Here is a 72,089-nt window from a genome sequence, read left to right on the forward strand (position 1 = left end):
GGAACCTTTCTAAAGTTTCACTCTGTGCAATGTTGGTGCTAGCAGAAGTTACCTGCAAAAACCTATGGCCTTTAGGTAAAGAACAAAACCAATCACTCTTTCTGAGGATTTAGCAGCCATCAGAAGAGATTAAACTCATATTCAATATCACACAATCATTACCAGAACCAGAAATAACGTGTCTGAATTCATGGCTCCTCCATGCCTCCTTTAAATCAGGAAGAAAGCTCCTTCTCCTGAGAGAAAGCTTCTCAAACGGGGGAGCTACATATATCTATCAACCTCCTAAGAGCATCCTTTCATGTTAGGCTGCCTGTCTTTCTGGTTGTGGCTGAACATATTTTGTCTCTGTCTGGTCTTACCAGCAATGATCTCCAGCATTGCCTAAGAAGGACTGCTGCAGGCAGGCAAAAGCAGAAGCTATCTGGCTATGTCCCTGTCTGAACATGTGTTGTCTGATGTAAAAAGCCAGGCGGTACGGGAGAGATTGAGCATGGGATTTCCTTGAAGGATGATAGGATGAGAAGGGAGGCAGATGGCTAGAGAGTGTAAAGTGCATGATAAAATGAAATACCAGAAGAGAGATGGAAGGAAAAAAGGGCAGAAGAGACAGGTTGGCATGTTCAGGGGCTTTATTGATGCAGCAGACAGGGGGATCCCAGCCACAGCTGTACCATCACAGCTCCTCCCTGGCAGCTGGGAAGTATTCACTTGTGCTCAACAAGAGAGGGACAAAGACAATATAAGAATGGAGGTGGAAGGAAACACACCAGAAGTGGAGAAGAAACAGAAATGGGAAGGAAAGCACAGTGTGAAAGAAAATATCTCTTCCTATCCATGCCTCTTGATGACAGGCTGTGAGTGAACGGATACAATCTGCACACAGCACGGACTAGCACAAGGCACAGCACCATCCTGGGAAGGAAGGAGCCTCCTTGGCAAAGTTGAGATGCTCCTTCCCTGCTCCCAGCGCTGTGCCTAGGGACAGCAGTGGTTCCCAGGTGGCAAAGAAGCTGAAGCCCCATTGATTCTCTGAAATACCTCTGCCCACAGGGAGACACTGACCTTATCTCACACCGCTGAAGCAGGTGACAGGCACAGCCGCCATATGGTGGGGAGATTAACTGCCAGCATGTGCTGAATAAGAGTCACAGGCTCTCATTAGCCAAGCAGGGGCTGTGCATACACAGTGCCATTCACAAGCTCTGTTGTTCCTTCCCAGCAGCTCCTTTGGTGCTTGTCCAGCACAGGTGCTCAAAAATGAGATTTTCTCCACATGAGGCTTGGCCTTTGTACTGCTCCCACTCATTTCCATAGCAATACCCTGGCCTCTCCCTTGGGACATCCAGACTCCTGGCATGAAAGCAGTGTTAGGGAGGCAGCAGGAACACAAAAGCTGGGACACAAATGCTCCCAACTTGCCAGGAAAGGATTTGATTTTTCATTAGGCAAGACTACCAGTGTTTGGGTTAGGTAAGCCCACATCTGTCTCGCTCTCCTGGTGACCTCAGGCACATGGCAGAGAGCACATCACCCTCTGATACACCCAGGACTTCTCAGCAAACTGGCAGAGTTAAAGCTTACTACAGGGAGAGGTTGAGGCGTGGAGAGAACATTGCTGAAGGCAGCCAGCAAGCAGAGATCTTCACTAAACACAGTCAGTTTTATTTCTGGTTTAATTCTTTCTTTTTTCTTCACATCAAATTCAAGCTCAGTAAAGGATGTGCATATGTTCATAAGGAGCACCTGAGAAGATAGGTTCTCTCTTTTCCTTTGCTGTTGTCCCTAGCAGCACCCAGACCCAACAAAGACACAACAGTACCTGATGAAAAACTGAGGCCAGGTGCATCTTCAGCAACTGAACACAAATCATACTGAAAAGCAGAGGCAGAGATTAGAATTTCATCTCCCAAGTCCTGGTTCAGGTCCAAGACACTGCACTCCCCTTTCAGTCTCTCTATGCTTTCATAAGCATTACTAGCATGGTAGCCAGCTCCAAAGTATCACCAGGTAGCTCAGCTATAGCTCAGCCATCCACAAGCAAATGCCCATCCTGTTAGAGTTCACCACATTTACAGCTACCAGGGGCAACTAGAAAATATTTTCCCTAACCTATTTTCAGCACTTTCTCAGCAATTCCAAGGTCCTTTTAACTGAGCTGCTTACCACCCCCCGTCCCCACCATGAAGCAGCAGTTTCTTGCTCCAGTGAACACATTTCAGTGCCAGCCCAGCACAACAGATAGCAACTAAGAGAAATACAAAGATGCACAAAATCACTGTAGATCACAAAGGCTGCAAGCAACATACACAGGAAGAAGAGTGAATTAGCAACCCACCTCAATCAGCTCAAGAGGGACAGGGAAGTGCTGCAGAGAGGCCAGTGCAGGGCCACCAAGATGATCAGGGCACTGGAGCATCTTTCATAGGAAGAAAGGCTGCAGGACCTGGGGCTGTTTAGTCTGGAGGAGACTGAGGGGGGATCTCATTAACACGTATAAATATCTAAAGGGTGGGTGTCAGGAGGTTGGGACATCCCTCTTTTCTATAGTAGATAGTAACAGGACAAGGGGTGATGGGATGAAGCTGGAACACAAACAGTTCCACTTAACCATAAGAACAAACTGTTTCAGTGTTTCAGTGAGGGAGCCCTGGCACAGGCTGCCCAGAGGGGTTGTGGAGGCTCCTTCCTTGGAGCTCTTCAAGACCCACCTGGACACATTCCTGTGAGACCTGATCTAGGTGACCCTGCTTCTGCAGGGGGGTTGGACTGGATGATCTCTAAAGGTCCCTTCCAACCCCCACCATTCTGTGATTCTATGATTCAATGAGCCATCTTAACGAGCTGTGAGTTGAACCTGATCAGAACAATACCAGTCTCTCACTGAAATCCCCCAGCAATGCTATGAGGCACTTCAGTGCACAGACCACGGTGCAGCTCCCACTCCTGGAACTGCTACCAACCAACAGATGTTTTGGTGGCCACCTCAATACCAGCTGCCCCATCCCTCCTTCCCCTTTCAAACACTTGGCTTCCCTGGGAAGCCCATGATATTCTCTCGGGTTTGGATCTTGGCCAAGCTGTATTCAAACCACTGCTGGTACATCAATGCCACTGCAGCTGTGGATGATGTGTGCTGTCCCCCAGGACACCACCTCAACACCTGCCACTTGTGTCTCTTAATTTTGTGCCAAATATCATGCTAATTTCTTCCACAACAACTTCTGAGCTGAGACTGTCTTTTGACTTACTTCTCTCTCCTGCCTACTATTGGAGATTGAAGGTGAAAATGAGATGCACAGTGCCACTTTTCATCCCCAGCTATCTGTCCTGAAAGTCTTCCATGCTATTTGTGAATCACTTCAGCTTCTGTCAACACTCTTATGAGGCAGTTTCTGATATGCATGGAGCCCCATTTTTAGTCAAAGCAAACATGCATCTTGTGCTGCTCCTGCTCTTGGCAGCCTGAGAAGCTGAGGAGTCAGTGTAAAGGAAAACCCCTCTGCTAGTGTAGTCTTAAATCTACACCATCAGTAGAACAGGCCTTTCATATAACCCAAATGTGCTGTGTGCTTGGGCTGACATAGGAGCTGCATGCCACGTGGGCTACACAAGTGTCTCACCTTGACACTTTGCTAAAAGCACTTCAGGAACAGTGACCTCAGCCCTGAACCCAGAGAGAAATGGCCTGTAAGGACAGACCAGAGGAAGATAAGGGCCCTTCAGGCTACAGCAAGCTGTTTTCTACTGGCAAGATTCCCAGGCCCACCCTTCCTTTTCCCAAAATAGAGATCTGTCCCATGGTTAGCCATCAATAAACACCAGGTTGGGGACCTTCCCCCCACTCAAACACAGCCTTTCAACCTGAGAACAGCTTGCTGTTAGTTAACTCCCTCCTTCTCAGAATCAAGACAGGGTTCTTGGATCCTCACAGCGTGTCTGCAGGGATACTAAAGGACAACATGGTATTTGTTGTAGTAAACAAGCTGGAGGAGGGTCAGCTCCTTCTACCCACCCTTCACACTGTCCATTCTGGTTGTAGCGTGCTATAAATGACCAGTTTCTCTGATAATTTATGCATAATCAGGATTGACTTCCAGCAAGAGGCCCAACAAAAGCAGCTCTGAACTGATAAATAATTTACTGGGTTTATTTCCAGGTGATAGGGTAGCCTTGGGAACAAGCAGCCTATGCTCTTTGTTTAGGCACAAGATGATCTCTAACCTGACAGAGAGCGGATCAGAGGTTAGGCAGCATCTAGTCTGCTGGAGACTGAGAAGAAGCATGTTGCTACATTCATGCCCCTTATATTTCATTTTCTAATCAGGTTTTTTTTCCTCCATTTTCATCTGCTCTGGGATTTCCTTCTTCTGCTCCCAGACAATAATGAAACAGTGACATTCATTGTGCTAAGCCATGGCTGTGTACTGACACCCTTTTTCCCAGACTCAACTCCTGTAATTACAAAATAGTTGAGTTTACCCCAGCTTTTCCTTCACAAATACACTCTAGTAGTGACTCTTAAAATTGTTTTATCTGGAATCCACATGACCACATCTCTTCCCAGCTTCTGGTTCCAGCCTTGAGTTTGCCCAGACTGTCCTTCTGTCCTATTAAGACCTCTGCACTAACCACACTAATCCTCAGTAAGCAATCAAATCTCCCCATCTGTGCTCTTCCCATTTCCCTTGTCACCATGGAATGACTGCTCTATTTTAATTAACTCGAGTTACATGCCTTGTCAAGACTTAGCTTCTCTGATTTCTCATTATGTTACCATAATACCATTTAGCAACATAACCTTTCTCAGCAAGGAAAGCTGATTTCCAGCCCTTTGAAAGCAGCACGGTGAAACAATGAGCACTCACCAGGGCTCACAGCAATCTTCAGTCACATTCCTGTTAACCTGCTGTGTTTCCTTCCCTGTGAATGTGCTGGTTCCTGCCTACTCACAACAGCACACTTCAAAATATGTTTTCTTATTGTGTTTTTGATTGTCATGATCACTTAATGTCAACTTTTAAACATCTCTGTGCATTGCTTAATGAATATACCCTACATGTATCTTATTAGTCACAGTTCTAATTTACTTACTAACAGCATCAGTTGTTAGCACCCTGCACCATTGTTGGCCATTTTCCTGCCAAGCAGCTCATTACTGAACTATCCTGAGCCCATTTCACATTTTGCAGCAGCTTAAGCCTCAAAGCCCATGGGTCACTTCACAAAACAAGGAAGGCTTTTGCTTTTGTTTCAGTGTAGGGACTTCCAAACCTGCCTAGCTGGGATGTCCTTATTAGAAGCAGTGACAGCACCCAGCTCTGCAATGGGCACAGCCCTGTACTGAGGCATAACACAAAATTCTTCTATCCCATCCTCTTATTGCAGTCTCCAACCCATAAACCTATTCTCCAGCCCCTTCTTCAGCCCAATCTGAAGCATGTGTCTCAGCAACACCTTATCCTTGCTCTCAGTCTCTTCCTCAGGCCTGTTTCCATCTCTCAAATTGTTGTGTGGTTCCTGTAGGTGCTGTGAGCTGCCATTTGTGCACAAAGCATCAAGTCAGCACCAGGGATCTATTTCACATTAACTCCTGGTCAGCTGCTTGATGAAACTCCTTTTGGAAGCACCTGCACACCAGCAGAATTAGGCACATTCTCTGCTACACATCCTCGCCCAGGCTCACTTAAAAAGCTCTGGAGTGGTCGTGTACCACTAATGGCATGGGAATTGTCCTCTGGGGATAACTAGCACTGGAAAGCCCCTTGGTTGAAAAGAGTTTACCCACATGCAGCTCATGGCAGGAAGATGAGACTTGTGTCAAGTATCCTGCAATTTAACACTGGGCAGCATCAGCAAAATACAAGAAGCACAGGAAGGTATAATTTGGACTAACAACAGTGACTTAGAGAAACAAATACAAGGAAGTATTCTCTGCCACACTGCAAGGAAGAAACCACTGCAAACGGAAGAAACCACTGCAAATGGCCTCCTGTGGGCTTGTCATAGGCAGAATAATCAGAAGAGATCTCTCTTAAAAGTCCTCGACCAAAGACGAAGCTGAGGTTGATTAATGCATTTCTTTAAATGTTAATAGAGTAATGCCAGTTCAGGAACTCTGAAAGTTTAGTTCTGTGTCTTTCTTCCCCTATGGAAACCCTGCCAGGTCTAAGAATTTTAAGTGGAGCAGGTGCAGCAAGAGAAATGACAGGGCTGCAGTATCATTGCTTTCCCTTTTGTTCCTGAACATGCAACTGCAAGTCCCACATCTCCATTATGTCATACACGGATAAAAAGAACATCCAACAGTCACTTACATAGCTCCCACATGTGAGAAGGCAGGATTTAAGCATCCATATTCTGAGCACAGGTGGCCAGTAGAAAAAGACAAGGTATTTCAATGTAGGTATAGGGTTGCAGGAGTAGGGCTGCCCAGTTTCTGGGCTGGAAAAGAGTTTGGCCGACGGGAATCACGGGATGCAAAACTTGTTGACAAAGCTTTGAGTGAAGTTCAAAGCCAAGAAATTCTTTCCACGTTTCCATATTCAATGTTTGATGAGGAGGGCCATCTAGTGGAAAATGTCTTTGCAACAACAGCCCAAATGCAGGTGGCGTTCTGCACCAGCCTGAACAAAGGCGGCTGTGCCTCTTACCATCTCAGAAACGTTTTTTACGAGCTTCTCTTTTCAGATGGAAGGCTTCCCTGCTAAGACACTACAACATCGGCAGAACAGCTTTTGGGACAAGAAATCGAGCCTGACTGCTGCAGGCTCATTTGCAACGACGTGTGCATTTCATTTGACCAACAGCTTGAGGAAGCTTTCCTCAGAAAACCCCCCAAAACCCAAACCCCCAATCTCAGCTTTTTTGTTCTCATTCAGACAAGTTCAAGGACAGGCTCAGTGACACCCTGGGGCAGCACACTGTGATAGTGCAGGAAGGCATTGGTATTAACACTGTACCTCTGGTATTTGACTGAACCCATGAGATATATCGAGTTTCAGCCAGCACAGCTATTTTTCACAGATATATGGAGTGTTCTGAGTGAGATTCTCTGGTCATATGACTGTGGCAACCCAGCAAATACTGGAGTCACCTCAGAAACGTTTCATTTCATTCACCCAGCCACCCACCCATGCAATGAGGGTGGTGAGAAGTGGGGTTTACAGCAGTTGTAGGGTTACACATGAACCTCACTATGAACCTGGAAAACAACCAGGGTTTCCAAAAGCATGAGAAAAACATCTCTCATATTTAGGTTTTTAATGTTTCTAAATATTTGACTTACTGTTGCATTAAAGCTTATGAACAATTGATGTTTAATAGTGGGGTTTTTTTCCCCACTGGTTTACATTTAAACAGTTCAGGTACTCTAACAAAGCCTACTTTTCTGGGACTTTGTAATCTGTTGTTGATGAACTGCAGGCAGGTGAACATCTTGGACACAAAAGCAATGCTGCTTTTTTGATTTCTAATAAAAGTAGAGGGTTTCTTTCCATTCTTCCTTTCTTTCCCCAGTGGAGATACTTCCATGGTCTGTCTCTGCTAGCTTGCCACCTAGTCTCATGAATCTTTCACAAAGAGGCACTGCTTTCTGAGAGATGTCTTGCTATCTCCAGTTAAGACAAACTGCCTAGGTGTATAGAAGTTATTCAACAGCAGGGACAAGCAGACAGGTATGAGTAACAAGATTTTCTAAATCTTGCTGATCTGGAAACTCAGCTAAAACCAAGTCACAACATTGTTAAAAATTTTCCTATGAAAAATGCCTTAAGAGTGTGCAACCAATCACTTCATTCCATGAAAGCTGCCTTTGGATATTTATATCGTTTTTATTGTGAAGCAAATGAAACCACAGCTTTTACATAGATTGAATAAGAATATGCAGTGTCTGAGAGTGTAGTTTGGGCTGTTCTCTAACCGATCAGTATCACTCCTACAAGCACAACGCTTAATATATTAATACAAATTGTACTTCACTCAACCAGCAAAAGGAAAAAGCCTAAAGAATTAATGGGAACAATAAATCCTCACATTTTCCTAAGTTCTGTCCAGAAGTAGTTCAAATGCTGATTTGAAAGAGTTATTCTTCCTGGCTCCTTTTGACTCCATTTTCCTTATTATATGACTGCACTGTATAGGCACTGCCCACAAACAAGGGAGAAGTCCAAAGAGACCCTGGAGCTGCTCTGTGGCCTTTTGCAGCCCTCTTGCTGCAGCACCAACCCCTTGCTACAGCCCCAGCTGTAGGTACATCAGTTGTGCTCCCCTTCCCCTGCCTCCTGTCCTTGGACACGTCTCCTCACAACGGGCCTGTCACCAGCACATCACCCACAGGTCTAAATGGGGGAGCTGGAGCACAGGCAATAATCCATTGCTGGGGTGCTAAAATGCAGTGTCATTATGCCTGTTTGCTTCAGCAGTGAATCTGCTCTTCCTCTCCTGACAGACAGTGCTGATGACTGCCATAGTCTGACAGGTATAGCATCTCCACGGAAGGCTTTTGTCCTCCTACAAACAGCCAACCATGAGAACTCAGAAACAAACCACACATTGCTGATTTGCTCAACCCACACCCTTGAAGGCTGAAGGGATGTGGCAGGCTAGCACCTTAGCATTCAGAAATACACCAGACATTTCAAGTGGAAAGACCAGCACACATCAGTCAGGTCAGACAAGAAAAAACAAATCACAACTTCAAATACCTGTTTAGGTGCTGAAGAAAGATCTTTGCAGGACAGGGAAGATAATATTACTAGAGAATGTAGGAGCCCAGGTCAGGGTGTCTCAGGAGCACTGTGCCAGGCAGCACACTCCTCTGGGAGCTGCTGCTAGGAAAGCAGCCTATTCCTGCCCCCTTTGCTGCCCACCCCCCTACTGCCACAGGCAGGAGCACCTGTGGGAGGAGGACCAGAGAAGTTAAGAGCCAGCCTCCTCCCTGACTCACTGCATATTACCTGGGCTCTTCCACTGCCTAGGTATTGAAGCACCTTGTTATTTTAGGTAACTTCTAATTGCTGGGGCAATGCTTACCAATTTTGGGTTCAATCCATGCTGGCATTAGGCAAAACAACTGTAACAGGAAAGAGCCAAAGGCAGAGCAATCTGTCTCCTGCAGCTCCAACCAGTAGTACTGGCTCTCCTGTGACTGATTTCCAGGGTGTCCACTACAGACTCCCTGCCCTACACACTGACAAGGTGCAATATTTCTTGGACTGAAAACTTCTGGCTAAAGCAGCAAAGGAGGAAATCCACATCCTCATCCCTCTGTCATTCTCATACCATTTCTGTGACATGTACCTACATGTGAATCCAGACTTCATTCTTGACTGGAAAACTCATTTAATGAGCTGAGGAAGAAGTTAACTCATTTTGTGGCTGGCTTCTGACCATTTTGGGATACCACTCTGTTACATCTGAATGGACCAGGCTCTTTGAAACACTGTTAACCTCCAAATGACTGTGTAGCTATAACCATGCTGTCAGCAGGACTCCCCACTTCACACTCTTTCATACACCTTCCACTCACTGGTCTCCTGCTTCTTCTTATTTTCCACAGTAAAATCCCAACATATAAATGGCTTCAGAGCACCTTAAGGTGTCTGATTTTCAATAAGAGTTAGACTTGCTGTAAGGTGTTTCAAACTAGGTGCCTAGAAGCAGAGGTGTTTAAAAAACACGAGTCCTTTGCAGAAGTGCAGGTTGTAGTAGGGGATCTGCAGGGTGAGAAATTGCCATGTCTGTATTAAACTTCAGGAACAATTTCTGAATCTCTTCTCCCAGATGAAAGTGTCTCATTTCACAGGCTTGCAGCCCTCCCTCAACACACAGCAATGAAGAACAGAGCATCCACCATACCTCAGCACAGCGCTGCTCGCATGGCCCCAGCCGAGCTCAGCTCCCACCTTTCTGCCCTCGAACACTGTTCCTGTCTCCCAGGCACCACCATACCACCCTGGCTTGCACTGGCACTTGCCTGCTGGTTGGAAAATAGCTACTGCACATTTGTAAGATAAAGACATAACAGTTTAATATGCCTGAGTACTGTCTAGGCATGTCAGCTGGCTTAGAAATGTTAATAATCTGTCTGTGAAAAATCAAACAGCTGGGAGAGATTGTTTTGTTGCAGAGCTATGGTAACAGCCACAGCCATCAAAGGATAAAGCCCAAAGAACAATCACTCCTCTCTAAACAGCCTGCCAGCTAGACAACCAACAAAATACCATATTTAAAACCTGCTGGTAATTAGGGTAGCTGCAAACCAAATGATGACCTTGGCACTGTCAATACTCGTGATACATTAGTGGAGCCCTGAGAAGCTGAGTTCTTTCAGCTTTACTGCTTGCTTTACTGTAACTGCAAAGATATATTAATGGCCATATTTCACTGCCATAAAAGCTTTGCTTGTAATGCCATACTCCCACCACAAACATCATTTAACGACTTCAAGGAACAGCATCAGAGGTTTTACCTTCCAGCTGTGATGGCAGTTAAGGCAGCAGCAGGCAATAAGCTTCTAGAGTTGGCCACTATCACCCTGCACACAGGAGGCAGAAGGATGAGAGAAACAAACATCACCTATAGGTCTGCTAACAATCTGCATTTAAAAGTATTTTGTTCTCTTCTAAGATGTACAACTTGCTGCTTTGAAATGAAACCTGGCTGTGACATTGCCACCAACAATGTAAATTCAACACACAGTTTGGTTTCCTAAACGAATGTTCCACTGAGGAAATCTACTACAAGCATTTCTAACTGTAACTGCACTGCTGGTGATTTCAAAGGCTTCATTTATCATCCATCTTCCAAATGGTTTTTGTTTGACCATATTTAAATACTTACTGGCAGACAAGTGGAATTTTATGTACAGGGAGGGGCTTCTTGTCACCATTCCCAGATCAGCTGGAGTGCTCTTCTTTTCCCTCAAGATCCCAAACTACACACTCAGACAAGAGGTTTCATCCCTTAGAAGTGGATTTGGTTCACAGTCCCCACAGCACCCATGAGGACTCCTTTGCAAGATCCTGTGACAAGTGTATCTTCTGCAGTATGACCAAGCCATCTCTGCAACACAACTTGTTTTTTCACTGAGGTACAAACCAAAAGCATAAAACCAGCAAAAGGCCCAAGTGGGAGAAGCAGCCTGTCCAGCTGACGGTTGTGCATGCACACCTGAGTCTGCTGTGCTCATCCTAACTGACTTTATCTAATTACTCCTCTCTTATCTAGGTCTTTTTGGTTTTAGCCCTCCCTTTATCCCAGCTTTAGCATTTGCAAGGCTATCCCATTACAGCCACTGAAATAGTTTCTCCCTTGGGATGCTCAGTCTCCATTAGTTGAAGCTGTGTATCTTTGCTGACTACTTACACCTATATCCTTTTTTCTGTCTTCCTGACTGAGACTTTAACAAAGCCTTCAGAGCACTTCATTATATATATTTAGGCAGAGAGCAACCAAAAACTGAACAGGGAAACAAAGCAATGCAAAAGAGTCATTAGAAATGACTATAACCATCCCTGAAGTCATCACAACAGCATCTTCCTCTGCAGAAGATGAGACAATTTTGCTTATAGGTTGCATTGGGATGTTGGTGGAGTAACCCATTTTGACATTCCCCGTGCTTTATGCTGAATATTGTCTTTGAGAAAGGAAGTGTCTGGTAGTGACAGCAGGAGTTCTATAAACAGGAGGTATTCTTGCCTCATCTGGACAGATGTCTGTGACATACAGGCACATCTGGAACAGAAAAACTTCTGAAAACATGCCTTGTGTTTCAACATTTCTGTAGTCAGGTCCCTGAGGTGTCACATCCCTCCCAGACGTCACCTCTGGTCTCTAGAACTTTGGAGTTCTTCATGATTTGGTGGAATAATTCTTCTGGAGGAGTTCTTCAAGGCATTTAATGCAGCTCTTTTCCCTTATCTTGATTTTATAGTTAAGCTTTTATTACCTGAGAGCTTTTAGTTTAAAGGAGGAAGTTTGAGGGCAGCCACTATTCTAACATGAGCAGGCAGAGAAATGTCCTCACCTTTTTCTTTTTTTTTTCCTCAAAATCCCTTTTCATTCTCCTTTGAGGCATCAAGCAGCTCACAATCAGCCATCCATAGTCCCCAGAACAGCAGTGGTGAGAACGTGGTCAGTCCCACCCTGGAGGCACTCAGCACTCCTTCCTGCCCTCAGCAGCATCACTGCTGGCATCCCCAGGGCTGGCTGGCTGGCAGGTAGGACAGCCATGTATGGAAAGGAGCTCTTGCAACCCTGCTTCACCGTGGCCCTTTGGCAGCAAATATGGCAACAACAGTGCCTCACAGGGGAGACACACAGATGCTGAGATCTACAGAAATCTGTGGATAAAAATCCTGTTTCCATTGCTAAGTACTGATGTTTTAACAGCAATTCACAATCCTAATTTTTGCAGCAGATACCAGCTCACCAAATAACTGAGAGTTGCAATTAACTTAATGTAAGCCCTGGGAAGCAGTCAGATAAAGAGCAAAAATTGTTCCCTTCAAGCTAGGGCAGTCTTCTGCAAGCAGTCTGGAGAGAAAAGCCTCCACATCCTGTTACCAATTCCCTGTGACATGAAAAACCAAGAAATACTGATAAGAAACCATGAATAATTAAGTTTAAGCTGATGTTAGCAGAAAGCTCAGCTGGGTTGGGGGTGTTAGATTCTTCATTAGTTGGCTGGCACGAAATGAGTCCAATTAATTCTGTAAGCAATTCCTTAGAATCAAATAGAGCTATCTCAGCAAACAATTTTGTCCTGAGTCTCAGGGTGAAAGACTCTGCTACATTCTTCCATCATGGAAAATAAAAGCATGGTATTGTTGACTTTTTGTGAGTTGCTTGTGCCAACTGCTGTCTTCAGTCATTTGATGGAAACTTTTGCCACCCACACAGGAGATGCAGGCTGCTGAGTTCTGTCACACTGGGCTTGTTTCATTAATAAACCACTCCCCTGTGTTTCCATATTGCTCCTTATGTGGATTTTCCTCCTTTTCCCAGTCCTCCTCCTTGCTGCTCAACCCTTGTCACACCAGGGACTGTACATTCCTTAGTCCCTCTCCCTCTTCCTACTACCCATGCCAAGGGCTGTGTGCTTCTGCAAAACAGATGGCAGCTGTTCCGTGTGCCCCTCATTTACAGTTTTCTGCTTTCCCTTCCCTTTTTTGCCCACTGATGCCCAAAATAATTCTAGACAGACTGAATTAATCAGAATTAATCAGAGAGGATGATTGGAGTCTACAAGTACCGACCCTTTGAACCAAGCTGATCAACAAGCACAGTGAAATAGCCTGAAATGAAGCAACAGCAGAAAAGGATAAGAAGGATAGTTCAGGAAAACACAAGTTGAGAAACATTTAGGAAGACAAAAACCAAATCTTTTGCAGTGTATAAAGGCTATCATGGTGCAGCAGCTGTTCAACACATTGTGCATTTGCCAGTGCATGCAATGAGACCGTGATTCAGGCCAATGCAGGCTGATGGCTACGGATGGATATGGCTGTGGTTGGCTATGGCTGTGGCTGGCCAAGGGATTTAGGCCATTTCCCTTGATGAAGGGAATTAAAAGACCCTAAAGATGAAAATCCCAAAGTAAAGATCCTAAAACTTGGAGTTGTCTCATCACAGGAGCTGCTTTTCCTGAGTCACCATGAGTACCTCACCCAGGTCTACATTGATCTCCTCTAACTCCTCCAGCAACAGGGACAGCAGGTGCCATTTGTTAGAAACAGGGACATCTATACTGAGAGCTTCCCCAGTTCCCAAGGAGCAGTAACAGACTGTCCTAGAAACAGCAGGTGTGGGAACTACCTGAGACACTGCTGGAGCTAACAGCTCCTCTCTGATCAGATTCTCTTCTCTAAATCTTTGAGTATGGCTTGTCTTACTGACCTTGAGTTAAATATGAAGGAGCCTTGAAAGGCAATTTTTAAGTGCTCCCTGTTGTCTATTTTTTTTCTGCACGTGGCGTATTTGGGTACATGTTTTCTGGTGTGCCTTTAATGTCTACACTTCAGAGCTCAGAAACTCAGCTCAGTAACTGTGTACATGAATAACTTTCAAATAAAAACTCTGGACCTCCAGTTTTGATAGGTTTGCTCAGACAATACCAACACCAGCCATCAGCCTCGAATCAGCACCAGAAGTGACCTCTGACCAACTCACATCCATCACCACTTCTAACAAGCCTTGGTGTTACTTTGAACAAAGAAGGATGTCCAAGTTTTAAAAGCTGCCTCTTTCCAAAACAGAGTGCACAAAGTGGAGGCTCTCAAAAGTGACATCACTGCAGAGCAAGGATGCCATTAACCTCAAAACCTGGTGGCTTCATATATCCTTACCATGAAGAGAAGCTTCCTCCTGTATCAATGTAATTACTTAATGCAGAATAAAACCCATCAAACCTATTTCTAATTAATGTATTCTCTTGATTGGGTCCTAATTTATTATCCTGATTGGTCTTAATCTACTTTGCAGAGCTACTTGGATTCACCCACAACTTGTTCTTTCCTCCCACCAGTCTTTGGTGAAGTTAAACAAGAACTTTCTACTTGTTGCAGGTGGGACTGAAGCTCAGAGTGTTTTTCCAAGATGTAACTTTCCAGTCTCTACCACTGAGGACACTGAAGTGGCCTAGTGGCTGGCACTCAGAGCAGGAGCACTTTGCTCTGCCTCCTTTAGGCTTAACTGGCTGATTTCTCAGCTTTAGAAGCTTAGACAGTGCAGAAGTTTAAGCTCCTTCCCTCCCCTATCTCCAAGATTTAGCTAAAGCACACTGTGAAAAGGAAAATGAGAACAGGCAGCAGGTTAAGGATTTTGTTCCCTTTTTGCTGTCATGTGGGGACAGAAGAGATCAGCTCTCTGACTGATGCACCTGCACCAGCTGTGAGTGAACTCTCATCTTCAGAGCTGGAGGATTCTCTAAATACCTGCACAGAATGGACCTGTCTGAACTTGCTCTGTCTCAGTCATCCAAGAGCAGCCTGTTCATCACCTCAGAGCAGCTGTGATGTTAGCCCCTACATCAGAAGGATAAACTGCCCATAGACAGACCAGTCTGTACACAAAGTACTGTGTTATCCCAGAGCACAGCTCTGAACTGCAGCTCACAGGAGAGCTACCGAAGTGGGTTAAGCCACTGCTTCATGGCACACCCTTTTGCTTTTAAAAGGCTTCTATCATGCCCCCAAGCAGAGGTGCTTCAACAAGCAGGAGGGAGAAGACAGGGGGTTTGAGAGACTGATGTAGAGAACTCTGAGGAGAGTTAATGGGGAGGGATAATCAAGATACAATCAGATTGGAAGCCCTTCAAGGGGAGAAGGCTGGGGCAAGGATGTCAGCTTTGCACTATTGTGAAAGAAAAGCTCTCACGTTTGTGATGGTACTACACTCATCTTTATAACAAAGAATGATGTAATATCAGATGCTGAGTTCACTGCACACTGAAGCAAAAGTTAGACTGACTGTAGGGGAAATCAATAAATCCTGTTTGCTGAAGGCAGTACAGTGCTAACATCAGGCACTCTAGATTTGGGCAGCAGAAATACTCACTCCCCTTACATCACTTTGCTCCCACATGAAATCCCCTCTAACTTCAGCATTAACACAAGCCCTACATAGGGTGGCACAGTGCAAAAATCCACACACATTGCACAGCGAAGCATCTCACTAACCTAAGAATGTACAAGGACTTTTCCTGAATCCTAGTCAGAATCAAAAAATCCTGTGAGAAATTGAATGACTTTGGATGTGTTCCTCCCTATTTAATCTGCAGCCACACAGAGAGGAACCAAAATGCTGCTTCAGGACTCCCGAGCTTACCTTCTGGGCTTTTATTCCTCAGCAATGGAGGCATTTCCATGGCATCAGGCAGATGGCTGGAATAAGCATCTTTCCTAAATCAAGCTACATGTGGAAGCCTAGAATCTATGTAAGGTACGAAAAAGCTACGAGCAGGAGGAATGAGGGGGTGGGGATGAAGGAAGGAGGAGGAAAAGACAGGGGGTGGAGAGTAACACTGGAGAGCAGCAGCGGTCCAGCCCCTCAGCATCTGAAAAGCATCCCAGGAGCCTCTGGATAAAGACCAGCCTCAGTAGCAGGGATAGGAGACAGGATTTCTGCTCAGAGATAAAACATGGTAAGTAGGATTTTTGTGATCTGGCTTATTGTTTGCTCGGGTGCAATGGCATTTCCTCTGCTCTGATGCTCACAGCAACTCAGAGTGACTATTATTTTGGGATGACTGCTCATTTTTGAAGCATTGTTTTTCACTTCTTTTTTTTCCATACCTCTGACAAGTGTGTGCTTGTATTTATACAACTGCACATTCTCTCTCCTTTTTAAAGCAATACATTACTGAAAACAGTCAAATCTGACAGTATTAACACTTTGCTGTCTGGTACCAACAGGCTGCTGGTTAGGGCAAGTGAAAAATGTCCTATTTTCTTCTCAGGTATACAGTGGAAATCTCTGCTCAGCTGTCTTCTGTGAGCAATAGAGTGTTGATTTGATAGCTCCCTGTGCAGGAGTTCATGCTGCCCTTTTACACAGTGTAATTGCAACATTTGAAGCAGTTGCATTTGGTTCAGTCTCAGGTATAGAAGAAAACTGAGTGAGGGGTGCAGAGGTTTTTGTAAGAGAAGGAGTCTCCTTTTGTCATGGTCTCAGCCTCATTCCACCCTGACATATGCCCCACACAGGGCTGGGAGAAGCAATGGGTGTCCCACGAGGGGCTGGGGGAAGCAGTGGGTGCCCCTGTTCCCCCAGGGATCCCTCCTATCAGCACACAGCAAGACAAGATGCTGGGAGTAGAAACGTGGTTAATTTTACTATGAAAAATCCTGAGCTCCACCAAACAGTTGGTAGGGCTTAAAGCAAGGTTCAGGCTTCCCTATAGCACATTGCTAATAAGATTAAGCATTAACTACACATCCTTCTAGTATTCTGCTGGGGAGTGTAAGATTTTACTTTGTGTGCTCAGTGGAATTATGGTTGAAGAAAAACACGTCGATGCGCTTTTTGCTGGTTCTTAGTGAGAAAGCCATTGCCTGACCTAAATGTATATGCAAATAATTAGGCATCCTGGGTTACCCAAGAGAGACAAGTGATTAAGGGGACTGATAAGATACTGTCACCAAGGATGAACGAGAGTTCTCCTAACAGGAGAGGCACGATCTCAATGCAGGTTTGTGTGTCACACAGGCGGCTTTAAAAAGAAACATCCTCCTGTTTCCTGAATCGTGACTGTCCCTGATTACATCCTCCATCCTCCATCCTCGCCACCCTGTTCTTTTTTTGGCTTCTAATGGAGATGAGACGCTAGCAGGGGAATCAGTTTAAGTGAGAAGATGAGGCCTGCTTTAAAACCCTTTTCAGTTTGCACCATATGAACTGTGATGTTTATTTGCTCAGCAGAAGCAGCATGAGCAGGACTGCAGACAGGAGGGATATCCCTTCTCTCCAGCAAGGAAGCATTTGATTGTTTTGTAATGAAAAATCAAATTAACAATGGAATAAATGCTTGTGATTATCAGTACGTGTTTCCACTAGTAAGTTTTATCTTCTGAGAGAATGTTGAGGGGTTTGACTGTAAATAAACAGCCTTATTCCCCAAATCCACCTCCCCCCACACACTTAACTGGGAGCGCCGGCTGTTCTTAATGCATTGCTAATTGATTAGCTCCTAAGCATTAAAAACCAGCGTTGTCCACTGACTTTAAAAGTAGCTGTGGCTCTCACCACCTCATGCTTGCTTTGCATTTTAGGACTTCCATCTGGTGCCCAGCAAAAACACTCCCCAGGTTAGCCAGGCGAGGGAAGGCAGAGCTTCCCAGAGCTCGCTCTCCGTTCTTCTTCCTATTCACACCACAACATTTCTCAAGCATTATTTTACACCTTAAAGCACATCCATTTAAAGCATAATACATGGCCAAAGGCCCAAACCAGAGATATGTTTTCAGGAAATTTAATTATGGTGCCATTTCTGTTGTCACATTTTCAAAGGTAATGCTGACACTCGGGATCTTAAGTCTGATTGACACAAAGCCACTTGTGGAAATGGGATTTTGGACTCACTCCAGATTTGTATCCTAAAACATAAAAGCAGCCCAAACAGAGATTTTCCCTGCTTTTTAAATGAAAGAAAAATCCTAAGAGTATGCCATTTTTCAACTCCTTCATTTAATAACAGGAAAATGCTTGGAAGGAGGTGAAATGAAGACTAGGCAGGACATGCAAAATTCTGCTTATCAAGAGACAGCACGATACCATCTCCACAACCTGCCAGCTTTAAGAATGATCTAAATGCAGAGAAGCAGAAAGAGCACTCCTACCTCCCCTGCAAAACAACAACTGTATTCAGAATTTTGCCTTTTTTCTCCTTCCAAAAGAGAGAAATAGATGTAAATTACACATCAAACAAGTGAATAGGAGTGTCCAAGCCAGACAGATGATAAGGTTTTGGAATAAATGAACCTTAATTATGTATTTTCCTACTTAAGCAAAAGAAATTTCGAGCCAAGCTTGCCAAAGCTAGAGAGTTCATCTAAATTTCCTCTTTGTAATACTATTATTTCTATCCATGCAACCTCACTGAAGCAGATACTTCTGCTTTCCCAGCAGGATAATACTCCTGGAGCTCAAACCAAGAGGACTGCTATTTTAGCTACTGACATTAAAGAACCATCTGGTTTACCCTTCCTTAGAAGATAACCTTAGTAAACCTTTCCACCGTGAGATTAACTTGTAAGATGTAACAGCTTTGACACCATCCCAAAAACTAAAGCAAGCCTTCCCCCATTTCTCCAGAGAGGGAAAATTGTACAGCCTGGCAGAAAGCTTTGGGGGCCATGGGCAGAGGCAAGTGTGATCCCTCTCTTCTCTGACCCATATGACGGAGGCAACAGTTGGACAGCTGGAATCCTGCCTCCATCCATCTTCCTCATGAATATCCACTGAACCCCTCTTTGGCTTCCTTGTCTGTTGACCTGGACTTAGGTAGAATTTAGGCCATCTGTATATGCCACTTACTAACCAGAACAGTTACCTAACCCAGTCTTGTTCGGGTCCTCATAATCCAGAACTATAAGCAATTGCTTTCACTGTCCTAAAACCAAATCTCCTCAGCCCCCAAGAACACGTTCACCTTCTCATTCTAAAACTTGAATATAATTTGAGACCAATGACAGACACAGTACAACTCTGTTTTATGAAAAAGCTGTCAGACACCCTGCACAGATGGTATATGTTTCAGTATGATGTAACTCTGCATTTGATGAGTGCTATTATTCCATATTTAAACAAAACCCTTATGTCCATTATAGTATAAGCCCAAAATCCAGATCTAATTGCCTGCTTAGATACTTGTGAAATCCTAAAAGCAAGCAGCTGGTATGACCAAGACAGAGAAAAGTCTCAATGCTGCTGCATCTAAGATGATTGTAAGTGACAAACTGTAGCCTAGTATAAGCGATGTCCTCTATTTGAATATGTCTCATAAGTAATTTCACAGATATTACAAAAAGAGGCCATGTAACACTAATGAAAAAAACATTCAGAGCCTGTTGAAAACCGAACAACCCAGCCCAAGCAGGCTGACTGCTGCTTTCCACAGGTTTCTGTTCTTTACGGTGATTTTTAACTGCAAAATAGATTGCCTTTGCCAAAGTGGAAGTGAGTCTCTCGTACACCCTTTATCCCTGAGGAAGAAGAGACATACTGTAAGTTAAGTCCAAGAGGAGAGCAATTACAGAGGAGCAGAAACAGACAGTAGTGTAGCTGAGTGTATGGGCCAGGAAACCCCAGACAAGATGTACCATTTTTTTAAATGCCTACAACAATTTTTCACAGGATTTTGTTTCACTTTAAATAGCCACTGGAGGGTAACTTTCCCCTATAGAGCTTTAATCTGCTGCCGACTTCACTTCTGAAGTTAGAGGTACAGCTTGTGTCCTTGCACAGGGGAAATTCCATGAGTTTCAATAAGGCCGAGTGCTGGGTCCTGCACTTAGGCCACAACAACCCCCAGCAGAGCTACAGGCTTGGGAAGGAGTGGTTGGAAAGCTGCCAGGCACAGAGGGACCTGGCAGTGCTGGGTGACAGCAGCTGAACACGAGCCAGCAGCGTGCCCAAGTGGCCAAGAAGGCCAAGGGCATCCTGGCCTGGATCAGGAACAGTGTTGTCAGCAGGAGCAGGGAGCTGATCATTCCCCTGGACTCGGCTGTGTCCAGCTCCTCTCTGTATAGAAGGACATGGAGGTGCTGGAGAGGATCCAGAGGCTGCTGCCAAGCTGGGAAAGGATTTGGAGCATGTCTCATATGAGGAACAGCTGAGGGATCTGGGGCTGTTTAGCTTGGAGAAAAGAAGGCTCAGGGGAGACCTTACCACTCTCTACAACTACCTGAAGGGAAGCTGCAGCGAGGTGAGGTCGGTCTGTTCTCCCAAGTGACAAGCAATAGAACAAGAGGAAACGGCCTCAAGTTGCACCAGGGGAGGTTCAGGCTGGATGTGAGGAGGAATTTCTTTGCTGACAGAGCTGTCAGGCATTGGAACTGCCTAGGCAGGTGCAGAGTCACTGTCCCTGGAGGGGTTTCAGAGATGGGTGGATGTTGCACTGAGGGAAATGGTCTAGTGGTTGATAGGGCTGGGACAGAGGCTGCACTCCATGAGCTTAAAGGGCTCTTCCAGATGAAACCATTCTATGATTCTATGAAAAAAAGGGTATCATGGTATAGTCCATTACAATCAGAAGTGCTAAAAATATTAATAGCTCTAGGAAAAGAGCAGCATCACATAAATATGACTGGTCTATATTTGGAAAGAGGCTCTTTGATAATTTTTATCACATAAGGGTGAAGAAGAACTCATAGTATGGGAAGCTACAAAGCAGCATCTGAGACGAGTACTTTAAAAGATCTGCAGACTCTGGTACTAATCTTCCTTGAAGAGCTCTCAAAGAGTTGACTGAGCAGAACCTTCCCTTTCTTGATGTCCATTTTTATTAAGTTTTTTAATGGGGTAGGTTGCTGAAGCTGTGCCAGTGCTAAAACAATAAGCAGGATGACACAATGAACTAGATGCTAATGAGTCTGGCACCAAATGAGTAAAAGGATGTATTGGGTTAAATAGAGATGTGAAACAATTAGAATACAAAGTTTCTGATTGCATGTATAGCAGATCTTTGGAAAAAAAACCCCAAGAAAACACAAAACCAAACAACATCTAACTTCTTTTTTCCTCATCAGAGGAAACTGAAAACGTAGCACAGGCTACCATCAGCGCATCTTATACTGCCTATATTCTCAGTAGAGATGTTACTCACACCTTCTGGGCTTTCATAGTCAAGTTGTTCATCTGATGTATAAAAATAAATAGAGGCAGCAGCCTTGAGGTTTCTAGATCCAGTTATCAAACTGGTAGTCCATTGCATTTCTTGTGAAGGAGATACAACTCTGATCAAAGACTTCTTTATTCAAAAGATTATCTAACAATGCCCTGAATTCTTAGCACTAATTTTTCATACTTGATAATGAAACAAATCCACTTCTAAAAGCATTTATAATGCATCTAATAAAAAAGTATGCAATTTCCTACATAATTCACCATTGTTTAACACTCAGAATGGGCAGAAACAGCTGTAGGACTTCAAAGTCCCACATAACATTGTTATAACACTGGCATTTGTCACGTCACAGACCTCTAAGGAGCTTCCCAGCAGCAAGACTTCCCACAGGGACACGGTTCCTACTTTGACAATTGCAAAAGCCTAAGATGTCAGAACATTGTGTTTTGTATTATTAACAGCTGGTCTTATGTCAGCTGTTTCTGACTGTTTCCACAACTCTGCTGGAGTTCTGTGCACTGAATTTCTTCTCGATGACACCTTGCTTTTCAGAACAGGAGTGTAATCATGTCCCAGTGACCTATTTCTTAAATATGCAAAACAAGATTCCTGCAGCATCAGTGAACTCCAGATATCTGACAGCGTAGTAAAATGTTTACTGCCTTTCATTAAAGATGCTCTGCAATACTCACATGCAGCCTCAAATGCAAATAAGTGTGCCAACAGCTCAATCATAGAGATGCCCGTTTATCACCACCCACCATGTTTTCCGTCACATCCATACTCCTGGTGTCAAATATTCACATTTTACCCTTACGTTTTCCACCTTTTCTCACCAACCTACATTTAGCTGTAAATATTGCTAATCACCTGCTAGTTTGCAGCTTCTATGAGAAACAGGCTATCATTGATCTGTATGCTGGAGAATTGCTAGAAGTGATACAACTCTGTATTTTGTGAGGTGTTGGTCAAAGCGTTGCTGTTCCCAGCAAGCCCTTGGCAACTGGAAAGCCTCTGGAGGCTACAGACAGCTGTTATAGTTCAAGGTGGACTGAAGACTGCTTTAAGTTGTACTTTAAGAATGTATAAAGGCTACTCTTGGTGCTTAATTTAAAATCTCCCTGTCTGTCTCTACACTGGATGCAGGTCTAGATCCATGAGTCTGGTCTGAGCTTGTTCTCAGGGGAGTACTGGTGACGATTCATTTCACCAGAGCTGTTACACACAGTTTGTCAAGGAGTGTTTGTTATGTGTGTTGCTTGTGTGTGTTGCAGATTTCAATAGCTCTAAGTGGTTTTAGTTGTGTCTAAATGATTCAAAACTAGAGAAATCATTAACTGAGGTGCCATTAAGGAAAGATACAAGCGTGTTCTGTCAAGAACAGAACTTGGAGGTTTTGTCCTCCTTCCCATCCAATTAAAATCCAGTTTCTCTAATAGCTTTGAGGAAGTGCTTATGTCTTCCCTGACCGACCTTTATGTAGGTGATCTACACAATATTCATGTTGACATGAAGCAGGAAAGGATCAGATGCGTCTATGAAATAACTGCTGGGAAGCTGAAAGTGTCATGGCTAAAATAACTAATGACTAATTAGCTCTATTAAAAAGTAAAACCGATTCACTCCCAAACCATACAGGCATAGTCCAAAACTGGCACTGACACAAGTAACAGAGTATTTGTAGAAACAGCTAATCAATGCACACTCCAGATTCAGTGTGGCAATGCCTCAAGTGTGCAGCTCCACTGGTCTTTGTAAATCAGAAACAACACTTCTGTCATGATTAATGGTGACCTTCAGTGTGGCATTTTTGACTTTTTACAATCAGAGCAGTAGTGTGGAAAAGGAAACATCAAGCTCAGGAGGAAGCAAAACCAGTACCTGAGTTTCAGAATGCTTCCTAGGGTAGTACCGAGGTTTGTGGATCTTCTGTTCACAGGTAAGGATTATTTTAATATAAAGTGAGCAACATATGTCAAATATTTGATCCATTCTCAGGAAATTTCCCACCTTGAGCCCTTTATCCTCCTTGAAGGTACAGCTTTATGAACTGCCATCTCCCTGATGCACACACTTGCATGTTTAAGCCCCTCAGGGATTTCTTATCACTGATGCCTCTTGTAATTTCGGATCAGGTCCCCCATCTTGGTAAAAGCCACCTTTGAAGTCATGACCCTAAATCCAAATCCCTTGGTTTTCAACAGACAAGATGTTCTCTGAGTCTTAGCTACCGCTCCATGGTATGTATCATCCTCTCCTTGCTGGATCTTCCTGCTGTTGCAAATATACTCTCACTTGCTCTGTTTCTCATGCAATACCATGACTCGGTGACGGAAACTTCTGGTGACAAACAAAACCAATTCTGTAATGCCCAATGTCCATCCCTTTGTTCTGCAGCTACTTTCAAAGTTTACAAGCGTTAGCCACCAATCTCACAATAACTTTGTTCTCCTGTTTTCTTTACAGAAACAGATGTGAGGAAGCAGGATGGAGCTCAAGAGAGGAAAGACCTTCATAAAATCCAGCGTGCAACATGAGAAAGTGCCACCAGTGCACACAGTTCCTACCAGCAAAGATGATACAGGGAAAGACAAAAAGGCAGCTCTGGAGGAAAACCAAAGTGTAGCTGAAGTCCAGTTGGCATGTTTGGCCACACACAGGAACTACAGATTTTCTACCAGAACAGCAAGGAATGGAGCTGGTGACCACAGCCTGGAAAAACCATCTGGGTCCTCCTACAAACTTGTAAGGAAAAGTAAAACCCACGACTGTGTTACTGAGGCTGACAAAACAGAGCACTTCAGCCCCAGCAGGAGGGCATCTGAGGAAGGTTTTTCTGGAAAGGGTAAGAGCAGACTTGTCAACAGCATCAGCTTTTCAGGGATGTCCAGCTCCAGCAGTAAGAAGGAGTGTGTGGTCAGCCCCAGCCAGTCCACCTGCAGCAGTCAGATGATCGATTACAGGAACTTTGTGCCACAGATGCCTTTTGTACCAGCCGTCGCAAAAACCATTCCCAGGAAGAGGATTTCCCTCAAGAGATCCAAGAAAGGGCTCAGAGATATATTTCATATTAAAAAAACCAAACCAGACAGTCTTACATTCCTGGTTGAGAAGGACAAGAATCTGCCCTCCCCAGGCTGCAAGAGGGAATTGTCTGGCCGCCTTGCAAAGTATCTTTTCAAAACGGGAGAAACGTTTGCAGCTGATTGCTTGTCACAGGAGTGCTCAGACAGCGAGCTGCAGTCTGACTCCTCCTACGACTGCTGCAACACGCTGTGTGAAGACGTCGCCTCGCTGAAGAGCTTTGACTCCCTCACTGGCTGTGGGGAAATCTTTGCTGATGAGAGCTCTGCTCACCTGGAGCTGGAGAACAGCAAAGAAGTTCTGCTGAGACGAAGCAAGCATAAAGACAGCCCTGTGATGGGCTCTTTCCAAGGGGGTGTGGAGCAGCTGGCCTCTCCTGGCCAGAATGAGACCGTTGAATTTGCCAAGTTTTGGGACAATATCAACAAATCAGTGAGGTTACATCAGAGCGCTCTGTTTGATAAGAAGTTACTGAAGGTACCTGGTCCCGACGTGGAAAAGGCCAAAAGCCAGGCTGCTGCATCTATGACAGACCCCCAGGTGTCACCTGATAAAGATGGTGACAATTCCAAAGAGAGCTCCACAGAAACAGAAACGCCGAAAAGCGACAACCAGGAATCAACGTCCACAAGTGATGAGGGCTACTACGATTCATTCTCTCCTGGACAAGATGATGAAATGAAGGATGCTCAGACCCCTGGGGTCCCAAGTAGATTTCCAAGAGACAGTTACAGTGGAGATGCCCTGTATGAGCTCTTCTATGACCCAAATGAAGTCAAAATAAACCCAGTCCTAGATGATGACTTGTGCACATCTGAAAGCATTTCAGAACAAGCCATTGAAATCCCTTTGTCCATTTACAGCTTTCGTGTTGGAGCTGAGGAGAACATGGCTTCCCAACCAGCTCTAGACATCATCAGCCAGGGTTTTTTCCACAGCACATGGAAAGGCAAAGAGTGTTTGCTAAAGCTCTGCGATACTGAGCTCTCATTAACCATGGGGATAATAAACTGGCTGAGGAAACACTCGGGACTTGTTTCCTCCCCTGACTCTCTTCAGAGTCCTCAGTCACAGCCAGAAAAGTCTAATGACTCATTGATCCCTGCCAGCTCCAGTCCAGAGAAGAACATAGGCACAGAAGCTCAGCAGGAGGAACCAGGCAAAGAAGAATCTCATACATTGACCCTATGTGTATCTTCAGATGAAAGTAAACATGCAACTCGAGCCTCTTCAGTAAATGTTGCTGATAGAGACCAGAGTTTGGACTCTTACACCAACACATCCGAAGTAGGAGCACAATTCCAAGGAAGGAAAGGGAGTCACCACAAGGATTCATCTACAGTGCCTGAGACATTGGAAACAACCAGAGCATCAAGTGACACATCACAATCACAGGCTAACAGAGACAATCTGCAGATATCCTCAACTGAGAATGAGCCAATTTCCGAAAGATGTGAGACAATTGGAGATAAAAACCTGCTGCCAGAAAAGCTGCACAGAGAGAGTGGCTCCCAGGACTCTGAAAACCCTCCATTAGATGATAATCACGAAGTAGAATCATGTTACTCCTACAAGACTGCTGCGACCTCACTTCTGGATCCCCTTGAGAGGGAGGACAGAAATAAACCAGTGCATCATTCTCTCTCTGTTGGCTGTGACAAACCGCTGCAGCCTCTTACTCTCAGGCACTTCCAGAGCTACATAAACCCCACACCAACAGAGAGCAACACTAACTTAGTGCAGCTCTTAGAGCACTGTGTATCACAAGTAGCATCATTAAAAATCAGCTATGAGAACGAGCACCTGGAAGACAAATGCATTGGGAATGAAATGAGCAACTTAATACGTAAGATGTCTGAGTACAAAAACAAGTTATTGTTACAAAATGAATGCAACTGCATTGCCCCAAATGCAGAATACTCCAGTATTCCTAGCACAAGCCAGTACAAATATGAGACAAGTATCCAATCCAGCAGCCTTTATCATTTGAAGGAAAATGGGGAGCAGATTTGCTCTGAAGATCAGAAAAGTAGAGCAAAAATCCTAGATGAGGTCACTAGAAGCAAGATAAACTTTGAATATGCCCAGCTAAATAATCAAGCACTCTCCTATTTAAAAGACTTTACATTTGATCTCAGTTCGAGTGACTCTGCCCCTGCTACAACTCTTAGTAGACCAACTTTTTTACCTCTCTTTAACTCTGTGTGCTCAGACATACCTGCTACGTTTTCACAAGCTGTATACAGCAGCCCTGTCTCTCTAGCTGACTCGCTGCAGCTCAAGGAGGCCAAGCAGTGCAGCACAGGGCCCTGGAGCTACACAGAGACCCCCATCAGGGGCCTGGCTGGAGGGAGTGCTCTGTCCCCTCACACAGAGGCAGTGATCCCAGACACAGCAGTGAAACCAACAGTAACACACCTGCGTTGAGAAGGTGAGTGCTTATGGGAAGTCTGAAGTTGAGTGTGAAGTAAGTAACATCTGCTCTCCCTTCACAGAGGGACACTTAGAGCAGCAGAGTCTGGCATATACTCAGGGTTTCTCAGCTTTCCAGTTTCACTGTCCTTAACCTTCACTTCGGCATGGAAGAGCAATCAGAGTTTAAATTACACCATTGCCCAAACTAAGGGCCACACATAGCAGATACCACATTCACTCAGTCTTACAAGTCCCATGCAAAGATTGAAGCCCCATCTTCCACCCAGGTGCAGCAGTTTTCATAGCAGTTGAAGCAGGGAAAATTTTTCCTTCTCCCACTCCAGGATCTGCCTCATTTGGAGCAACACATTGGATATGGCTGCCTGGCCATAGACTGCTGGTAGCATTCATCTCAAATTACAGAATCACTGAATGGTGGGAGTTGGAAAGGACCTCTAGAGACCACCCAGTCCAACCCCCTGCTAAAGCTGCTTCCCCCTCGCTCAGGGGGCACAGGAACGTGTCCAGGTGGGTTTGGACACCTCCAGGGAAGGAGCCTCCACACCCTCCCTGGGCAGCCTGGGCCAGGGCTCCCTCACCTTCACATCAAAGAAGTTTCTCTTCAAGTGGAATTTCCTGTGTTCCAGCTTGTGTCTGTTAGCCCTTGTCCTGTCAATGGGTGCTACAGAAAAAAGACTCACCCCATCCCCTTGACACCCACCCTTTAGGTATTTATAAGCATTGATAAGATCCTCCTCAGTCTTCTCCAGGCTAAACAGCCCCAGGTCCCGCAGCCTTTCCTTGTAAGAGAGATGCTCCAGTACCCTCATCATCTTTATAGCCCTTCATTGGACTCTCTCCAGCACTTCCCTGTCTCTCTTGAACTCCCAGAACTGGACACAGGACTCCATGTGTGGCCTTACCAGGGCAGAGTAGAGGGAGAGGAGAATTGCCCTCAACCTGCTGGTCACACTCCAGAAATTCCTCACTACCAGGTCATGAAATCCTCTTGCTACATAATGACAGCATAAAAATGATGTCCTGCTTCCCCTCCTGAGTGATAACTGCAGAGCTCTCTGCTGGAGTCCAGATGTGTGAGCTGCTATGGAGGCTGTCACACCAGAAAGCCAGACGCCTGCAATGTTAAGTCACAGGGCAGACATACCGTGTCCTGCAGCTGCACACGTATGTTATGCCCTCAAGCACAAGACAAAGCACACAATTCTATACTGCTGCTGCTAAATGTACCAAAAGGATGTTCTTCCTTCTTGCAAGCCTGAAGTCTCTCTCCAGCAGGTGCAGCTGGTCTCTGGCCAAACTGCACTGTGGCAGAGTTAGAGCTGAAGCCAAGGCATGCTCCAAGTTCAAGGCTTGACAGGCTTCTCCAGAGAGGGGTTACAGGGTCTGTGCTGAACCTTGAGCCACATGTAATATAGGGAGATCCAGACTTTGGTCTCTGACACAGGGTAAGAAACATCTTTGCTGCAAAACAGAAAGAGCTGATCTCACAACTAGCCATTGTGTTAGTTTGGATTTGCCTGTCGCACAAGGCTGTAGGCTGGAGAAGATACTCTCTGTACAGACTGCTCTAGCTCCATGCCTGCTGGGAAATTCTCTGTCCTCAGGTCGCTGAGAGGAATCTGTCATAGAAGTGTAACACTTGTGCACAATCTCTATCATGTGCTCTGCCAAACCTGACAGATTGGCTGGATTCTGCCCAGCCCTGGCACGCTCAGAAGGAGCCTTTGGAGGGGGTGGAAGATGGAGAGGAGGCTGCAGCAAGGGCCAGGATAGAGAATGAAGGAAAAGCTTAGTCTTGACTGGAAGAATCCAGGGAACACAACCCTTCTCTGGTTCTTGTTGCTCACAGCAGTGTGACTGCTTTCTGATCAGCCCTAAAAGCTGACCTAAGCAGCACACACTAAAAAAAAACAGTGTTTCCCTCTGCACGAGGCAAAAACATCCTTACATTTTCAAGACTTGGGAGATTAAGATACCCACATTGCTATTTATATCTTTGTGAAAGTGCCCTTCCCCATCAACAAGTCTATTACAGGGAGGGATATTTTTCAGAGGTCTACATGAAGTTTAAGGCCAGAGACTGTCACTCTTCAATACCCCTTTACTAACACGTTATCTAATTATACCCTGTTCATCAGTGAACTAGGTCTTGCACTACTGAAATAAGTGACTTTGTTTTTCTCCACCTTTGTTGTAAACAATGTTGTAAATAATGCTGGCTAGCAAGCCAGCTTCTTGTGTCACCACATTTTTGGGCAGAACTTGCCATTGAAGGACATACCTTAGAACCATTTGCCTCTTTTAGATTATTTCTGAAATGAAAAACACAGTACAGGCAAGGAAAAGTTTGGGGTCACAGTCAGTGATGTAAGAAACCAGTGCTAGGCACAGCTTTCTAGGGTTGTGTATGGAAAATCTTGTGGCCAGAGGTCATTGTTCACAGATGACAGAGGAGTCCTGCACAAGTTCACTTTATTTGAATAAAGGGAGAGTCCACTGGGGCATTGCCCTGTGAGGTCTCTCAACTTGCTGGAGGGTGCAGCCTCCCTTTATCCCAACTACCTAAGTCCACCTAGATCAAGTCACACAGGAATGTGTCCAGGTGGGTTGTGAAGACCTCCAGAGGAGGAGACTCCACAACCCTCCTGGGCAGCCTGGGCCAGGGCTCCCTCACCTGAACAGTTAAATAGTTTTTCCTTGTGTTTAAATGGAACTTTCTGTGTTCCAACTTCTTTCCATTTCCACTTGTCCAGCAAGGGACAGAGGAATCTACATTGCTTCTTAACTTGTGCAGCTTCAGCTAGGTCTTGCTGCTACTTGGAGTCCTGACTGGTCCTTCAAACCACTTTGCCACACAGTATGGTTTTGCAAAACTCTGTTGAGCCACATTGTTACATCTTTCTTTAAAAAGACATCACTGTCTGTTATCCTATCAGCTGGACCAGCAGATCACTGTATGCATTGGCCTGATATTTTTAGCTTACTGTGAATATTAATCCCCAGGGTACTGCTCAGAGTATCGCTGCCTTCAGGTTAGGAACACAAAGGGATTCTCATTGTGGCGTCGCTTGCTTTCTGGATGAAACAGAGAAGGGGGTCACAGCAGTTGTGACTGTCAGAAGTGGTTACAGCCTGTATCTTTGTATGGTACAAAGACACATTGCAAGCAGACAGTTCTGGACCCGGGGCACTTCCTACTGCATTGTACAAGTGGCAGCTGCTGTGTGCCACCACGTGTCAGCACCAGGATACCTGCAGTGTCAGGAATGGGATGCAGTTCACATGCTGTCACCTGAATCTCACTGAGAAGACAATTCAAGGGTGGTTTGTGGGGTTTTTCTTCCTAAGAGGGAGCTGCTGATTGTTGAGAGGTTTCTCTAACAGTAAAAATTGAAAATACAGATGAGATTTACATGTTCATAAAGTGACTTTGAGGAATGATCTCATTTCAAAGAATCATCTCACCACAGGCTTGCTGATTGTCAAAATTTCCTACAGAAAAAGAATTTAGACAATAATTAGAATGGCACTTAACATGGTTGAAGGAAACGGTTGTGGTGACAGATATAAACAGTGCCACGTGACTGAGGTTTCCTCCCCAGCAGCTTCTTGCCTGCCCACATTAACAGAGGGCCTACAGATTTGCTGGAAATGTCAGGGTTTTTTGAAGATGACTCAGGATCTTTGCCTTAAACCGTGGGGGTGGTAGTGTAAGGAAGGTAACACACAAACAGGGTGTCTCTTCTGAATCCATGGAGACAGACGTCACTGAGAAACACATCCATGCTGGCCATGACTCTGCAAACCTCAAGAGTTTAGACATGAGGAATGCTCCAAGGTTCATTTTATTAAATGCCAAACTCAGGGGCTGTGAGAGAAGTGACAGATCCAGATGCAGCTCCTGCTTTGCCCCTCATAGCAAATGCTGCTTAAGGAGCCCCAGTGCAGCCCCTGCTCCTCCCATGGACTCCCAAGCCTGACCTGGAGGAACTGGGAAGGAGAAAATCAACTTTCTTGCAATTTATCACAGGGCAGGGGATAGCAAAAGCCATTAAAATCTCCAGGTTTTGTCAGCCCATGTCCACATATCCCAGTGCCCACAGTAACAAATGAGCCTATCTTCTCTGCTCCAACTAGTGTGCATGGTTCCTTTGAGCCATGCCTGGTCTCCAGGGCTTCTCTGTCTTGCTGAACAGAGAAGCACAACTATGATAAAGAATGGTACAAGAAGTGCCAGTCTCAGCTTCTCTTCTATTTCTCCCTACCTCAGCTCACCAGGAGTTTGAACCCTGATGGTAAAGGAACCCCAGTGGCAAATGGCATCCTCACATGGGGATATAGAAAGGTTATGTAGAAGGTGGAAATTACCAGTAGGTAAGTGCAATGAAAGGCATAATTTTCATTCCTCAGTATGGAAGGGTAAGGCTTAGGAAGTGAATGCAGTCCATCCCCTGAAAACAGGGAGGATTCCTAGACTTGTATATTCATTGGCATTCCAGTGGCAGAGCTAAAAAAACCATGTGTGCTCCCAACAGTATGTGCTCCCTTCATTCAGATGCTGAACTGCCACACTATGCACCAGTTGAAGCTTTTGGATGTGTCTCAGTGACAGCACTAAAAGGAGTGCATTGCAATAAGCTTGCCCTCAGGTCAGAAAAAAACAGATAACTGTCAGTCAAGGAGTGATTGCCATAATAGATGAGGCAGCTGTAGCTAAAAGAAGACAGCGTATGTGATAGCTGTTATCAAGGAACTGAGATTCAGAAGCAGATAAAATACAGCCTAGACACTGCAAAATGACAGAGGAATGGGTACCTGATCCTCACCAACTGAAGGGCTACTTGTAGTCTAGGCAGTTTCTGTAATACTTTTTATTTCCTTCTAGTATAACTTTATTCCCTCTGTCTTCAATCAGGTTGCATTTCTACCAGACAGACATCTGCCAGGCATACAGAAGTCAGACTGCAGTATTTGTATCTGATAAAAGGGAAAAGTAGAATAGGCCCTCATCTGCATATCGGCCATTGTCTGAAAAACTACTGCATGTTTTTTCTTGAATTGGCCAGAGAAAAGCCTTAGTAGGTGAAAAATAAAGGCAGAATCTCTCTGAATACAGCAGAGAAAGAGTATGGTAACACATTCAAAGCCTGGGGTAAGAAATCCATATATTTCCATGCTCCCTCCATGGCACAGCAAAGAGCTCCTCTCTAAAGTCTCGTACAACGAAATGCAAAATGATAAAGTGCAGAGACAGCCAGCACATTTTCTGCATTGGAAATGCCTCTGGCTCTGAAACATACACTTTTATAAGGTGAGTTGCCCAGATCATCTTACCCTGAACCAGATTTTGAAATCTCACCTGCCAGTCCACCAGGCACACGTGCACACAAGCACACACACAGGCACACGCACACACGTTCAGGCAAAACGTATCACAGCGTACAAGCGTACCATTTGTCACACATGGCACCACAGAAGCAAAGATCAGGGAGACAGAGGTGACAGGTCACTACCTCTGTTAATGCATTTGAGTGTTAGTCACCATGTGCCCAGATACTTGGGCTAAATGCTAAATTAAACCTTTTTTTCCCCTTCATTAAACATTGTTGCTTCTGGACTTGGCTCCGTCTCCCTGTACTGGCTTCATGGAACTTTGTCATCAATGCTTGTTCTACCCAAAATCAGAATTCTATCAGGAGGAAGAAATGTTCTTGCCAGCTCATTTGCTAGAGAAGGGGTTTTCAACACAGTTATCAGCACAGATGATCTCATAAATGGCAGATGCACTGTAATGTTAAATGTGTTTCATTTTAAAACTGAAGAAATTGATTTGCTGCATTACCCGCTACTGCAGTAGGATGGTTTCCATGGATACAGTCTTATAGGGACTCTATTTTTCCCTTGTTGACAACAGTACAGAAAGCTAAATTCTCATCTTCATTGCACCAGCATAAATTTGAAGCCAGCAAAATGATTCCCACATTTAACCCCGAGAGCACACGTTGCCTCCCAGTCTCCTTGAGCCTTGAATTTGAGGTTTCCAGGGGGATGACAATGGAGAGGAAAAAAGAAAAGCCAAACAGTTTCTGTGTACAGCAGCATGGAAGGGGGTACAGGGCATAAGAAACAAACACAGTGCCTTTGTACAAGAAATGCAGAGAAGTCAAGGCTGAATGCAAACAAATTAACTGCTTATTCAATGGCTTAGTATCTTTCCTCATCCTTAACTGCAAAAATACAAGTCAGGTTTTGACTACAGATGTCTGGCCATAGAAGACTTCATAATCATCTGCATGGGATTGGGCCAAAAATCACCCAAATTGTTTAAATCAAGGGATGAATCACTTGTTAACATTCTGAACCTGCATCACTTCTGTTTTGCTGTGATGGCCAGGAAGCATAAAGGTGGGAAAAAGGGTGAAGTGAGAGCCTAATATTCAGTCACAGCTTCTTCACTCAAACAGGAGAGAACCTTTTCCCACGTATAGTCAAGGAGACACTGAATGCAAAGCAGATCCTCAGCTCAAGAACACTCTGTACAAATCTGATGGCATTTATACTCACCAGCCAGCAGGTAAAAAAGAGTAAGAGCCTGGTAACCTCAGCTTTTTGAACCTCTGTAGTTCTGTTCCCCTGTCAGTTTGCAGGGCAAGATACAGGGCAAGTTACTGTAAGTACAAGAAAAAGGTCTTCTTTGTCCTTATTTCTGATTGAACCATTCTCATATCACAACAGAGCACAAGGTAGGAAAATGCAGACTGTAATGTGCCAAGTCCTCTTTACTGGTCTTCTCTAACTGTGATGCTCTCCGTTCCAAATCTACTTTTTTTTCCTTCCACCAAACTTTCCTTCTAACTTGCCCCAAACAGGCTTACCTCTTTCCTCCCACATGCTGTACATTCCTTCTGCTCCCTCTTGGTGACCAAACCTACCTAAAAATCCCTTTCCCATGTGCCTGCCAAGCTGACATCTCCTTGCAGCTCATTCCCTCACAGACAATTCTCCACAACTTCATGAGCCTGGAAACCTCTCTTCAGGCAGGCAGCTTCCTCCCCAGACTCCTAAGAGGTTGCTGCATCCCCACCTCACTGGCTGAGTTTGAAGCAGTGGGAAACAGCTGGGAAAGGAATTTCACACAAAGGAAGCAAAGCCACAATTTCGAACTGGCCCTTTGCTATCACAGGCTCCTCTCCTCCTCTCTGTTTCATTCTGCAAAGGAAATGTGCTGACTCTACAGAATCCCAACCTGCAGCATGTTGTACATGATTATACACAGAATGAATATCAAGTGCTCAGCACACTATGAGAGCAGATAGGCTTGCACAGCACCCACAGTGCCATGCTGTAAAAGTCAGTCAAGCTCTGTTTAGCTCCAACAGCAGCCATAGGATTGAGCCTTGCCTTCTGTGCTTTGGTCACATTAACAGAGGTACAGACTGTGATGGAAGGACATAGATGAGAGAACTGTAACCTAAGATTTGGCAAGATTAAGGATTTTTCTCCCTCCCCAAGCCCCTTTGTTATGTTTTTTCCATCTTGCAGCCAACAGAGGAGAAAAAAAATCAAGCCAAGCTGGCTTCTAGGCTGTGATACACAACCAGAGATGTTTGCAGAGAAATCAACAGCAAAACAAATTGTATCTGACTTCAGCAGGAATGGAGAGGGAGCCTTATGTACAGCAGGAGACACTAGACAAAACATTGCATCAGAAAATTTCACAGCTCCAGCTTTTTAAGAGAGATTGTGCCCTCTGTTTTCAGCTGCACCCCTAGGAAATATTATCTGGGTGTTAGCCTTAATTAACCCTGGTGCAATTGCAATTCGGAAATAAGGGAAGGTTGTATTTTACACAAACATCAAATGGGGCTTGTCAGTGGCAGGAAAAACATCGTGGAGAAGAAGTAGCTCCCCCATCTGTGTACTTTAAATAGAGGATGCTGCAATTTGTGGCTCTTGGAGAAATACAAGCTCAATTTTCCTACCTTTGCCATTCTGTCTTCCCTCATACCTACAGACAAGTTGGGTTTTGCATTGAAAAAAAGCACTAAGTAGACTGTTGCTATAGCAACCAACTCCCTGAAGCCTGTTTAAAATTAAGATGGTGGTGTAACCACCTACAAAATACACCTTGCAAAATCCCCAAGTCTACAGCTTCCTGAGGAGGAACTGCAAGTTTTTGCAGTGACTCTATCTCATCAGGGCAAGGTTGGTTAGGTGAGTTTGCAAGAGTGATGAAGTATTTGGAAGTAGTTTGTTCCTGATGTAGCAAAAAGATGTCACAAAACAGCAGAGTTGCAGCTTCAATCAATAACAAGACAGAGCTTGAATCATCTCAGTTCTCAAAAGTACTGTTCAGCTGTCATCTGTAAAATGTTGGTACACCTGATGAACCATACTTAGGAAATTTTAAATGTCCTTCTTGGTTTCTTCCCCCCCACAATTCAAAAGCTATTTTTCTTAAAAGGCACATAAGAAAATTAATATATATATTTATCTGCTAGAGAAAGGTGTGTTAGTTTTCCCTTTGGTGTTTATTAAAGGAGATGACTGATACTGGAATCTGTGCAATCCTTTGAAACACAAATTAAGAATGGATGAGGTTCATTTAAAAATTGCCTTTATTGGTGACTGAGGGCTGTATGATGCAAACGACAGAAACCTGAAGGTTTTATGTTATGAAATGTTATAAACATTTGTAGAGATACTGAAAAGGAAAAACTTCTCTTTTGCTCCCTCGACCTCTGAACTTGTACATTTTATATTACTAAAGATAATGTGCCCATCAGTACATGTAGAAATTGGAATGCCCTTGATCAAATAGCCACCAAGCAATACAAACATAAAATAATTCATATGAAATATTACAACAATTCCAAAGATGAGGCAGGCTTTTGAAAGAGCTGTGGAGATCAGGCAACTTTCATTTAACTGAACAAAATTTAGACTAAACATTGATTGTTCATACCTTACTTTAATTTCCTTGTTTTTTCTTTGTTTTCTTGGAAAAATGTATGCTTTTCTCTTCACTTTCTCAATTGTTTTTCTAGCCATGTTCTAATCTTTTCTAGAGCAGTAGTAACCTCAGAACTCCAAACTGCTGCTCTGCATGCACTTCTGAGTCCTCCAAAAATTCTAGCTTTCATGATCAGAAAAGGAAATTTCCACCTTTCCAGTCACCTTCCAACAGAGGTTTCTTCTTTCTAGCTTGGTTCTACCCCTTATCAGCAACCATTACCTACTGTAACACCATTTCCATTCTGCTGTTCCTCTCTGTGCCTTCACTGAGTTTTAGAGAAGCTGTATTTTTGAAGGCCAAATCCTGCAGTCCATTTTCAGCCTAATAGCCTGTAAACACCATTAGGAATTTTGACTGATTTAAACCGATAGGACCCTGCTCTCAATACCTGTGGGACCTCCCCATTATATATATGTGCATGTGAATCAGGATGCCCTGAGCTGTGTTCTTTCTCCCCGGATCAGCCAGGTGGGATTCTGCCCTGAGCTGAACTGTAATTTATGTCAGTAGGTATGCTACCTTTCTTTATTTGCTAAAGAAACAATGAAAAAGACTATAAATGCCATAGGTATTGTTGGATACTATTATTGGCCTAATCCTGAGTAGAAAGTGACCTCAGTTGTATTTTGGCTTCTCTAAAGATAGATGATTGAACCTCCCAATTGCCCACACTGTCAGTCAGTGCTGGCAAAAAAACCCCATCATAAACACCCCAATAACAGCCAGTTTCTCCATTTCCTTATCTAACATTCTACCTTACAGTCCACCAAAAAGCAATGGAAAATGAGGCAATCAAAAGAATGTATGGAAATCATCTGGCTGGATAGAGACTGTAATTATAACTTTTCATCTAGCAAGCATAAAAATCTTTATGCTGAAAGTCAACCATGACTAATAAATTGTTACATTTACCCATATTTTGTACTTCAGGCTTTAGAGAGCAATTCTTGCAAGGTACAACCAGCAATGTGCCCTAAACTATGGATGTTACTACTGTCACCTGGGGCCTGGGAGATAAAGGCAGGAGACAACCATGACAGAATAGCTGGGTTATTCTTCACCTGTACTGAGAACCAAGCAAGTCAGCAATGAGCAAAGCAAGGAATGCAATCCCCTGCAAGCCAGCACCACTGGGCTTGGGTAGGATGAATGTTTTGCACCAGATGGCCCTTTTAGCACTTCAGGAAGCCACTGATAGGATTCCAAATTGGAGGTGGTGGCCAGACCTCTTGCACTGAGCTACAGTTATCATAACTGAGCACACACTGAGGAAAGAAGTCAAAGGAATGTTGCAACCTGTAAAATATTAAAAAAGGAGTACTGGTATCTGTGAAACCTACCAGTGAAACATTGGCAGCAACCTGAGAAGCACAATTTAGCTGTCCTGTAGGCACTTCTTTTGTTATACATTTCAAGATCACATACCTCTTCCCTGCTTATGCCCAGGATACACAGGCAGTGTGCCAGACAGTTGGTCATCCTCAGTCAACACAACGTCTGTTTCTGTGTTCCTGTGAGGCATAGGTTCCTCAGGTGCTGACAGCTCTCCTTTACTGGGGCTTTTCAGTGGACTGGAAAAACCTGGATAGTGGAAAAAACATAGATAATATGGGCTCTTGGGAGGTGCTGCATCAGGTCCAAACACTTTTGTGTGTGTGTGGAAGAGCTTCCATCTGGCCTGGCCTGTTATAGCAGCTAAGACACCCAGACAATACTGCATTCTGAGAGAGCACAATACCAGACACAGCACGTTCCCACGCATTTATATTGTGAGGCATCTTAGCCAGCCCTGCATGCACAGTCTGCTTAATCCCCAATCTGAGTAACTGCCCACGGATCATGGAGCACTGACTGTAGTTGCAAATCCACTGGTCACCTCTGAATGCACGCAGTGATTTGCTGAAAAGTGCTGTTCCCAAAAGTGCATGGGCCATGCACCATCCTTTCACATATCCTTTTGAGAATCTGCTTCACTGCCCAGCCACCTCGTAGTTTCTTCATGCTAGAAGAAAGTAACAGATTCTTCTTTCATAGTTTCTTCTTCATAGCTTCTTCTTTCATGTCTGTGGGCACAGATTTTGGCCCAAGAATCACTGTGCTCAAATCAGCAGAATTGTTTAGCCTCTGAGGCCGGTTCTATTAATAAATGCACTGTTAGTCACTGTGATTTCTGATGGGATGCTACATGTGTTAAAAGAATGAATGATTCATGTAGCTTCCAATTAGCTTGGAAATGTTTTCTGGTTCTTTGCCTAGAAGGACCTAGACAACAGTAGCATTGTTAAGCAGTGAACTGCCACCTCCTAATGCTGAGTTACAAGAAATAGTGGGTTAGTAAACTACCACTAACCTTCTTTTTTCATTTCCTTTCATCACTCACAAAGCTTTTGAAAAATGCCATAAAAAAGATATTTTAACAGAAATTGGGACAGTATTTGTTCAGAATAGATGAGTTTATTTGCAACTGTATGACACCAAACTATTGGGAAAAAAAGACAGGATTCCTAAATAGGTTTTCGAATGGCTTCCCCGTTGGACTATAACAAATCAGTGCAACAAACCCAGTCTTTTTAAAGAAAACCACCTTTTGGCCATTGTAGACCCTGTGCACTCTCCATTAGGATGTGGTGTCAAATTTTCTTACTTCTAAGCATCAAACTCAACCTCTTTACAGCTTTGTGCTACTGCCCTTCTTTTGCTGCCTCTTTCACCTTTCTTAGCACCAATTCCTTTCTGCAGGAAGGGAAGACACACAGGCCTAAAGACAATGTTGTTAGCAGCAGCACTAACTCTATGTACTGCCCCAGGAAAGGGGTTGCAGAAAGAATGGTTCCTAACCCACTTCCTTCTGTCTTTTCTTGTGTGTTGTTTGGACGTAAAGTCACAAGACTTCTAGGAAAGTCTTCCAGAAAGGGATTTAACAGATCCTTTTCTGCTGCTGCTGGTACATCTGCACTCCTCTTTTGTGCGTGTCTCTGCTTTAAAGTAGAGAGAGTACCTCACCCTTAACCTGACCTACGGGCATTTGATGTTGTCTCAGTCCTCATTTTATTTAATTAGCTCAGGAAATCTATAGGAATGATTCTGTTACCTAATAAGAACGTCATATGGCAATCATCCACGGAATATAAATCAATACACTTCCCCTAACAGCAATCTATCACTCATTGTACCACAGAGCAATCCACTTAGTGTTATAATTAAAGGCATGAAAGTTTAAAGTGAGCACAATACAATGATGAATAATGGTCCAAACAAAGAGAGCTTTCTCTAGCACCCAGAAAAAAAATCCTCAAGTCAATTAAGGGCCTAACTATTATCAAGTTCAGCAACAAGAACATTGAAAACCTTGCTTTATTCTCCTGACTTTCTATAGCAAATAGTTACTTAGGTCCTCAGACACAAGTCTACAGTAACATAAATATCCAGAGAAGCATAATCAATTGAAAATATTTCCACTAAGTTATAGATTGGCACATAGTACATTTCTCTGTGGTTTTGAGGCGTACCTGAAAAAATAAGGAAATCAATCAAATCAATAAAAATATCTGTGTAAAACATACCTGGAAAGTTCATTGCTGTAACTTTTATTTTTTCCTTCACTTTTCCACCAGTGCAGTTCCCATAGTACAGTATTGGGAAGATAATAGGTGAAACCTCATTATTAGAACACTTTCCCAGTTTTTCAGGTATGCTTTCAAATTTCCCTTCTATTAATTGGCAAAACTACTTTTTCCTCAACTGCAACTGAAAACTGGAGATTTCCCAAGTGGCTTATTTAATGGGCAGTTGTGTTACATCTGCTTCAAGAAAACTCAGTTCCACTTTCCTGTAATCCTGTTTGATCTCTCTTCATGCAGGTTTGCATATTTAAAGTTGTTACTTGTACTAGGCAAAACTCCCTCCTACTGAAAAATTCTGAAGATCAATCCAATGTTGGGGAAAAGCACTAACTAGCCAACTCTGGCTACTAAGGGATCTTGTTTTTATACAAAGGGCTCAGGTCTTTCTTTAAACACAGTTTCTTAAGCTGGAAAGGGACCACTGGTGGGACCAATTTCCTTCTGTTGTGTACTCGACTGTCAAATACCTTCCAAAGTGGCAACTCTGAACTCTCCACTAATTTATCATAGAATCATAGAATCATAGAATGGTGGGGGTTGGAAGGGAGCTTTAGAGATCATCCAGTCCAACCCCCCTGCAGAAGCAGGGTCACCTAGATCAGGTCACACAGGAACATGTCCAGGTGGGGCTTGAAGCCCTCCAAGAAAGGAGCCTCCACAGCCCCTCTGGGCAGCCTGTGCCAGGGCTCCCTCACTGAAACAGCTTTTTCTTATGTGTAAGTGGAACTGTTTGTGTTCCAGCTTCATCCCATCACCCCTTGTCCTGTTGCTGGCTACTACAGAAAAGAGGGATGTCCCAACCTCCTGACACCCACCCTTTAGATACTTATAAACGTTAATGAGATCCCCCCTCAGTCTCCTCTTCTCCAGACTAAATAGCCCCAGCTGCCGCAGCCTTTCCTCATATGAAAGCTAATTTATATCTTTATATGAAACCAATTTTTTTATATGAAACCAATTTCTTTTATAACTTTATATGAAACCAATTTATATCTTGGTATTATTTCTTAACTATATTTCCACAAACATAAACATTAGAGTATAAAGTGCACTGAATCATGCCTTTTCCTGATTTCTGGAAGCCTTGTTGTCTTTTATAGTGTGTGAGCTAGAAGTAGTTCACAAAATCTTTGTGCTTTTATCAAAGTTCCAAATATAGAAAACCTCTGCTCACCTCATCTGTGCTATCAATGAAGTTCACTTCAATGTGTTTTACAGATTAGCAAGGCATGAAGGCTTAGACTCCATTTGTAACAAAACATTTCAATTCCAAGAAGTTATGAGAAATTACAAGGTTCTGGAATTTCTTCCCAGTATTTCACAATGCTGAATTTACACTTTCCATAACTTAAGAGGAATTCTGTTCCCAGAAATGAGAGAGGAATAGAGAGAGACAGTTATGATACACAGACAGAAATAAAGAGATATTTTGGATGGATACTTTCATTAACAGATTGGACAATGAAGGGTTGCATTTATGTGAACATCCAAAACATTCATATCAGAGCAGACGAAAGTCTCAATTACTTTCTCCCCAGTAGTACACAGAAATGAATGCTTATGGAAAAGCATTAAATATGGCAAATAGAACATAATACAAATAAACTAGTATTTCTCACTATCTTGCAACCAGTGGTATTAAGCTAAACTAAGGGCAAACAGCATTCATGCCATTATATTTCATAAAAAGGCCTATCTTGCCATTACCTGTTTAATCTCAGTTTGAATCAGTACATCCTTCTGACCTCTATGACATTCTGTGCTAACGAATGCTACAGTTTAATTTTGCATTGTATGGGAATACAAAATGTACTTTACACGTACTGTCTCATCAATGTTGAGGAGTCTATTACTTCCTGTATTCTGTGGAATAAGGACATCATTCCCTTTTCACTAATTATGTAGCATTCACACATTATGTTCACATTCAAAGCAGTCATCTTTCCAAAATAACACTCAAACGTACATACAACAGGGCTACTGACCATTCTCCTTGAAACATACACAACTTATACAAGTATCTTTTTTTCTCCAGGTCATGAAAACATACCAGTATGCCCTGTACTAGTGGAACTAATGTGTCATAGGATACCACTTTCTTTTCTTTCCTCTCCAACTTTTATTAGATATTTTAGCCATAAAATATAGATAACTTCATCCTGCTCACTGTGTCCTTCTGACCTTCTAAGTGACTTTCCAAAGAAGATGCAAAAGGAAACTTGAAAATGTAGCATCTTACTCATTTATGATGTCTAAGTAGCCACTTTTCATCTTTTAAATAAACCAGATGTAAATCTGCTGTTACAACATAGTGGTCTTTTAACTGATTGATCTGCAAGGATACAAATGCTTACTAAACAGAAACCATAACTGTTAGTCATCTGACTTTATCAAGTAGAGTCTCCCTTCCCAAGAAGATAAGGTGCAAGAAGAATGCCATGTCAAGCTGATCATGTTGCAGTTGGGCATCCTTGGGCTTAATTTCCCAGCTACTTCAATCCATTCTACATTCACATCATGTAATGGATATGTAAGGTCACATTAGACCACGTCCTAATTTTTGGACACAGAGGGGAAAGGCAACAAAACAGTCTTTGCTGTGGTTAGGAGATGAGAAAAGGTCAGTGATTCAACGTTCTCCAAGTGCTGCATCAGCTACCTTAATGGGCAGTCAAGATCATGGTAAATCACAGGATAAATTCTTAGGTTTGATTAAGGACTGTAAATCCAGTGGATCCTCTCTCCAAAGACTGCCTGTGTTGAAAGAGAATGTTTGGATAGTTGAGGAAAAGCATTCAACAATATTATACCAAAATTCAGCAACATTTCAGGGTCACACATTCATATTGGCTGGTCTCCAGCTGGCAGGGCAGCTCTATAGAATCTGAAACAAAAGAGCGACAAGAGCATCATGCATCAACGATGGAGGGGAACAGAAAGATGACACAGAAATACTGTCTTTTCCATTCAGTGGAGTGCTGGCACAGCTCAAGTGTTACTGCAGAAAGCTGCACTTGTTCTTTTGTCTTTCCATTCACCTCTGGGTTGAGCCTGCTTTTAGAGCAGGCCCAGTAACACTGGTAGTGCCTTTCCTGTTTTCCATCATTATCCCAGCAGATCTGTCTGGATTCAAATCCTGTGTCTTCCTCTACCAGGCTCCTGGTAATAACTGTTAACAAAAAGTCCTGCCAGCCTTCACAGAGTAATGATGTGTTTAACATTTAAATAGAATCATAAAAACATTTCATCTGGAAGAGCCCTTTAAGCTCATGGAGTGCAGCCTTTGTCCCAGCCCTATCAACCACTAGACCATTTCCCTCAGTGCAACATCCACCCAGCTCTGAAACTCCTCCAGGAACAGTGACTCTGCACCTGCCTAGGCAGTTCCAATGCCTGACAACCCTGGCAGCAAAGAAATTCCTCCTCACATCCAGCGTGAACCTCCCCTGGTGCAACTTGAGGCCGTTTCCTCTTGTTCTATTGCTTGTCACGTGGGAGAACAGACTGACCTCACCTGGCTCCAGCTTCCTTTCAGGTAGTTGTAGAGAGTGGTAAGATCTCCCCTGAGCCTTCTTTTCTCCAAGCTAAACAGCCCCAGATCCCTCAGCTGTTCCTCATATGAGACATGCTCTAAATCCTTTCCCAGCTTGGCAGCCCACCTCTGGATCCTCTCCAGCACCTCCATGTCCTTCTATACAGAGAGGAGCTGGACACAGCCGAGTCCAGGGCAATGATCAGCTCCCTGCTCCTGCTGACAACACTGTTCCTGATCCAGGCCAGGATGCCCTTGGGCTTCTTGGCCACTTGGGCACGCTGCTGGCTCGTGTTCAGCTGCTGTCACCCAGCACTGCCAGGTCCCTCTGTGCCTGGCAGCTTTCCAACCACTCCTTCCCAAGCCTGTAGCTCTGCTGGGGGTTGTTGTGGCCTAAGTGCAGGACCCAGCACTCGGCCTTATTGAAACTCATGGCACTGGCCTTGGCCCAGCCATCCAGCCTCTCTAGATCTCTCTGTAGAGCTTTCCAACCCTCAAGCAAATCAACGCTTCCACCCAGCTTAGTGTTAGCAAAAAATTATACCGTCCGAAAAGAAGGATGTTAAACCACAGCAAGGTTTGCAGAATATCTAACTTAACAAGAGATTTTCACCTAGCAGAAAAGCCGAGGATGGCTTAACTTCTTTTGTACTCAGTAGGAGTCTATAGGAGACACTTCCCTTCAACAGGAAGGGAAATGAGCTCATCTCTCAACATAAAATCTGCTCAACAGCTCACAGGCCTCGTGATCTGTGGTACCCCATCACTGACAATGCAAGCTACTCAATCTGGCAGGAACCTAGAAGCCATGAAGGCCAAAGGAAATAATATAGGCATTTGCCTACACCCTGAGGTGTTTACCAAGACATGGCCTAGGCTGACTCACTGGTTTTCTTTCTTGTTTTTCTAAGAGGCTGCTATTAAGTTAAACCCATACAGCCATACAGTCAGTTCTAAATAACAGAGTTGTAAGATCTAAAGAACCTAGTACAGCCCAGAGCAATTGCTGTTTTGACATCATGAACACTGCTAACCATAGCACAGGAAGACTTCCTTCTCTCCTCCTCCCCACTCCACATGTAGCTGACAGCTAAATTTATCAGATTCCATGCCTGACAGTTAGAAAAAGAGCTTCCAAAATGAAAATCAGCTCCTTCAGTGATGTGAACAGACACTTATACTAGTTAAGATGTAACTCTCTATTCATCTAATTACCTGCATGACATAAGCTGAACCTAAAAGCAAGCTTTGAAAACAGACCTTTTAAAAATACACTTACAAAATGAAATTCTTAGAATAAAATCTTGGTTTTATTGGGATTGCCATTTGCTTTTTTAGCTTATCTTGGGCAACTGGGTTTCTTTAACACAAAAAAGCATTATCTATTGCTGGAGTTTGTTTAACAATGCAAAAAAACCAAAAATACATTGCCAATACTTTAGAATCCTATACAAGCTGCTTTTAAAACTCATCCTACCAAAATGGATCTGTTCTAAAGCACAAGCTCAATGCACAAGACTTTAGCACTGTCAGCCCTTTTCGTTATAGACCTTATCAGACCACACAGACTAAAATTTAGAGTTTTGTGTGCCTTAATTTAGATGTTAAAAGCAGATCCAAAATTCTGATTCAGTCTATATATTTCAGCTGTACATATCCCATAGGATAAGTCTATCAGGCTATGAAACAGGGAAATTCTAATTGCTTCAGTCCAGAAATGAAGAGTTGAAATCATCCTGTCATTGAACTAACTTCAGGCAACAAGGAGGACAGTAAGCAAATCAGCTCATCAATAATGGAATAAGGAGACTTTCAACACTAAGTAGGTCAGTGGTACACGTTTCTGTTTTACCCTTGGATAGTCACTCAGCAGCCTACCCACAGTGAACTCAGATTGGTTTCTCTTCCTACCAGACAGTCTTCAGCATCACAAAATTTACTAAATCCTCCCATCCTCATTCAGAACTCGTGACCTGAAAATGCATGGGGATTGAAGCTGGATACTTAAAGGCTGTCATCCAGGAAGGTTGTATCGAGAAGTACATTGTTTTTGCTTATCAGCTAGAGATTTGGAAGGAAATAAGCCTGTGTGGCTGCTGAAAGGTACAATTCAGCATAAATCTAATCCCAATTTGATGAATTAAATGGAAAGCCTCCCATCAAAAGGCATTGCAGAGACTGTGACAAATCCATGGAGATTTTTCTAGAGATTTGAGTGGGTTCTAAATCAATACCCAGCTGACAAAACCGTAACATTTTGAGATACTTATATGAAGCAATACTGACAGCTGTGTTCCTTTGGTTCTTTGGCTAAGAAAATACCTGCAGAAGATTGGAAATGCACTATTTAGGAAACTCTGCTTTTCCACAGAGGCTGTAACGAGTGAATTTGAATAATTTCATTTAAAGGAAACTGTCTTTTTTTTCCTCTTTTTCAAATCATTGCTAAAGGAATATAAGTAGAAAGCTGCTCACTCAGCCTTCCAGTTATTTGCTGAGTCTGTGCTGAAAACATTTCAAAGCTGATAAAAAAGGAGCTGTCCAGTTCCAAGTCAACATCATTGAGTCCTGCAGGACGGCAGCACAAGTGGGAATGAAGCAGCAACTGTCTATTCTAAATTCAGGGTAATTGTAATAGCTTCGGTAAGAAAGCTGTTTATTGATTAGCATAAATCTGCATCTGGATTCTTGCTGGGTACATTGATAACCATCCAGGAGATCTGATAGCCAAAGGCAGTGTAGAAAGCCAAACAGATTATTAATCCCTGAAAAGATTTAATAGGCATTATTTTTACTAAACTAATAAGAAAAGGCAAAACCAAACTTCTTATTTCTCTAGGGCTACACAGATGGTGACATCTCAGTGTGGCATACCACACACAAGAAGACTGAGAGGTTCAATAACCTAATGATAACAAAGATCAAATATTAGTCAGTCTGTTAATTTCAATTGTTAACTAACACTTTTTACTTGGGTTAGCATGGGCACCAGCTAATACAGAACACATCAGTTGTTTCACCAACAGTATCACAATTCCACTCAAAGAAAACCAAGTATATTCCTAAATGATACAAAACATTCCTTGGTAGTTCTGTTAAATCCAAACATTTATTGGACAATACCTCCAAAATTAAGAAATACTCTAGAACATAAAAAATTGAAGTCTCAGATATTTGCCAATCCAAGGCACTTTTCACTTGCTCTCGTCACTTTTCTTAACTGAATAAGTAATTTACACATGTAATGAAAATAATCTTATTGTGCAGCTTTTAATCTATTATTCAATAGCTAAAAGGAAAGCAAAAATCACCCCTTTCTATCAATAATTCAGCTTCAGTGCTAATGTAGCCATTCAGCTGCCCTCTCATGAGGGCTTCATACATTTTTAATGCCTCCGCTCTTTGTTAGGAGGTCAAATGTGTGAATTGTGGTTAGAAACAGTTCCCAGGTGTGGGAAGGTCAACTAAAGTAAATATTCCTCTTCCCAACAAAACAAATTAGACTGGCAGCACTGTACAGGAGAATTGCACATTAGTGTCTTCAATGTCTGACTTTGCTAAAGATCAGAAAGATAAAGTCTAACTGCCAACATTGCCCTGACAGCCCCGGGTGCTAAAGAACCTGGCAGTCCTGTTGAAGCACTGAACAAACCTCAGCCAGCTTTGTCTGATGGTGTGTCCTAATTCAGCCTCCTTTGCAGTTGCTGTTTGTCAGTCTATCTGGATCCAAATCAGACTGGGATGAGTGCTCTCTCCAGAGCACCGTAGACAAAGGTCAAGGACTTGATGACATCAGTGTTTCCCCTCATAGCCAATTTTTTACTGGTTCGAATGGTACTGTAATTTCGATATCTCTAAACTTTAAACCTGGACTGCACGTGCCAGATCTCAGCATCTAAGGTGTCTACCTGGTCTCTTTAGCTTTACTTCCAGAGAGGTATTTTTAGGTATTTGCTCTTTAAACGTCACAACAGCTTTAAAAGCTCCAGAGGCTTCTTCAGTCAGCCTTTCTTGCAATGGTGAATCAGGCACTTGCAATAAAAGCAGGAACTTTGTTAGAAAAGCTTTTCATCTCCTAATAATCCCCTTTAAGATCCCTTTTCCAGAAAAGATTAGCATATCAGAAAGTCTTTTCATGAGGGCTCCTCACCTCTGAGGAGCACCATCTCCTCTCCAGGGCCACTCTGAGTTAACACTAGAGAGACCTATGAACTTTTAGAGAGCTTCTATTATCTTTACATGTCTTTCCATTCTGCTGGACAAAGGGGTTCTGGTAGAGAGCTGGGACCCTTCCCACATGTGCCTGGAATAAAATATTCCTCCTCCAATGTGAGAGGTTCTGACTCAGTCAGTTTCATTCTTCTGCTGAAGATTAGACAAGTTAGCTAAAGTTCTAAACTGGAAATGGTTCCATTTTGGCTTTACGTATTTGAAAACTCTAGATGAGTCAACACTTTTTATAACAGGAGGAGTAAAGGATTTGACTTATTTCATCATGGCTCAAAAGGAAGCCAATAAAATTGTATGTAACACTTGGCAATTTTTCTCTAGTTCTATTTCTTGCTGTCTGACCATCTTCAGTAAGAGGAAGTGAAATTAATTTGATCCTGAGTGTGTGCATTAATTTTAAATCTGGAATTGTTCTAGGTGAAAAATTAGTCTGATTCCTCTGTGTGTCACATCACTGCTTTCCATCGTAGATTTCCATCCCAGTGAAGCTTTACAAAAACTTACACACATCTATATAATAGTTACTTGCTCAACAAAACAATATGGTAACAACTGGCCTTGTAAGTATACTAAAGACATAAAAATGAGTAGGACTTGGAAAGATAAAGAATCAAGGTTAGTTGACCATTGACAACATCCAGGCAAGAGTCACTTTGAGTGTTGTACAATCAAACAATAAAGATCATGCAATCATTTCTGTTGCTGCCATGCTAATATATTCCAGACCTGGATGTCTGGCTTTCTTCCCTTTCACTCTCCTACTAACTGCATGTTAAGTGCTATATAAAGACCAGTTTTTGGATGTGTACTCTGAAGAGCTATAAATGATGCCCAGAAATGACAATGCAAGGCAAAGACCCACAGGTGGTTACAGACAGGTGGAAGAGTGCAAGGAAACAACAAGATAGCACCAGTTGGCCCATCAGAAATGGCAGCATCATCTAGAGTTACCATACATCTTGGGCTGGATTTCTAAACACAAGAAACCCCATGGGACAAAATATTAGATTTCTTCTTTAGAAACACAACAAGGAGGCAATGCTCATTGTTATTGTTGACTAAGTATAAGCAAGGATAAATATTTAAGTAGACGAGGATACAGGCGACAGGGTAGAGATTGGCCTTCAGAAATCTTGGAAAGGAGGTCAATCACCCAATGATGGACGTTACAGAGTAAAAGAAACAAGGGAAAACACACAACACAACAGGCATTTGAGTCAGTATAACCAGAGAGAGAAATAGCATCTTTGTGATAATATTTTGAGTGGATAGGAACTGGCAAGACTGTGCTTATCCATGCCAAGGGAAAGGGAAATTTTGATACCCTGGAAGCAAAATGAACAGAAGATGCATTACAGCCTTAGTCATATGGATAAAAGGATTTTATGTACATAATAGACCACATGCAGACATGGTCTGGATGTGAGAACAGAGAGAGAGAATTCTGAGACAAAGAGCACTGCAGTGTCTTGCAGACCAGTGGGCTGTACACAGTGAAAGAAAATGAGCTGGCCGAGGGAAATTAATTGCAAACATACTTAGACTGGTCTGGTACTTACTAGTGATTGCTGGAGTCATGTTTGCTGACCCTAACTTTAGCAAGTCAGCAAATATATCACAGATGTGCAACACAAAGATGACACAGGATTCACTGCAACCCAGACTGTGCCCTACAGACACGGGCAGCTTGTACTTAGCAATCAATGAGCCAGATGCAATTGCAACACTGCTAACTGCCTATAAATGATCTCTTTTTTTAAATTGAAGGATTTGAGAGACTGTATTGCATTCATTACCATTTCAATCAACATCAGCACAATGCAGCACTGACAAGATTCAAATGACTATCTAATATAAGTAATCTGAATGGCTCATGATAGCTAGGGGAAGAGATTATTTACAGGCTATTTTATTATAGGCTTCCTATTTGGCAAAGATTTTGTACGTATAAACTTGTCCCATGCATCACATATAGGACTGTGCAGGCAGCTCTTTGATAAAAAGAGATAAGAAATAAGGTTGAAGAAGGCATTATGGAGGCATGGAAAATTGATTTTCAGACTGTCTGTGACCTTGACTGAGAGGCTGAATGTGAGCTGTGAAGCAGACAGTGAGGATGGGAACAAGCTGCAGACAGCAAAACTGCAAACTTTGTTTGGAATCAGAGATTACAGATAAATTCTGACAGCCTGTCCCTACCCCTGCAATCAAATGCAAAGAGCATTTGATGATATTTTAGGTTGCAGGGACAGTTGGGTACTTATGAAATCACATCAGAGATTTGCAGAACACGCAGGGACGCTGTTACTACTCCATGACTACATTTCTCAGCAAGAAACAGTTCAGGAGGCTCTGGAGTTGGGTCTTTTTGTGCCCTTTCTGTTGTGTATCTTGAGGAAAAGAAGGGCTAGCAGGTTAGGCTAGGTGCACACTCAGAGTGCTTTGTCAGCACAGGCATTATGCATTATAATACTATTCAGCATGCTATGCTGGCACAGCATTCTAAGGCAAATGCAGCTTATAGCAGCACAAAGAGTTTTTGCAGCATAACTTCTTGATTCTCTGGGAGTGACAAGCCATTTTTTTTACACAGGTGGTTTCTGGCAACGTTAGTGTTTGTCAGGTCACACCACACCGTGTTGAGCTGTGCATAACTCTGTCATAGCACAATCTGTAGTACAGTCCTGGCCTTTGAGCTACGGAAGAACCTCTGTTCTACCTAGAAAACATCGCTTTGGCATCTTAAGATCTCTAGAGCAGCATATAAAGGTTTGAGAAGGAAAGGGACTATGCAGTAAATTTCTTCCCTGCCTAAAGCTCATTCTGACTTAGGCTGAGAATCTGAGTTCTCCAACCAAGCAAAAACACATAGTGTTTAGTGATGTAATATTACAGAAAGGACCAATTACAACATCAAGTCCTTTGGCCCTTGTTCTTCTTAACTCACAGGGCACCAGCATGGCTGCAGTCTTTTTATGTGGGTGGCCAGTCCTCATCAGGACTGAAATCCAACCTAGTATTGCCAGTAGTATGGGGAGTTTCCTACCAATATGCTTCTAAATAGAAATTGTGATACTTTTTTTTTCCCCTTGGTGTGTGCAACAGTGTGCTCAAGTCTATTCAGAAAGGATACATGCCCTAGGAAACTGAGGTGACTATGGAACAAAAGCTCTTCATGTAAAGTATTTTTTGAAAAATTGAGCCAATTCATGATTACACTATTTTGAAAGCACATTCTTCATGGAAAGGGAGTTTCTGTATCACCACGGAAGATCACTGAGACGGATTATCTGCCTGCTTTGTGCATGCTGCTCAAGATCAGTGTTGTTCTACTAATTGGCAAATCTAGTCTGTGAGACATTTTTCCTGTTTTACTGGAAGGATTTTTTTGTTCCAGTAAAACTGAATTTTCACAAAGAATATTTAAACTTTTGAAAAGTAGTGTATTCTCCACCTGAAAATAATTTCATCAGAAAATTGCCAGCTAACTTCTAATCTATACAACCAACTGGAGCAATTAGCTCTGCGTGATAATGCTAAAGTAGAGCTATTAAATAACCTTGACATCAAGGTTAGAGCAATTCAATGCTCAGCCGAGACAAAGAATGCTTCAGGGCATCCCCTCATGGTAGAAACAGCCTTTGCAAAGACCCTGCCTCAATTTCCTTCTCCTCTTACCTACTTAATCGGCGCTTTTTTTGTTTGGAGTTTGTGGAGGTTTTTTTGTTGGGTTGAGGTTTTTTTGCGGGGGGGGGGGGGGGGGAGGGAGGGGGAGGAAGCATTTGAGTCTCTATTGATCTGTTAACTGATGCTGTCATTAGGCTTCCAGTCCTAACTTCCTTGATACAGATATCTCTCCCTCCTGTTCCCCTCCAACTGCAATCAGTAGACTTTTCTCCTAGCTTGAGGAGTCCTTATTAGCCCATCTTCCTTCAGATAGGTGGTTAACATCACTCTCAGTTCTGAGGCTAATAACACAGACATATCTTTGTCCCAGATGAGATGAGAAACCCTATAATGCCATGCTACAAGATTCCTCATCCCAGGCCCTTAAGGGACCAGTGGCCCTACATTCTAACTTCCTACTGACCTTAATAGCTCCCAAGACACTCTTCTCTCTAGCAAAGGATACATCAAATATTTTTAAACAAATTTCCTTAGGCATATGATCAAGTGTTGTTGCAAAACATCCCTTCTGGCCTTCAAGGGCCAGTGTTCAGCTGCAGTGAACAAAAGATTAGAATATCTTCCCTAGGTAACCTCTAGAAAATGAAATGATGTAAAAAGAAAATAACTGAAAAATGTAAAGCATGTACAACAAGGCTTAGGAATTCAACTTGTACACCAGAAACAAGAAAAATCTTCAAATGTGGTTACAGAAGAAAGGAACAGAGAGTCAGGACATCACTGAGACTATCCCACAGTTTCAGTTTTCAGGTATGGCTGAGATGTATGAAAACTGCATCATATAAAGGGTGCTGCTAGAAGGAACCGATAAACCACATAATGTCAGGAAAGGCTGAGCTGATATTGACCCATAATTCTGGGGAATCTGCAGATTAAATGACTGAGCTGTATAGGGAATATTAAAAAGTCAGACATTCTACCAGATAACTAGACTTAGCAGTAAGGATGGCGACCTCGGAAATTACAGGCTGTGGAGCTCTCCTGCGCTGCCAGGCACACTGTCAGGACCCGAAAAACCAAGCTCCCAGACCTACCACCCTGCTGCAACCCTTTTTTGTTCAACTGACTGAATCCCCTGCTCTGCTGTGCCACCTTGTGCGCGCCAGCTGACAACACACTGCATCACGAAACGAATTCACTGCACAAGTAACATAATCATTCAAGTCCTTCTGGATTAAACTTTCTGGGATCGTAATAATGTCCAAGGCAGCCTGTACCAGGTGACACAGCTATAAACAGGACACACAAATACTATCAAAATTCTTTCTGTAGTCTTCTGAGGGCCAAGTTGCTTGCAGGTGTTTTCAGATTTTTCAGGTAGAGTTTTGAATTCATAGCAACTCAGATCAGGTAAGATCTCATTTCTTTCACATGGACATTTCTCACAATGGCTGCCAGAACCATTGTGTTGCCTTCTGTCCTTGTCCTCTGGGCTGTCAAGAAGCATGTCTCAGGGCTCAGAGCAGTGAAGAACTTCCCTATCCTGTAGCCAACTACTGAGACTGATGTATTTTGAATAAGCAAATCATCACCCTGAGTCTTTTACTTAATTCACTGTAAAAAGGATATCATACTTATTTCAGCAGCGTAATAAGGCTTTGGTGTGATTTTTTCACAGCAGATGGGACTAGAGATCTGCAAACTCCATTACTTTACAAGCTGACAGAAACACCTCTCTGAAGACAGGACATGTACTGAGAGCTTAGTAGAGTACATCCACCAGAAGGAGCTCACAGCAATCCAAACAGCTCAGGCTTTGCACTTAGCAGCTTTTTGTATCATTTTTCCAGGGACATGCTAAACCTCTGCTTTTTTAGGGTCTGCCAACATTCAGGTTACATAGGGATTTTCAGGTGCCAAAACTCTCAGTTTTGACAAGTGTCCTGAATCACTTGGGACATGGCAAAGCAACTGTGCTTGTTGGCAAAAAACCTTGTGAGCAACACAGCTTGAGAGTCAATCTGATAAGTTCCTCACTGCAGTTGAACTGGCCTCATCAATCCTGGCATACAAAGCACAACCAGCTGTTATGTAAAAATATTGCAGCAAGAACTCTGCTGCCTGAGGCTCCTGTGACAGGAGACACACAGAGGTGAAGTACCCAGGCCCTGGGAGCCAAGGACCAGCCAGTAGGTGTCAGAGCCTCACCATGCTCTGGCAGCTTCCAGTACTGCACATTGCTAGAGGGGTCAAACTGCTTCATCAGTTACATTTAACCAGTGGAAAAATAGCCTCTAGATCAAGGAAAATAAACTCTAGCAAGCCTACGAATGTCACAAATTCTTGTACTGGCCTGCCAAATACCAATGCAGTATTTGTGGTTTAGGTTCTTACAGGATTAGGCCTCCTCCCTGCTTGGGAAGTGTGCCTGGGTCAAAGGAGCAGGGAAGAAAGCAGTTATTCCCAGGACTCTGAATATGGGGATAAACTGGCGAGCTACATATGCTGCTGCCTAGAGAAGCTGACAGACTGGTTAGGTACAGGGGAATCTAAGCCATCAATTTCTGAGTAAGAATAACTACAGAGGTATCTTCCATTTATCCAAACTAAAACGTAAATAAAGACAGTAAGAGGGCAATAACTGTTTTTTATTTAAGTAAGCCTTCTACAAGCACAAATTTTCCTTGATTCTGGTGTGACTTCTTCTTTTATCAGCAGAATTTCTAAGCCTCATTGTACAAGCTTCCTTAAGAGCTTGCTCTGAGAACATAAGAGTGAGCACCTGCTGATACAGAGGTGATGTTGGTGAATGTGTCCCCTCACACGGATGCCCTGCCCTGTCCATCAGACTGGCTGCCCTCCTCTGCCTGCCCAGTCACATTTCTGTTGCATCCTCCTCACAATGGGTAGAGGTTAGCAGCTGGCTCGAGAGACTTGAGTGCAGCAAGAGCCATACTCTGAATTACATCTACAAGAGCTCGTAAGTCTCAATATAGCAGAGGTCCATCCCAGATGATCTGATATTAATTTTTAGGAGTACCTAAGGCAAGTCCTTAGCACCAACTGTCTGGAGGAAGAGTAGGCATATTCTTTGCTCTATTGCCTCATTCAACATCTAATCCTGGACTTTGTTAAGTTAGCACTTTCCAACACATGAGACGTGTCATTCAGATATGTTCCGGAAAAGGACTCTGCCAGGCCTGGAAGAAGACACATGTATGACACAAGAGAGAAAGAGATTAATCTGTCCAGATCTTATTGCTCAGTTTTAGTGTCACTACTATCTGAGCCAGCAGCAGACACAGAGATGTCATGGGAACAGGAGAACCTCAAAGAAAAGGAAGGCTGAGAAGTGTAGGCTGAATAGAGGGGACAAGGGGAAAGCTGCAGTTGGTGGGAGAATAATACACTTGCAGGTAGCCGCAGATGGCATATGGTACAAAGCTAGCAAGTTACTCTAGACTTGTTTGTCCTCACAAGCATGGAAGATGCATTTCCTATTGCACAACGAGCCCCTGCATGTAGCTTTGAAGGGTACAGTGATACTTGAACTTTGAAAATAGGACAAAACTAGAGTGAGAGTTAGCACCTGGCAGCGAGGCAGGAGGGTTCCTTGTGCCACAGTTCAAGGCACTGACAGTGTTCAGAGTAGTTGCACCCTCTGCTCTGTCAGAACGTTCTCAATGTGTATTATGGCAGTAGATACCTTGGTGCCCATTAAGTAACAGATTTACTGGAGCTTCAGAAAGAGATGGATTTTGATGCTAAGCACTGCAGCATCCTGTTAATGAAACACTATTGACTTTGAATGAACAAACCAGGAAATTCTTATGTCCTTGCTCATCTGACCACGGTTGCACTCTGATGGTAATCAATTTTTACTTCACATTTTAGTTATTTTCCTTTGTTCACTCTTCCAACAATACATTGTCAAACAAAAACCTGAAATAAATACGTGAACAATTAAGATGTCTTTGTTTATCTTGCAGGTGCAACGCTGAAGAATCCACATGTAGATATGGATGCTGCCCCCCATTCCCCATGTAATATAGCATGACATAGTTCCATGACATTATATTGATGTCAGAATCAACGAGGATTTCTTTCCAGAGATTCCACCTGAGCCGTTACAACAGAAAATCATGCTAGTCTAACTGACTGATATAGTTAGGAGTTCCTGACAACCACACACCCCTGAGGTCATGTCTGCAGATGAGTGGTAACTGATACTCTTTTTTTGTAAAAAAAAAAACAATCCAAAACCAATAAAAAACCCTTCAGTAGGATTTGGAAAAAAAATAGTCATGCCATGACAAGAAGGTTTAAGAAAAAAGGCAGCATGTTTCTATCACACTGTGCCACACAGCTGCAAAAACGACTGCATTTTTAAAGCAAAAACAACTGCATTCATTTGGGCAGTTGTTACTAAAGGGTGAAATTCTTTTCCACTGTACTAATTTTTCTTGAATTTTACAGAAATGTGTTATATATTTTATGGCAATTGTTAAATCATCTTAAAGCAACAAGGTTCTTGACTGCAATTACATTAGTATGGCGAGATTTACTGCCTGGGGAAAAGTAGATTGTAAACATAAACAAATAAAAACATCAGGAAGCATAATATAGTATGCTCTATATTGTCCAAAGACACGTATTTATCATGTAGCATAAATGGTGAGTAGGATAAAGAGGTAGACCTGAAAATTGCCATCAAAAAGATAACATTTGATTCTGTTTTAAAGGAGAGAAAATATGCTGTTTATATCCATGAAAATGGCTGTACTTATTTAAAGTCTTCTGCAATTTATAAGCCAGTCTCAAAGTACTCAGCAGGATAGACTGTTAAACCAGTTTTCAGATTCTCTTTTTTGTGGCATCCTTGGAGTCAGTTTAACAGAACAGTCATTATTTTTCATACCCCAGTTCAAATCCGGTCTTGGCTGTCCTATGCTCTGAGAAGAAATTGAAAAACCCAATTATGCTTTGTAGGTAGAACCAGATGGCCAAATGGTCCCATCTGACCACCATATGCTTGAAGAGTGCTTGACAACCTCCTCATCTAGCATCCTGCCTCAGACAGTGTTTAGAGACAGTATCTTTGCCCTGAGATTCGCTGTCTTGGGGTAAAGTAGAAGGACTTATGAGGTTAGGGACTGAAGCAAGGGGAAAATAATTCTTTCTTGACTCAACAGTGAGCTCACACCTTGGTATAGAAGAAGATAACCTTATACTTAAAATTCACTCAAGTGAGGAAGAATTAATCTCATTTAGCTTTATTCATCAAGATAACTGTCCATACTGTGTCTACAGTAAACAGGAGATGACAAATAACTACAAAGGTTGATTAAAAGCTCTCTGGAAATACTCCTCTCTCTCTCTGTTGACAATATAAGGCTCTTAGACAAATACCATAGACTAGCTGCCTGAATTTTGATGTCCAAAGCTAAGATGCTTTCTACCTTAAATCTTTTCTAATGCCAAGAATACATAACCACAGTATTTAAATGATGTCTCCATTTTGCAGAATCTGGATTTTAAAAAGGCTTAATGCATCTAGACTATGATGCTATAAGATGAAATCAAGTCCACTAAATATAGTATGCACTCTCTCAGTATTACTCTATGATTACCAGGAAGAGAGAAGTTCTCTCTCCAACACCTCAAGACTGCCAATACAATTCAACTTTCAGAATGCAATCAATTTACCACAAGTATGTCCTGAAAAGATAGATTATAGGTGTCCAAGACCCTGTTCAGAGACATAGTTTTGTGCCATGGGACACCAGTGAGAATTTGCCATTTAACCTATAAAATCCTGGGATGTCAAATAGCTCATCACACAAGCATTCTTTCCTAACATACTAAATGACACATTATATTTGGGCTGATCTAATAACAATAAACACAGGGCTTAACATTCCAGCAACAAACTGTGTACAAAACCTAGTTGTTCTTCACACAAGTGATCTCTTTCCTTTTGTATCTAGTATAACCAGCCTCCTTCCCTATCTTCACTCATCAACACTCCCTTCACTCTCACCAAGTGCCTCGAGGGAGTAGAGGCCGAATTTCTCAACCCTAGTAGCATACTGCACATCTCTTCCCTAGATTTCAGGCTAAGTAACCAATATCATGGAGGAAAAGAAAGGCAAAAGAAGGAGAAAAAACACCTTGTTACCACACAGCAAAGCAGACGATATTTCAAAGGAAACTATAATTTCTCCTGCCTTACAGCCACAGAGCCAAAAATAATTTGTCTAACATGATTTCTCTCCCAAATTGATGTCTTCTTTCTCCTGCTGCTGCTGCTCTTCTCTAAGTGCTACTCATCTTTCAGAGCTACACAGTACCTGCTGCAGCTAACAAAAGTAACCTCTCTTGTGGTCTCTGCCTTTCATACAGAGAAGCAAACAGCTTCCCTCTCTGTAAAGCTTCTGCTCTCCTCACTGACTCTAAAGCTGGACCCTGTGCCACTGCCAGTGGCAGGACAGTGGTTCCCTTGTGCTACAAACCACAGGGAATGGGTGCAGACAGGGAAGATGGGCTTTTACTTCTATACAGGCTCAGCATTGACACACATAGCCCACAGTTTCACAGATGAGCTTCTATGAAACTGTTCATTTATTTCTTGTCCTGTTTTTACAGAAAGGGAAGCAGTGACCCGTTGCATCCACACAAGACAGGAATAGTAATTGTAAGATCAGTACTTTTGTGCAGAAGACAACTTCCAAAGAGGAAAAAAGACTTTTTTTTTCCCATCTCATGGTTCCCTAAAATGTAGAAATATGTTCTGGAAGGAATATATTTCTGCTAAAGATATTAATCTTTGACATTCCTTCTTTTAACGCAGAGTTCACTAGAGTTGTTTTGGGAACTCCCAGCACATAGACCAGGTACTCAAGTACCCTAAATAAAACCCCACACATTCTTTGAAAGGAGAGAGTGCTTACCACTTTATAGAACTAGAGTGTAAATGACCTTATAATAGTAAAAATGTCTGGAAAAAAAGAGTAGGAACAAGTATCAGACCCATAGGAACTGTCAGGTAGGTATTCCCTCCAAAAGCAAAGTATTTAAATGGCATTCAGGTTTTCCAGTCAAATGTAAGTGACATGAACTTAGCAACAAGTCCTAGAGTAATTCTTGCTATGCTTACAGTATTTCATTGTTCTAAGTAAGTTGGAGCATTTGGTGGCATTTGCTTATGCAAATACAGCATATGCTCTGCAGCAATTGCACAGGATGCACAATGAAGTTGCAGGTAAACTGAGGGGTATGTAAGAGACAATGCTGGCTTATGCTCGATGAAAAGGATAAAGATTGGTGGCACTCTTGGATGGACAATGTATGTGCACCCTATATATACATTAATAACGGTGTGACTATGCACCTAAAAAGAGGCTTTGTGAAAACTTGTTAAATTCAAGAATAGGGAAGAAATCTAAACCAGGTACCATTTAAAAATCTGAGTAACACATTAACAAAGCTTTCAGTACATATATGATTTATAATGTAACTAAGATACATGCATTTATATGCTGTTTAATGTATTTTGTTAACTATTTTTCATATATGTCATATCTGATGTACATAGGCTTTATGTATTATATTTTAATTACCATATTCTACATTACATATTAAAGTCACTTGGAATGTACATTATGTTTGGTCTCCAATCAACATCACTTTATTGTTTTACATGACATTAATTAATCTCTACCATCCAGAACTGCAAATTCCCACACTGCTGTTTATGAAGAGAAATAATTTGTGTTTTATTAATGCCCAGCCTATATTGGAAGCCTATAGAGGCAAAATTCACTATTTCTCTAATGCTTCTATGTGTAGGAGAGCTTGGCTTATCAGTCAATCAGCACTGGGAGACTCAGAATACTGAGATAAAAATACTATCCACTGTAATCTTATCCTGAGGAAGTGATTATCAAGCATATGCCATTTGGAAAAGGGATTAGTTTCTAAACATAAGCACTTACAGCCTTGGGAAGTGCCATATTTAAGGAGAAGGGAAGTTCTGGTCTCTATATAGTCCTAATCTATTTAAAGAAAACTCATCCATACCTTTCACAACACGCTTCATAAACTACCTGGTCATAAATTACTTTCTTGGAAGAAAGTACTAATTTCTAGACATATCTTGAAATGTCCAGTCTTTATAAGTCTTAACTGTATCACAGAATGGTAGGGGTTGGAAGGGACCTCTAGAAATCATCTAGTCCAACCTCCCTGTCAAAGCAGGTCCCACCTAGATCAGGTTACACAGGAACGTGTACAGGCAGGTTTGAAGACCTCCAGAGAAGGAGCCTCCACACTTTGCCTGAGCAGCCTGGGCCAGGGGTCTCTCACCCTTATAGTGAGAGAGTTTTTTCTTACGTTTAAATGGAACCCTTTGTGTTCCAGCTTTATCCCATCACCCCTTGTCCTGTTGCTAGATACAACAGAAAAAAGTGCTGTCCCAACCTCCTGACACCCATCATTTAGATATTTGTGAATATTAATGAGATTCCCCCTCAGTCTCCTCTTCTCCAGACTGAACAGCCCCAGGTCACACAGCCTTTCCTCTTAGGAAAGATGCTCCAGTCCCCTGATGACCTTGGTGTCCCGGCACTGGCCTCTCTCCAGCAGTTCTCTGTCCCTCTGGAGCTGAGGAGCCCAGAACTGGACACAGGACTCCAGATGAGGCCTCACCAGGGCAGAGTAAAGCAGTGGGAGAACCTTCCTCGACCTGCTGCCCAGTCCTCTTGGAAAGAAAATAAATTAAGAGTTAGATCTGGCATAACAGAGCACAGACTAGGGTCTGAAGCTTAATGCTAGCCAAGTATATATACATATTACATTTGCCTTGTCTTTCTAACTGTGGGAAACCATTTAAATAAAAGGATATTTAAAAATACTTCAGAATTTCAGCAAGAGAAAGATGCATCATTTTTAAGTTGAAAAATACCCCTTCTGAACAGCTCTCAGCTTTAAAAATACTTTAATACAATGCAATAAGAACTAGAAGAAAAGTTCCTTCAATTGTTACCACAAAGAGACTATTTATAAGAAGATTGTTACACTAATCCATACTTTACCATAGCTTCAGATTCATTTACATTCAGACATACAGTTCAAGTGCCATCTGAACTCTATAGCACTATATTTGTTAACCTGGGAACTCCAAACTGTCTCTGTGTGGTGCTGATCACCACAGCATTTCTTCTTGAAAGTTAATGACTGCTCAGGATGCTAAGCAGGTCCTTCAACAATGACTTCAGTCTTATGTTGAGTATTTGAATGGATTCAGTCATAAGTGTCTGTTGCTCAGTTACAAGGACTTTTTAAAAACTTAATGTTAACATAATTGTATCCATGTATTAATGCTCTTAAGAAGAAAATTGGAGAAAGGGAAGGAAGGTCAGTCTTTCCATGACTGAACAGTAGTACACTGAAAATTGATGCAATCTGAAATGCAACAGTAATCACTCAAATGCAAGAAAGTTCCATACCACACATTGCTGTCGTGGGACTTTAGCAGGAGCTACCTCTCATCATCTTGAAAAATGAGAAAGGTAGTGACAGGGATGATAATGAAACTTAGAGGGTCACAATTCAGTTGACAACACATTAGGAAGGAACACCTTTCTTAACACCATATGGAATAGATAAAGGCACATTGCTGTGATTACAGAAATAGGCAGAATGTCAGGAAATGTGGGTGTGGGGATGCACCAGGTAACCCACAACGCTCTTACGTACTTTCTGGATGACAGGAGGTATTAACGGCAGCAAGGCACAGGCAGACCAGGCCAAGGGACTGAGCAGAAGAGTGCTGACATGCTCACCAGATGGCTGCAGGTCCCTGACACCACCTTTCTTACAAACAGCCTGTTATTTTCGTCTGAGCAACTTGTGCCTCTGATTTCAACTTTCATCATGGCACCGACTAACTAGCAAGCATGAAGTGCACACCTTGAACTTGTGTGGTTTAGAGACAGGAACACGCGGAGCTTTGCGAAGCTGAGGAGAGCAACACCAACGCCTACCTGTCGCCGTGCTGCAGACAGCTGTGCCGCGGCCTCTAAAGCAACCACCGGCTCCCAGTGTCCTCCAGTACCAGCCTTCAACCAAATACCTCGGGTTGTTTCCCTGCCTTGGGATCGACCTGCTCACACGTGTAACCACGCGGCCCTCACGCCAGCCTCCGCCTCACCGCGGTCTCTAAGCCGCCGCCCGCCCCCAGCCCCGCGGAGCCCTCAGGGGCCGGCCGCTGAGGGGACTTGGCTCTGGCAGCTTCCCGCCTTCCTCCGGGGCGGTGCCGCCTCGGCGCCCTCGGCCGGGCGTGAGCGGGCTGGCTGCTCTGAGGGGAGAGCAGCTGGCGAGTCCCACACCAGGGTGGCGGCCCGAGGGGAACGGACACCGCGTCTCCTCGGCTGGTGAGGGCTGTGGAAGGCTCCTGAGGGCGCCGACCTGCCTTTCCCGCCTGGTCCTCGGGGGAGGATGCAGTCTCAAGATGGTGGCAGTAGCAGCCGAGCATGCTGTGGAGAGGCAGGCCCCGGGCCAGCGCAGCACGTGTGAGAGACAAAACAAGCTTTCTCGCGAAACACTCAGGTCAGACTCTGCAGTGAAGCACTTTTATTGAGCGTTCTTGCAAGAGCGGGTGTCCTAGCTAGTAGGCACACCCGATGGATACAACATTTGGCTTTTTATTCCCTATCCTGGCCGCAAGGTCCCTCCCTTGTTTCCCCATTGATTAGGTACTCCAAGATTTACAACCTCTGGAGGCACCTAAAATCCTCCTCAGAGGATGTCTGGTTTTTGTATCTTACCATGGATTCCCCCACAATCCTAAGGTTTAAACTCTAATTACTATCAAACAGATAACAGTCTCATGGTTAGTCCACTGATTTACACTACACAGAGGCAGATAACAGTCATGGTTAGTCCACTGATTTATACTACACAGAGGCAGACAGCCGTCAAAATTCCTTGTCTTAATTTCTTTCGGATTCTGCAAAAGCAACATCAATATTTCTCACACACGCAAAGGTGGTGCTGGAGGGAGAGGACTGAGCTGTACCCTGGGCACCAGCAGGGACCCTAGTTCACCTCACAGATCTCTCTGGAAGGCTACATGGAGACCCTTCAGGATGGCAGAGCCGGGTGGTTCTGGAAGGCCCTTCGAGGGGCACAGCAGTGGGCTGAGGTAAGGCTCTCAGGGTCTGGACAGCATCTGTGAGGGCATGGTTTTTTTGAGAGGTCCCTGGGGATCTGTCAGCAAACTTCAGAGCTCCATTGTGCAGCACAAAGGCTGTGTGGTGTAGCTTAGGGTGGAGCAGGCTGGGAGACCCTGAGGTAAAATGGGCTCTCAGGCAGAGCTGCTGGCTTTCCCCTTCCAGGCATATATAACAAATGTTTCAAGGCAGAGAACAAAAGGTGTATTCCCTGCCACTCCTCCTCACCAAATGCCACAGCACTCCTAATAAGCTAGGAACAAGGATGAATGCTCAAGCAGGTGGTCAGAGCTCTCGCAAAGAAGAGTAATGCCCACACAGGGCGTTTACATCCTGCTATGAGCTAGAACAGTCTCTCTCACGCCAAACCACAAGCTGCTGTTTGAAACCTGAGCTAAGCTTCCTTGATGATAGAAGAGTGCAGTTAACTTTCAGCACAGCCAGTTTTCATTTTCACACCTCTCCAAACTTGCTGCTACAAGAACCAGATGTATGCAAATACAGTGAACTCCTATTCTTGGGACATCGTTGACCAAATCCCAAGCAGTGTCTATCAGTGTACACTAAAAAGAAAAGTTGCTTTCTCTCAAACAATTTCCTGTTTTGTTTTGGGGTTTTTTTAAGGCTCACACTGTCTGCCATGGTTCAAATAAACGTTACATTTTTGGTCATCTACATTTAGCTAAACCAAAGTTCTGAATCCTTTCACTTTTAGGACTTCATATGAGAAAGGTTTTGTGATCCAGTTTCTTTCCTTAACATGAGGAAAAATGCTGTTTCAGTGTTCACAAAAGCTGCATATTCCCCAGAGGATAGCGTGTTGAGATCTGCCTGTCTTGACTTTTCTCTGGCAAATTGTTGTGCTAGTGACCAGATTAATTTAAAAGTTCCTTAGTGGGTTTTTTTTTTTTTGTACAGCCTAAGATGAAGTCCATAGTTTTACTGCTATTGGCACATAAGCAAGTTAACTAGCAGTAGCTTGGGAGCATTTGTGTGTGCTGTAGCCATACCCTCAGTTCCAGTGCAGACATCTATCTGCTGTTTATATTCCAGTGGAGGAATATGCTGGGAAGTAGTCCAGCCCAGATAGGAATAGTCCATTAAATGCCACAAGAAACCCAGTTGCTTAGAGGGCATCCTGTGACCAGGGAGGCTTTTTTGTCTTCTTAGATGCATTAGTGTTTAGAGATTTATTCAGCAGGTTTGCCTGCAGGTTCAAACCAATCAGAAGCATCACAAGGTCTGCTCTATTTTGAGGGAATTGCTCAGACAGTTGAAGGATTCTGCTCAGGGCCCTGTAGCTCCTATTTCTGATAGCCAAGATGGTATTTATAGGGCTAAAAGTGCTAGAGTTTTCAGTAAGACAAATGCAACAAAGCAAAACTGATCTTTGAGCAAAAGGTAATGAGAAATGCAGGGAAAACAGCAGCTTTCCAGTAGGTTAGCTCCATCCTGTTTCATTAAGGCATTTTAAGTTTCCTTAATGAAAGGGTAGAGGGGACTAGGACAAGACTGGAGGATAACAGGTCCTGGAACCTCAAGTGAGATAGTACTTCCTAGCTGCAGTAATACTGGAAGGAGTATGAAGGACCAGTGCTGCTCCTTCATGATAAAACTAGTATCTCCAAGCAACTTTTTCTGTTTTAGTGCCTCCTTTTCCATGGTCAACTGAAATGAGAGTCCTAGCTCCTTATAAAACAAATACAGATTCAAGAAACTCTTCTGGCAGTGTGAGAGAAAGTGTCACAGTCACCATTCTGCAGCTCAACTTCTTGTCACTGGGTAGTTGAGTCTGGTGAACAGGAAATAGCAATACTCTGGTGGTTAGTAAAGAAACAAAGTCTCCATCAGGGAGAGACAGGTTCATATTCTCTTTCAGGTCCTGAATTATCTCGTACTGAAAGGACTTATTCCAGTCTTTTCCTTGTACCTGTACAATAACATCGAAAGCAAAAGGTTCTTCCAATTAAAAATTAAAATGAACAAGTAAAAAAATCCACATTGTGCTCTAGAGTGTCTTGCAGTGAGAAGTGGCATGATTTAAATAGTTATTTTTTGCAGGCATCCCAAGTACCATTAATTGCTAGATTAAGTGCTAGAATAGTACTATTAAGTGCTAGTTGAAAGGTCTCTGATTGCTACTGTTGTTGCTAGAACTAAGTCTGATAAAAAGGATTAATTGGTCACAATAGGATTGCAATGGGCTATACTGCATTTAACGTTTTTGTTTATGTAGATTCTAAACAGTTTGTAGGATTTTAAAATGCTTTTCATTGCCATTTCAGTCGGCCTTTTGACTGAGCACAAGTAGAGCCTGTGGCCATCAATTACTCATCTAAAACCTACTTCTGTCAGCTACATACAGATGGTAAGGAGTGTAAATATACAAACACATAAACTCAAATTATACTCTGTAGTCAACTAGGTATTTACTCTAAACCATCTGAACTGGAATTCTAATGTGATACACACCCACATGATGTCTGCTATATGGGTCTTCTGGGGGAACATCAGGGTTGAGCAGTCTTCTGGGTTAAGTCAAGGTTAACTTTATTCACAGGGCTCTAAGATTTAATTAAGTAAAATTAGTGGAGCCTTTGAAGGTGGGAAATGTAGTTTCAATGCTGAGTGTTATCTTCCCCACCTCATAAAGGTATCATTGTAGAACCCAGCAAGCAAACATAAGATTTAAAGAACTCAATTCACGGCAGCATTACATCACGTTACATTGTGTCTGTAAATTCCCTTTGCTAACTCATATTGCAATTAATTATCTCTTAGCAACTTGCCTTTCAAAAACCCCATTCTTCTGAAATTTCTTGTCTTCTTCTACAGAGCCTCTAGTTACTTGTTAATATGGAATTGTGACAATTTTTATGTTGAACACCTTTGGCCTCTTAAATACCTCAGTCTGTAGCTACCAAATGGAATATGGAATGTATCAACAGACCAGGGATAGATTGCCTGAGGATGTCAGCAAAAAAGCTTGATGATGAAAGTTGTGTTCTGAGCCCAGCTTGCAGAAAACCTTCTCACAATATACTTAGAAACACATGGACAAAATGAGGAGGAGGTGCGGATAATAAAAATAAGAAATGTGGAGTGCTTTTGGTTTGTTGTTTGGAGGGTGCAGGGCAGGAAGAAGGTTGGTTGTTTTAGAGTCTTGGGATGGGGAAGTCCTATTTAGAGCTCTTGCAAGCAGCTGTTCTTCAGGCTGGACAGAACTGAGAAGGGAACTAGATATGGCCTGCCAGGAGCTTACAGGCACTTGCACTCCTCCATCATGCTTCTGCTATGAATTGCTTCTAATTTAAAATAGCAAAACAAAAACCTGGGCCCATTCTTAATATCATACTTTGTGCTGTAGAAGCTGGTGGATGCCTCATGGTAATCATATCTGACAAGAAGGAACTGTTTCCAAATATGAATCAACAGTCCAACACAAAACAAAAACTGGACTTGTGACAACTGGCTGTGGAGGGATAATCACCTGTCACAGTGGGATGCTACCATTAATTCTTTATAATTGCATTAAGTTATAACAAAGCATTTTTATTGTGGAAATCTCTTGTATCTTAAGACTTAGTGAAACTGTTCTGTATCCTGGATTTTATGAAGGCAAGCAAAACAAGGTAAGTAAAAGAGCTAGCCTGCTCAGGAAGAGAAAATGGGACCAGAGAAGTGATATTGTCACCATTTGAGGCAACAGAAAGTTATTATGAGGATTAAAGGGATTTTATACATTTTAAAAGGTGATGAGAACTTGGAATGAAATGGGACTTAAAACCCTTTTAAACCTTCAGGTAGCTTTCAGTCTATATTGTACATATTCAAGAGAACCCTAATGCTCCAAGATTGCTTTGTAATTCCTAGTTTGTTTTCATGGTGAGGAGCACTAGCAGAGAAGACTACCACACAGAGGCCGTGCTAGCTGCCTGCTGGCATTTGAAGCTCTGTGAGTTGTACCCTAATCAGCTGCAGGTGGGAAGAGATAGAGTCTGCTGCTGAGGATTACTCCAGAGTTGTATTATAGCAGAGTAAGCACCATGTGGGAATTGCAGGCACGTTGTTGGCAGCAGAGGGATCTGACTAGAAGGAGTGAGCACCGGGATGCTATCCAGGTCCTTTGCAACTGCTAGAGCCAGCTTGCCTTCAACATCTGTACTCAGGATTGCCGGTAGGACAGAAATGCCATTCTGCATTACTGCAGCAAGCTATCACAGGAAGGCTTGGCTCTGTAGTTGGTTGGATTTTCTCTTTCTCAAATTTGTGTGAACATGAAAAGCAAAGCAGCAGTACTCATCAGAGGAGCCAGGTGAGCCCGATCCCTTGCCAGATAGAGGTTTTCTGCATTTCATTTGATGTTTCTTATGGACAGACTGTGTATCAGCTTTGGTTTTAGCTTTTATATTCTGAGACACCCATTCTAACAATACAACACATAACTCACAGGTAGTCCTGTGAAACTAATTGTGATCAGGTCAAGGTGGTATTTAATATGATTAAAGATCATAAAAGTGGGTGGTAAGCATTTAGTAAATAACTGCCATGTCTAATGCTGAAACGTGATCCAAGATGATGGTATCTTTGGGTATTAGATCTTCCATATATGAGAAAGGCCAATGTTTCAAGATACCAGAGCCCTTTTTTTCAGGAAGCCACAGTGGTCTCTTCCTTTACTTGAATATCCCCCTGTGGTAGAGGAAGTAGTGTAAAGAAAGCATAACTGCCCACACAAAGTTACCAGCAAAGTTAATGATTAAAATGATTTATTTTAGTTGTCTATGCAGTTGAATTCTTGTAATTACATCAATTAAACCAAAACCTTTAGGTCTTTTCTAGCTGTCACTAAGGGTCTCTAAAATTATTCTTAATACACAAATTTCAGCTGTCATAAGGCATAGATGAGCTGCTTAATGTTTAGCTAAAAGTTTCTTAGTTAATCTCTTGCGTATTTTTTGATATTTTGGCCTGTGGAAGGGTTATTCATTATCTCAAAATATCTTGGCTGTAGTCCATCTGCAAGACTTCATTCATTCTTTTGAAATTTGTAGCCTTCCCAAGCTTGGCATCTGTGTTATCGCAGACAATGAATTACTGTGGCTACAAGTCTCTGGAATTAAAGTAAAGCTCCTGCGTAAGAACATGATTTTTTTTTCCCCAGAATTGGGATTTGTTCTGAGGAAGCACACTTGGCAAAAAAAGAAAAAAGTTTTCAAAGATAACAGATTTTTCATCTTTTATGCCTCCTCCAAAAGAACAAGGCAGCACTGATGCCGAGGACTTGCTCTTTAAATAAATGGGAGTCTTTCTCTTCTCTCTTGGCAACGGCGGGAGTATTCTTGTGCTGTACGACAAGGCTAGCTGGTGCTATATTTGTCTTGTAGCTGTACACACATTTGCAAGAGGTTGTTCAATAAGAGAAAGGCAAAGAGCCAATACAGTTTAAAGAAAGTTTGTTCTGCCATAGTCTTAACTTTTTTCAGTTGGCTTAAAGACAACGCTACATACTTCTGGAGGATCGAGGAAAATCATTACTGATAGTAAACAAAAACTTCCCTGAGTTGCCTCTGGAAAGATCAGGACTTTGTGGGAAAGGGGGGAAAAGAATTTTAAAATGGAGTTCAATAGATGTTTGGGTGCATCAGCAGAAGAGGAAAAAGGAAGACAAGAGGGTGGGGAAGGTGATAATTATGCTGTCAGGAGTGTTGTCCACAAAGAGCTGGATTTGGTACAAATGTACCCTACCTCTTTGCCTGAATGGTATATGAAAGCAAAATTCACCCTGACAGCATACCTGACATGCTGGCTACTGCTGGAACTCTGCAAGGTAAGGAATTTGAGTACAAATATGTGAGAATTTTAGTTTACTTCCTATGTTCTTAAAAGACAAATTGAAATCTCTGCTGAACCATTTGGTAGTTCACTAATGTGTACCATACAGTTACATTCATAGTTTATTACTAAAATGAGCATAGTGAATATTGACTGTACTCAGAAACAGATGATCCAACAAGGGAAAAATTGTAGGGGCTACTAATGGAGTACTACACAAAGTAATAACACTAGTAATCTCTAGCCAGTTCATCTCTTTATACTGTTATGTTGTTGCTAGGGATCTGAGATTTTTTTTTTAGGTTAATTTATAGGTGATTTTTTCTGTGCTCTTTATCGGTTTATGCCCATCCTCATGTGTTGGGTAAGCGACAGAAGGTATTTTAGTCTTGAAAATGTGAACATCACAAAAGTAAAGATTTGGGATTTTGGAACACTTTTGTCAAATATAATGAAGAATCAGTTTTGAGGCTGTGGTGGGTCTTATTTTACATGTAATCTGGGCACATCTAATTAAAATACTTTTGCTTAATACATTAGAAGATAGAGGAGAAACGAAGTGTTGGACTAGGTATAAATGCTATGGTTTGTTCTGTTTCACCTTGCAGACAACTGCTTTAATATTCAGATCCAAGTAAGGAACCGTTCAGTCATTAGGAAAGTGATAGGTTTAAGGTTTTATATTTAAGTAGAGAAGCACTGAGACATTTGAGCTTAAAATGCTGGTGTCTTTATGCAGAACAATGCTATATTAGTAGATTCAGAATGTGTAATATGTCTTCCTTGGTATTATTACATTCAAGTCTTACTCTTGTAGGCATTTAGTTGATGGGCAGATCATCAGACTGACAAAAAACAAATGTTAAAGCAACATTTGCTGGCTGTTTGTTCTTCTGAAGTATGTGGCAGGTAGGAAGTAACATACTGATGATGGGGTGGAAGCCAGGTGGTGTACCTCAGTAGTAACAAGCCCTCTACTACAGGCACCCCTACACACCTGGCATTTTTGTGGCAGTAGCTACATGTCTTTTTTTGTCAGCATAGCTATGAAAAACTGTACATAAAAATGTAAACAGAACAGTACTAGCAGTTCTCTCTGTTAGGCTGCTAGATAGCTTTGTTTTCATATGTATTCTATATTTGTAGTGCCTTTGCTACTTGTCTATAGCAGAGCTTAACGTGTGATGCCAGTTCCTTGCATTCGGGGGCAGATACAGGACACCTTCTTTTCCTTGTAATTTTTTTCACTTGCTTACTGCAGGGATCTTTTGTGAGGTCGACTGAAAGAGGTAAGAATCCATACAGCTGTGTGTGAGGAGCTAGGGCAGATGTCAAAGCCATCATGTAAGGCAGAGTGCTGGGGCAATGCACACTTCCTGATGATTTTTCTGAGTGCTGATCCAGGGTGGAGAAGGTTGCACCTTGTCTGCTTTGGTGATTGGTGATGTTGTGATTTGACCTATTTGCAACCATTGAATTTGTAGGTTTTAAGAGCCCTACTTGTGTTACAGAATGAGTAGTGGGTGTGCATCTGGTAGCCTGGGTGTGTGCAACAACTTCAATACCTTGGGTTTATGTCAGATGCATAAATTGATTGTGCATTAGTTGTGATACATACAGGAAACATTGAATGGCTTGCACAAAATGGCCTCATTATTCTTATGCATTGTTCTTTATGGTTAATAGTTGGTTTTAAACCTGACCAGTGACAAACAAAATGTCAGCAAGGATTAAAAGTACTAATTGATAACTTTCTGAAATATCAAATTCTAGAAGGATGTGAGTCAGGGGATAACACACCTATTTTACCAGTATGGAAACCGAATGGGAAGTACAGGTTAGTTCAGGACTTAAGACCCACAAATCAGATTGTGAAAGACGCACATCCAATTGTAGCAAATCCGTATACCTTACTCACAGCCCTGAGAGAAAATTGTCAGTGGTTTACAGTGCTTGATTTAGAAGATGCTTTCTTTTGTATCCCTTTGGGAAAGGAAAGTCGTAAACTATTCACTTTTGAGTGGGAAAGCCCCAAACAGGATGCAAGGTGCAGTTAACATGGACACAGCTACCCCAAGGATCCAAGAACAGCCCGACTATCTTGGGAGGACAACTAGCAAAAGAACTGGACTAATGGAAAGATAGTGACACCAAGACCAGAGCATTTGCTGCTCCAATATGTGGATGACATCCTAATTGCCACAATGGAAAGGTCAGCCTGCATACAGGTAACCACTGAACTTTTAAACTGTTTGGGATAAACAGGTACAAGGTATCAAAAGAAAAAGCTCAAATAGCAGCCAAACAGTGATATATTTGGGCCTCAAAATTTTAAAAGGAGAATGGAGGCTGGGGACAAATGGAAAGGAAGCGATTTGCGCTATTCCGGAACCACACACTGTGCATGAGTTGCGGGCATTTTTGGGAATGACGGGATGGTGCAGGCTCTGGATCATGGATTATGGTCTTATAGCCAAACTATTATATGAAGCCCAAAATCTACCCCTTTTACATGGGGCAAAGAACAGCAGGAAGCTTTCCGGAAGCTTAAAATAGCTCTGCTGACAGCCCCAGCCTTAGGCTTAGCAGATTTAACCAAAGACTTTCAGTTATTTGTTCATGAATGACAGCATTTGGCTCTAGGAGTTCTGACACAGAAACTAGGAAGCTGGAAGAGACTGGTGGGATATTTTTCCAGACAACTGGACTTGGTGAGCAAGGGATGGTCTTCTTGCCTGCGAGCAGTAGCTGCAACTGTCACACTGATCCAAGAAGCAAGAAAGCTGACCTTGGGAAGGACTGTCACAGTCTATGTCCCACATATGGTAACCACAGTCTTGGAGCAAAAGAGGGGACATTGGTTATCCCCGAGCCAAATGATGAAATACCAGGTAATTCTCCCTGAGCAGGATGATGTAGTGTTGAAAACAACTCACCTTCTAAATCCTGCAGTGCTTCTGAGCACTTCACTGGAACACGACTGCGTTGCAACCATTGAACATACATATTCCAGCAGAGAGGACTGAAGGATGGTCCCTGAATGGGAACTGTTCACAGTTGGCAGCAGCTTTGCTGGGAATGGAACTCGTCACGTGGGATACGCAGTAACAACCGAAACCACGGTAAGAGAAGCAAATGCATTGCCAAGTAAAACTTCTGCACAGGAGGCAGAACCGATTGCATTGACACGTGCTTTGCAATTAAGCAAAGGTAAATGAGTTAGTATTTGGACTGATTCAAAATACGCTTCTGGAGTAGTCCCTGCCCATGGCGCCCTGGAAGGAAAGAGGACGACTGTCCTCCCAGAGAACAAACATTAAGCATCAAAAGGAAATCTTGCAGCTGCTGGCGGCAGCGCAGGAACTGGTTCAAGTGGTAATCATGCACTGTAAAGCACATCAGACAGGGAACTCAAAGGTAATTGATGGAAACAGATGAGCAGATCAGACTGCTAGGAAAATAGCTCGACACACAGCCTCACAAATGGCAACCATCCCCACCAGAACAGTAGCACTTGCTAAGGAGCCACCAAAGTATTCAGAGGAGGATGAGAAATGGGCTAAGTGACTAAATGCAGAGAAAAATTCAGAAGGATGGTGGACGACAAGCACAGGTCAGGTAGTGTTGCCTCCCTTAATCATGAGAGAGATTTTGCAGACAAAGCATAGGGAGTGTCACTGGGGTGCAGGAGCCATGACTCAGCTTCTGAGAAGAAGTGTAATATCAATACAAATGTTGGAAATGGCCAAATGAGTAACGGCAAAATGTGAGCTTTGTTTAAAGAACAGTCCAATAGGGCAAAAAAGATGGGCAAAATAAAAACTGGAGTGGAACCAGGAGATTATTGGCAAATTGATTCTACAGAATTACCTAAATGCAATGGATATAAATATGTGTTGGTTGGGGTTGACACCTTTTCAGGATGGCCAGAAGCCTTTCCCTATTCCACCAATCAAGCTAAGGAAACAGTTAAATGGCTCCTGCAAGAAATTATTCCAAGGTTTGGAGTTCCATGTGGAATATCTTGAGACAGAGGACCACATTTCGTGGCCAATGTGGTACAAGAGGTAAGCAAAGTCCTAGGAATTTCCTGGGATTTACATGCCCCTTGGAGACAGCAGTCAAGTGG

The 72,089-nt window shown here is 42.9% G+C and overlaps 1 protein-coding gene across 1 annotated transcript; it reads left to right on the forward strand.

Annotated features, from left to right (window-relative positions):
* The first annotated feature begins 23,758 nt into the window (after positions 1 to 23,758).
* AMER3 (APC membrane recruitment protein 3) lies at positions 23,759 to 55,162 on the forward strand. Its single transcript, XM_062005849.1, has 2 exons — positions 23,759 to 26,861; positions 54,884 to 55,162. Exon 1 carries the CDS (start codon positions 23,834 to 23,836, stop codon positions 26,855 to 26,857), a length of 3,024 nt encoding a protein of 1,007 aa, XP_061861833.1. The 5' UTR covers positions 23,759 to 23,833; the 3' UTR covers positions 26,858 to 26,861; positions 54,884 to 55,162.
* Positions 55,163 to 72,089: the final 16,927 nt, after the last annotated feature.

Source organism: Colius striatus, chromosome 12, assembly GCF_028858725.1.
Source record: "Colius striatus isolate bColStr4 chromosome 12, bColStr4.1.hap1, whole genome shotgun sequence".
NCBI lineage: Eukaryota > Metazoa > Chordata > Aves > Coliiformes > Coliidae > Colius > Colius striatus.

Coding starts and splice junctions, on each gene's coding strand:
- AMER3 (XM_062005849.1), top strand. CDS start 23,834: ATGGAGCTCAAGAGAGGAAAGACCTTCATAAAATCCAGCGTGCAACAT.